We start from the raw sequence: 60948 nt of genomic DNA on the forward strand, positions 1-60948 counted from the left end.
ATCAGCCTGTGGTCCGCGTGTGGCGCCCAGATACCGAACATTTCTTTAGTCCTTTCAGCAATATCTCCTTTTAAGGACTGAATACAGGATGCAGTTTGGCTGTATCTAAATACGGCTGTATCTCAGTCTCCTTTCTCTAATTTGTCACACAATTTACACGTTAATTTTACAGCAAAACAATGTTTCTTTGTTATTTTGATGTAAATACCATGTTTGTTTACAGTGTATATCTGTTTTTTTTAACAGAAATGTACTGTAAACAAAACAGTCCTTAAATGTAAAATTTACCAAAAAATGTGACCACAGCTGCCAGTATTTTACCGTAAATTTTACGAATTTTTTTTTTACAGTGTAGGCATAATATGATGATACGATGATGTGTGTGTGTAGGGATCGAGTGTAAGGTGAGTGTGTACTGACCTGGTTTTGCATGTCCTTTATTAGCAGCAGAACAGGACGCCGTATCTGTGCTGTTCTCCGGTACAGGGTTCTAAGACTGGTTCCATGATCGTTGGTGCTGTAAACAAGGGTCCACACAGTGCCCTGAACACGAGGAGGGAGAGCATCCACCAGCTGTGCGCAACAACAACAACACAAACACATGTTAACATCTGGATTAATGCTGTTACACTTTAAATATTAATTATAATAATAATAAACCTATATCTATTATGGACCTATTACTGAATATATATGTAGAACCGTGATGGTCACTCACTCTCTGGATGTGATGCTGCTGGAGGATGCAGCTACTCTGGTTTAACACCGGGAGTTTCTCCTCCTCATCCTCAGACGTACACACACTCTGAGAACTGCAGAAACTCTGAGAGCTACACACACTCTGGGAGCGCGCCGACTTTCTCACAGTGATGATCTACAGAGAAGACACAAATCATCGTACGTCAATTTAAAGCTAAAGAAGAGTCACAAAACACATTAAGAACCTGAGAGTGTCCTGCAGCAGATCCATTAAAAAACAGGCTCCACGTCTGATCCTCACCTCTACATAAGGTTCCTCACATCCTCTGGAATAATACAGGATTTTAACGTTCTCCAATGTGGATCTCATCTTTGATTTGGCTGATGTTATTGAATTTAAACCCTGTATTTAATTTTAAGCTCTGGTCCCCAGTCTCTGAGCTCTTCCCAAAGTAAATGAATGAATGAATGGAGAATGAACTGATATCTTCTATATTTATTCTCCACCCAGTGATTCTGATTGGCTAGTCTCCCTCTCTCCCTCTCCTTCTATCTCTCTATCTGTGTATATTTCGCTCCCTCTTTATTACTTTCATTTCTCGTAAAAACCCTCTCACGCACACCGACACAAATTGAGAGAGAGAAAAAAAGAGGAAGCAGGACCTAATAAGGAGAGTGAAAGTTACAGATACCCTCCACAGGAAGAAGGGGAACACATTGTGCAAAAGCACACAAAGAAATACAAAACCTGCAACAGTACCTTGGAAAAAAAATCATAATGAAGCAAAATAATAACGGACAGCCACAAAGATTACAGCAAAAAATAGAAATCTCCCACAGAACTGAGAGAGACAGCAGAGACGTCCAGTAAGAATCTGAAACTGATTCCACAAAAACTACACGTGCACAGGAAACAGAGGAGTTCATTGAAACTGATGCAAATCTACTGCATGGACTTGAAAGACTCATTAACTTCAATGATGCATGAGATTCACCATCTTATTAATAACAGCCTCTTCAATACAGTTCATTTTCTCAAGGCATGAGCTTTGGAATTTACAGCTACTTTAAACGAATGGTCTCCTTGAGGCTATTTTAATGATTTAACCACTTTTATTTTAAACATCATGAGCGTGATCGTTACAAAGTGTGAACTGTGGCTCACTCACATCCCAGTGTTGTGGAGCAGACTGTGTGAGGAGGCTGCTGATGGACCTTTTGTGTTTGTCCTCCCTCAGGAGCCTCCTCATTCGGAGTTTGGTGTCGAGTTTGGGGCCGAGACTCGGGGACCACTGGACGAAGAAGGTGTAGAGATGATCCACCCTTTGAAACAGTAAAACGAGAAATAAGTATTAATTCATTATTTTTTTGGCACGGTTTAATGTGAGCTTAGACTCATGTGCAGCTGTTCCACAGCATCACATTTTATACCCCCCCCCCCCTTCACCCAGTGGGTGCAACTTAGAGAAGCTGTTTATTAAAATGTAATATTAAAATTCCTGTTCCGGCAAAAAAGAGCATGTCTGCACAGTGTCTATGTGCCGGTTCCGGACCTGAACACCCACCTACATTCCACAACTATGAAAAAATAACCGCCCTCAAACTTGAGTGTCTCCTTAATGTCTCAGGAGATTTGACAGTTACTGTTCTGGGACTCGACACAAAAAACAGCTTCAGGGAATAAGGAGGCATGCCTTACTTCCAGGTTAAACAAAGATTCTGAGCGCTGACGAGAAACGGTGTCTTGAGTGCAGTTGTGGATAAATAAAAATGTTGTAGGTAAATCTGAGCCTACTGTGAGACTTCACTGAGATCTCCACTCAAACTCAAGAGGAGACACGGGAGATTCCTGTGCAGGAAACACCCCTAAACAGTCTGTGGTTTCTCCATCTGATGTCAATGACATTCAAAACGGAATATTTATGTAATAAATCTAATGGTAGCGTCATACACCTTTGTAATTTATGTTCATGTGATTCATAAAATAGGCAAATAAATGTTAAACAGAAATGCTAGCTAATAAACTCCTCCTGGGGGTAAAAATACCACTCAAAAGCATTAACCAAACTTTATTCACCAACAAAACACTTAAACAACATAAATGTAAGCCAAAGTAAAGAGAAAGGTTCATTTAGAAAATGCTAAGCTCTCTGTTGAGCTAGTTGCTTTTGCTACAGGAGAGCTTTTGACTGAGCTTCTTTCTTCTACAAAATAAAAGCCACAGTGTCACCTAGTGGATAAAAGTAGAATCGATGCATAATGGAAGACTTGTCTAAAACTGAAATGAGAAAAATGCAAATGTAAAAGCCAATGTGGAATTATTTTTAGCGTACAATATAAAACAATACGTTTCTTTCGCATTTAACCCATCGTTGGCAGTGAACACACACATGGGGCGGTGGGTATCTATCCCCAGTTGGGAAATTGCCCCACAGCACTGTTCCGTCACTTATCCCCACCCCCAATTTTAGAAACATGTATTAACACCTTTAAATTGTTTGATTTACATAGTTACTTTTATCATTCACTCACTGTATTCATGCATAAAAACGTATAATGAATTTGGGGTTTGTAATTTTTGATAAAACAACTATGAAAATCCACCGCGACCCTGAGGTGGAGAAGCAGAAAAGAAAATGAATGAATGAATGAATGAATGAAGTATGAAAATCTAATGCAAAATTTTTGCACCACTTTTTTTCCCCTTAAACAATTATTTAAAACAATTGCATTCTTTAAAAAATTAGTTCTTCCTCATTCATATTTGATTTGTTTTATGTGAATATTTTGTGCGCAACTTACTCTCCGACGCTGTAGGCAACCCCCATGTTGATCGCACGAAGAGAGAGAAAGAGATCAGACAGAAGGCAAAAAGAACTGACCAGAGAACCTAAGACAAACTGAGATATGAAAAGTGCCGGCACTGCAGCAACATGTCCACACTCCATCCACAGCTTTATCTTGATTTTATATGGACTCAGAAAAGCCCCCTAACCCTCCCTTTAAGGACAAGTCGTGCACAAGCACCGCCTGGGTTTCATAACTAACACAGGCCTGCGGGTCACACATTAACCCAAAGTATCTGGACGTGGATATTAACACCGATCAAGTCTGTGCCAAAAGGATTTTGACCAAAGCGGCAACGTGCAGCTCGAGCAGAGCGAGGAACACAGTTCTGCACCAGGTCTAAACTCTGATAATCATCTACATAAACATCTGGAGATTATGACCGTAAACATGGGTCGCATATTTTAGGCCTAGGGTCACAGTTTTAAACAACAATATTACCGTTAATATCTGCCCGTGAACTAATGACATGCTGATATGGAAATTAAACAAAGTAGCTGTATTTGAATATGCAAATAAGACTTCATTAACAAAACAATGCAAATGTGCAAGTCATTATTGGTAAAAACAATGATTATTTTAGGTCATTCCTTCAGAATCTTTGATGAGATTTTGTGAAAGAACTGCATTAAACAGGAAGCAAACAACATTCTGTGGTGACTATGTTTTTCTGTGACACATGGTGGAGGTAGTGCTGAGTGCAGGCTGAGCTAAGAATGCTTTATAGAAGCTGTAACAGGTTAAAATATCTCTACTGAGTCAACATTTTTATGATTATATTTCCCTAACCCTAGCAGGTAGTGTCGCAGTCACACAGCTCCAGGGACCTGGATGTTGTGGGTTCGAGTCCCGCTCCGGGTAACTGTCTGTGAGGAGTGTTCTCCCTGTGTCTACTTGGGTTTCCTCCGGGTGCTCCGGTTTCCTCCCACAGTCCAAAAACCCACGTTGGTAGGTGGATTGGCGACTCAAAAAAGTGTCCGTAGGTGTGAGTGTGTGAGTGAATGTGTGTATGTGTGTTGCCTTATGAAGGACTGGCGCCCCCTCCAGGGTGTATTCCCGCCTTGCGCCCAATGATTCCAGGTAGACTCTGGACCCACCGCGACCCTGAACTGGATAAGGGTTACAGATAATGAATGAATGAACGAATAATTCAATAAAACAAGTTTTATTTCAGTTATTTCTTAGGACTGAAGTCTGAATCTTGCCTCTGAGTCGGCACAGCACTAGATCTCCGTTCATTTACCCCAGGGTTCGGTCAATAAGAGGTCAATGTTCATGCTCTACAGTAGCCTACTGCACCGTGGTTGATAAAGTCTACCTCAGTCCATTTCTTCGGCCTAGAACACTAACGAGAGCCTGTGTGACTTATGTGACGTATGTGAATTGATTTAAACTAAAGTTTCCAGCCGTTGTTGATGGAAAAGCAGCTGCTGTTGGAACTAGAAATGAAGGGCAAATGGAACCTTTCTGCGCAGATTTCCATGTGTCCTTTAACGGTCTGTGGTGGTGCAGTGTAGTGTTTTAGGTTCTGTTTAAAGAGACAGATTTCTATTTTATGGAATTTAATAAAGATGCTGAGATATTTCTTTACAATTTTCCATAAATTACTGGATGGATTTAGTGGTTGTAACAGTGAGATTAAGCTTCATGTAACCACCGAGAATAGTGAAAGGGCTCAATATGTGTGTGTGTGTGTGTGTGTGTGTGAGGGGGCTGGGCACTGTGGTTTAGTTTCCTTTAAACACACACGCACACACACACACAGACACACACACAGCTCCCATCTTTAACAATACTGTCCAATATCATTTTTTGTCCAAATCCGAGCCTTCACTTTCTCTCCTTTCTTTTCACTGTTACATCATTGATTAATGAAATGATTGATGAATTGACATCTTTAATTTACTTTAAAATTACTTTAAATTATAAATGCAATTTGCAAGGTTTCTTTCTAGATGTCTCTCTCTCTCCACTGTCCACTGTCCCCCACCGTCTACTGTCCTCACTTTCTGTGAGGGGCTTTTAGAGGAGGACGCCTGGTTCCATTCAGCAGCACTGTCCACTGTCCCCCACCGTCTACTGTCCTCACTTTCTGAGGGGCTTTTAGAGGAGGATGTCTGGTTCCATTCACCTCCACTGTCCACTGTCCCCCACCGTCTACTGTCCTCACTTTCTGTGAGGGGCTTTTAGAGGAGGACGCCTGGTTCCATTCAGCAGCACTGTCCACTGTCCCCCACCGTCTACTGTCCTCACTTTCTGTGAGGGGCTTTTAGAGGAGGACGCCTGGTTCCATTCAGCAGCACTGTCCACTGTCCCCCACCGTCTACTGTCCTCACTTTCTGTGAGGGGCTTTTAGAGGAGGACGCCTGGTTCCATTCAGCAGCACTGTCCACTGTCCCCCACCGTCTACTGTCCTCACTTTCTGAGGGGCTTTTAGAGGAGGATGTCTGGTTCCATTCACCTCCACTGTCCACTGTCCCCCACCGTCTACTGTCCTCACTTTCTGTGAGGGGCTTTTAGAGGAGGACACCTGGTTCCATTCAGCAGCACTGTCCACTGTCCCCCACCGTCTACTGTCCTCACTTTCTGTGAGGGGCTTTTAGAGGAGGACGTCTGGTTCCATTCAGCAGCACTGTCAGCTCCTCTGATTCCATATGTTACTCTAGAAACAGAACCCACTCCATTACAGTTCATTTTTACATGTCTCAGTTATTCACCATTGAGTGGCACTTCCCTTTAAGCTTAAACTGTGCTATTCCAGTCAGTGAGACTGTGTTTATTAAATTTCCTGAATAAAATCCCCCTCATAAAATCTCCAGGGGACATAATAACTCTGTCTCTTTGATGTGTTTTAAAGCCTTAATGTAGTAGAAAGTCAGGTGTAATTGCCCTTTATTGACTTGAGCTGTGTGTTTACAGAGTAAACTGTGGACGCCGGTTTAATCTCCAGACCAAGGTCATGAAATGGAGGTTTAAATGTGTGTCAGAGTGGAATTAATGTGTCTTTATAGCATTTACGATGTTACAGTGCTTTACAGTGAGTTACAGTATGTGTATGATTTACAGTATTGAATGTGTATTACACTAATACTGCAGTGTCTTACAGTTGTTAACCCTTTTTTGAACGTGATTTAAAGTTAGTTACAATGTTTTACAGAGTATTACTGTGTATTAATGTGAGTTAGAGAGATAAATTGAGGTAAAATTATTTATTAGTGATTTACACTGCATTACTGTAAATGACAGTGTTTTTTTTTTTTGCAGTGAGTTAGAATAAAGATACACTACTTTACAGTGAGATACGCTACTTTACAGTGAGGTACGCTACTTTACAGTGAGATACGCTACTTTACAGTGAGATATGCTACTTTACAGTGAGGTACACTACTTTACAGTGAGGTACGCTACTTTACAGTGAGATACGCTACTTTACAGCGAGATACGCTACTCTACAGTGAGATATGCTACTTTACAGTGAGGTACGCTACTTTACAGTGAGATACGCTACTTTACAGTGAGATACGCTACTTTACAGTGAGATATGCTACTTTACAGTGAGGTACGCTACTTTACAGTGAGATACACTACTTTACAGTGAGATACGCGACTTTACAGTGAGATACGCTACTTTACAGTGAGATACGCTACTTTACAGTGAGATACACTACTTTACAGTGAGAAACGCGACTTTACAGTGAGATACGCTACTTTACAGTGAGATACGCTACTTTACAGTGAGGTACACTGCTTTACAGTGAGGTACTCTACTTTACAGTGAGATACGCTGCTTTACAGTGAGATACACTGCTTTACAGTGAGATACGCTACTTTACAGTGAGGTACGCTACTTTACAGTGAGATACACTACTTTACAGTGAGGTACGCTACTTTACAGTGAGATACGCTACTTTACAGTGAGATACGCTGCTTTACAGTGAGGTACACTACTTTACAGTGAGATACACTGCTTTACAGTGAGATACGCTACTTTACAGTGAGGTACGCTACTTTACAGTGAGATACGCTACTTTACAGTGAGATATGCTACTTTACAGTGAGGTACGCTACTTTACAGTGAGATACGCTACTTTACAGTGAGGTACACTACTTCACAGTGACATGAACTGAGTCACTGATTTCTATAGAGGTGCAGAATTTAAAGTGAGTGAAAGTTAGTAACTGCTTTAAGGTGTTTTACAGTGAGCTACAGATATTACAATGTTTTACAGTGATGTAATATGGGTCAAAAGGTGTAAGATTTTCCGAAGTAGCTGAGCGCAGGGGATTAATATGTGACGTTCTATAAATCTGCCACTGACCCATTTACAGCAGAAAAACTACAACCCACAGCTTTTTCTTACAGTGGGTTCAATCTCTTTCGACGACTCATTTACAGCCCACACTTTTTCCCCTTAGGGCAGAGAGAGAGAGAGAGAGAGAGAGAGAGAGAGAGAGAGAGAGAGAGAGAACAGAGAGAGAGAGAGAGAGAGAGAGAGAGAGAGAGAGAGAACAGAGAGAGAGAGAGACAGAGAGAGAGAGAGAGACCGAGAGAACAAAGAGAGAGAGAGAGACAGAGAGAACAGAGAGAGAGAGAGAGACAGAGACAGAGACAGGGAGAGAACAGAGAGAGAGAGAGACAGAGAGAACAGAGAAAGAAAGAGAGAGACAGAGACAGAGACAGGGAGAGAACAGAGAGAGAGAGAGAGAGACAGAGAGAACAGAGAAAGAAAGAGAGAGACAGAGACCTAGAGAGAGAGAGAGAGAGACAGAGAACAGAGAGCAAGAGAGAGAGAGAGAGACAGAGAGAGAGAGAGAGAGAGAGAGAGACAGAGAGAACAGAGAGAGAGAGAGACAGAGAGAACAGAGAGAGAGAGAGAGACAGAGAGAACAGAGAGAGAGAGAGAAACAGAGAGAGAGACAGAGAGAGACAGAGAGAGAAAGGGACAGAGACTCCATCCTCATTTCATTTCAATCAAAATATATAGGATTTTCAAAAACATTTCATTTTATTAAATGTATTTACTTATTTTTTTACTTCAAACGGTTAAATGAGTTTAAATCATCTGCATGCAGCAGTTTAACATTAAAAAAGAATAAGAATTTACAAACTGTCTTTTATTTTGAGTGGACAGTGTTTGAAGGAATGTGAAAAGTGCAAGAATTTTGAAGTAAAACCCAGTGTATAATCCACACTTTCACCAAACGTTAGTGAGTTTATTAGCATTAAAGCTGCCATTCAAACCAGTCTGCGTCGGGTTCTGTGAGGTGTGTGGCCTGGTGCTTGTCTAGTCCTTCGCCCTGCAGGGTTGTGCAGGATGAGCATCATACCACAATAAACCAGCTCAAAGCAGCATGCATCAGACCAGAAGGAAACCAGCAGAAACCATCAGAATACATCTTAAACCTGCAGCCAGTGAAAACCGCCAGAAACCAGTTTAAAACTGTGAAAGAGAAACAATTAATATGTGAAGAAAACAGCTTAGATGTGTGTCCAGCAGAAATCTACAGAAACTCACTGCAGCCAGTGTAAACACGTTTAAACACGTAGAAAAATGTTTAACGTTGTGGATAAACCAGCTTAACTTAACCCTTTAAAGCCAAACGTATCAAATATGAGACATGATCTTTGGAGGTGGCTCTTTCATCATCTATTGAAGAGAAAGACTGAAACAGACATCCATGCTTTTGGGGCAGTGTTCTGAGTTCTCTACTGAACTGTGAATGAAGTGGAAGCATTGACCAAATTATTGCAATCTTCATGAAAACACAGGAGAAAACCTCAAGGCTATGTTTTTGCAAAAATGACGCAGTCCCAGGTGTGATCTGAGTGAGTTACCTGCAGTAAAACTAAGCGTTTATGTTCCATTTCATAGCTGTAGTGTATTGTACCTGTGAAATGCTCATTATTCATTCATTGTCTGTAGCCCTTATCCAGGTCAGGGTCGAGGTGGGTCCGGAGCCTTCCCGGAATCATTGGGCGCAAGGCGGGAACACACCCTGGAGGGGGCGCCAGTCCTTTGAAATGCTCATTAATTCTAATAAATATTCAGAAAAATCTAACTGTTCTTAACAGCAGCAAAACACATTTAGAGAATTTTGCAAAGTATTTTTAAGAAACAAAAATGTATTTGTAGTTTAGTCGGTTTTTGACACAGACTTTGTGAGATGCTGATACAGGTGAGTGTGTGGGAGGTCTGGTGAATGACCTCATACCTGAAGCCAAGATTCAGACAGTAACAGAAATAACTGTAGTTCCTCTTAATGTGGAAACACGGCTTTGCAGAACAACAATAAAAAAAGAGCCTTTGTGGTTTTGTGTTTTTACTACTACCCGTATATGAAATGTAAAAAAATGTTAGAGAGAAGAACAGAGTGTACTAATAGGTGAAGGGCCTCTGGAGCAGTGTTTCTCATCGGCTCAGTGTTATGTTTTCCTGATAATTTCGGTGACTGTCTGTGAGGTGTTGGTGTCAAATTCTGTTGAATTAACTGCATGTAAACATGTTAGTATGGATAAACCTGTAAGATTCATCTAGAGGTTTTAGAGTTTTGTCTGTTGCTAATTTAGCCCAGGGTGGCACAGTGGCACAACAGGTAGTGTTGCTGTCGCACAGCTCCAGGAGCCTGGGGTTGTGTGTTTGAGCCCTGTTCCAAGTGACTGTCTGTGAGGAGTGTGGTGTGTTCTCTCTGTGTCCGCATGGGTTTCCTCCGCGTGACTGTCTGTGAGGAGTGTGGTGTGTTCTCCCTGTGTCTGCATGGGTTTCCTCCAGGTGACTGTCTGTCTGTGAGGAGTGTGGTGTGTTCTCCCTGTGTCTGCATGGGTTTCCTCCGGGTGCTCAGGTTTCCTCCCACAGCCCAAGAACACACGTTGGTAGGTGGATTGGCGACTCAAAAGTGTCCGTAGGTGTGAGTGTGTGTGTCTGCTGCCCTGTGAAGCACCTCCAGGGTGTATTCCTGCCTTGCGCCCAATGATTCCAGGTAGGCTCTGGACCCACCGCGACCCTGAACTGGGTAAGGGTTACAGACAATAAATGAATGAATGAATTGTTTTAACTGATGCAGTGAACTAAACGAAAGACCAATTAAAGACAAAAATATAATGGTAAATATGATGCATTCAGAAATTATACGATGCAAAATTTAAAAATGAACTACGTTAGTTAAAGGGCCACATAATGTGTGATTTTATAAAATCAGTTTTATTGTATTATCATTTCATGTGTCAGGCTTTAAAGGGTTAAACTTGTAGAAACTAAATAAAAAAACCTTATATCTGCATTAAAGCATATCAGCTGAAAACTACAGAAAACTCCCTGAGCGTGAGCTTATAATATACAACACGAATAAAGAAATTATAAAATTAAAACTGAATTTTATTTGAGCACCTCCCACTCAGATGAAGGGGAGTGTGTTCTCTGTAGAAGGGCACGTTCACTCTGACTCAGAAAATCAATAAAAACCCGTGCACATTTTTTATGTCTGTATTGTTTATAAATTCGATCATCAGCAAAGATACAGAAATTCAAAATACAAGTCCTGTCTTCTCTGCTGTAGATTCCTGGGCTAATGTGTGTATAAAATGGTGGTCAGCCTGAGGGGGAATTACTTTAATTACGCTGCTGATCTTTGGCTAAGTGCTTACTCATGTTTCAAAAGTTAAAAATTAACTGGACACATCAGTGCTGAGGATCACGTCTCGTTTCTGAAATCTGACCTGGATCCAGCAGCAGGTCAAAAGGTTTGCACGGTTTTTACCACAGTGTCTGAGTCTCCACACTCATGGGACATGCTTTTATAGACCAGTGTCTAATCTGCTCATACAGGCTCTGAACAGACCACCGTTTCACCCCTGAGCTACTGAGCTATGGTTGACCCACAATGCACTGGGCTCTATTCAAGTTTTTGTAAATTCATAAAATATGCAAGTTAGTTCCTTTTATGTCTCAGGGGAGAATGTGGCTTGCAGTAAATTAAGTTTACTCAAGCTTATGGATGTCTGCTTCTACAGTAACGAAAGTCTTTAATCGGGAGTGTGTTCCTCTGTGTGAGGATTTGGTGGCAGTCATTCATTTATTGTTTGTTAGCACTTATACAGTTCAGGGTTGCAGTGAGTCCGGAGCCTAACCGGAATCACTGGGCAGGAATACACCGTGAAAGGGGTGCCTCACAAGGCAACACACACTCACACATTCACTCACACCTACGGACACTTTTGAGTCCCCAATCCACCTACTAACGTGTGTTTTTGGAGCATGGGAGCAAACCGAAGCACCCGGAGGAAACCCACGCAGACACTGGGAGAACACACCACGCTCCTCACAGACAGTCACCCGGAGGAAACCCACGCAGACACAGGGAGAACACACCACACTCCTCACAGACAGTCACCTGGAGGAAACCCACGCAGACACTGGGAGAACACACCACGCTCCTCACAGACAGTCACCCGGAGGAAACCCACGCAGACACAGGGAGAACACACCACACTCCTCACAGACAGTCACCTGGAGGAAACCCACGCAGACACAGGGAAAGCACACCACGCTCCTCACAGACAGTCACCCGGAGGAAACCCACGCAGACACAGGGAGAACACACCACACTCCTCACAGACAGTCACTCAGAGGAAACCCACGCAGACACAGGGAGAACACACCACACTCCTCACAGACAGTCACCTGGAGGAAACCCACACAGACACAGGGAAAGCACACCACGCTCCTCACAGACAGTCACCCGGAGGAAACCCACGCAGACACAGGGAGAACACACCACACTCCTCACAGACAGTCACCCGGAGGAAACCCACCCGGAGCGAGACTCACTTAAACTTCACTTCACTTAAACATTAATGAAGTCAGGTGCTGAAGCTGGATTAGGTTCTGGATCACCTCCAACTCCTCAGAGTTGGAGAAAACAGTTCACTGCTCCCCAGTTCAGTGGGTGGTTTATACCCTTCTAGCCCATGCTTGGCATTGACTGGTGACCATCAGCTCATGTGCAGCAGCTCCAGTACATAATGTTCTACAGAAAATATACACACACTGTAGAAAGGTCTACAAACCACTAAAATCTGAAGGTGGTTATCTGTCGGTTTCTAGTTGCAGAAACCATTCGTGAGATGTATGTAGGTCGATAATGTGGTTTGACCTGTCTGTGTATGTGGGGTTTTTCCTTTCTGTGACGTTAAACACAGATTTCTATTGAATTTCAGTCAATAGTACATGGAACAAACCACAGAGAAAACAAGCAGAGTCATCAGGCAGAAGGTACCGCAGCATCCAACCCATCACCGCTACAGCTTCTTCCTCCAGAACATCAGGATTCACAGGTTGACCAAGAGAAACTGTGAGAAGTCTCAAAAAAACCACTAAGAAGTCAGAAGAATGTTCTTAAAGAAACAGTACGTAATATGTTTACCTCACAATTACAGCTTCCAAATCTTTGTGATGATCCACTGAGCTGTAAAAGGGAGAATAGCACCTCCGTCGTTGCTATTTCAAGCTCAGCACTGCGGAAACCACACTATGGGATTTTGCAAGAAGGCAGGAAATCAACCCTCTTAAATCTACACTGACTTCAGTACAGCACCCACCCCCCACACAAAGTGTGAAAAAAACTGTTAGAGATAAAAAGCGGGGTGCAAAACAGATCAAAATAGAACAGGGAAATAAGAGTCCATATTACACACAATGTACATACATCCTTCAGTTGATGCAGATATTAATGCTCCTTGTAATGACTGCCTCCCTCTTCTTGTTCATGAAGAGGCATTTGTGGAGGCTAAAGTGCTTAGCTGTTTCAGCTGCCTTTGCATGGATCAGTCATACAAATGTATTAATCTCCTGAGTCAGATGTGGCCAAACTGGGACCGATGATGAAGAGAACCGACCTATTACACTGACCATCACCAAGATAAGCTGGCGGTTGTGGGTTTTTAATGATGCTTCTGGGAAATTGATGGTGACTGCTCAGTTAGCGTAAATAGAGTCATCAGTTCATCTGATTAAAATTAGGGCTCAAAGGCTCAAATGTGGAAAGGTGAACTTTAAACCAATCAGGATTTAAACCTATCAATGTCTTTTATAGACGGCCTTGAGGCAGTTTATTCCACAGCCTTCGGGGCAGTGACTGAAAACACGGTCACGTTTGCGTCTGAGACAAGAGCGTGAGACAGTGAGCGGCGACTTATCAGCAGATCGGAGGGACCTGCCAGGTGTGTGAATACAGGTCAGGTCACTGATGAACCGCAGGCAGCATGTACAGCTTTAAATATTAACAGGAATTAATAGAATATTCCAGAATGACCTGCTTCTCATAACAGAAAAGTAGTGATTTTTTTAAAAAAGAAAAACCCAGAGGTTTTCCTTTTGACCAAAGGCCAGAGTCCAGCAAGAGTGGAGTCATGTTCTGCTCAGAGTCCAGGTTTCAGTCCTATAGGGAAGATTGCTTTGGTTTAACGGAGGTGAGTGTAATATTGAGTTTGGAAATGTTTGGGATTCTTCAACTGTTCTCAGTCGTCAGCTCTGAGACAACAAACTCCCACTCGATTCCTTCTTAAGAGCGGTTTGTGTTGTGCATTTTCTTGTAAGTGCTTTTGCACAGGAGACTGCAGGCTTGTTGAAGCTGACGCAGATAATAAATGAATGCATGAATAAAGATGGACAGTTGCCCATGTGGAAGCTGCCCAGACTGAAACCTTCACTTAGTTTGCTAAAGATTAACCTCGCTCTGGTATTAACAGTAAATCTGCTGTTTCAGCTCTGTCTGTCTGCGCAGAACTTCAGATTAAAGCAGCAATCAGCCATTTTAGCGCCAAAGAAGTAGGGTGTATTATTTATAACATTAATGTTTCTTATCAAGTGCAAATCACGTGAGATAAAGAAACAAGTTGCTTTGCAGTCCCTGAATGAAGCAGTTTCTACTCCACAGAGCTGGTCCCTTACATGGTGGCGGCCATGTTAAAAACAGATTTGGTGCAGAATGTGATATTTCTAGGCCACTAGGTGTCAGTATAACAGTGGATTCATAACATGAGCAATATTCAGAAAACAGACTGATGCCTCAAAGAGGAAGTCCAAAAAATACTTTTTAAAAAGCTCCTTGAGTATAAGAGCCACTGTAAAGTAGTGTGTTCCTCTTGTAAGACACTGTTCTGATTTTCATTCATTCATTCATTATCTGTAACCCTTATCCAATTCAGGGTCGCGGTGGGTCCAGAGCCTACCTGGAATCATTGGGCGCAAGGCGGGAATACACCCTGGAGGGGGAGCCAGTCCTTCACAGGGCAACACAGACACACACACATTCACTCACACACTCACACAGACACTTTTGAGTCGCCAATCCACCTACCAACGTGTGTTTTTGGACTGTGGAAGGAAACCGGAGCACCCGGAGGAAACCCACGCGGACACAGAGAGAACACACCACACTCCTCACAGACAGTCACCCGGAGGAAACCCACGCAGACACAGAGAGAACACACCACACTCCTCACAGACAGTCACCCGGAGCGGGAATCAAACCCACAACCTCCAGGTCCCTGGAGCTGTGTGACTGCGACTACTGCGCCACCGTGCCGCCCTGTTCTGATTTGTTTATCCTAAAATTATTTGCACAAACAATTTAATTGACTAGTTGTGATTTCAAAAATATTGTTGACACAGCGTAACTTGGTCTTTCATTTATTTATTTATAATTTTTTTTCCCACGAACGCAGTACCCCACTAACAGAAATTTCCCACTACGGGAATTCGCAGGGGTCAGCACAACCGGAGTGCAATGGCTGGGCCTCACCCTGGGTTCTTGACCTTCTTGATCATGGTATCTCCCCTGCCAGGTAAGCCTTTCATTTCCATTAGCCGTCATGTATAAATCACCCTCTGGAGCCTTAAAGCCGTTTACAAGTAATTATTGTAATCAAAAGATACTTTTTATAGAAGTCAGAGATATTTCCCCACCATTCACTAGCTCTCCAGTCTGTTTGCGAAGACTTAGAAGCAGGTCTAATGTCTTTACAAAGCCCCAGTGTCTGTAAATGAATGAAAAAACAAACTGGGTCAGTCCGGTATGCTAGTCTCTCTTTACTGTTTCAGATCATTTAAGGTGGAGTGTCTCCAAACTCCGGAGACGGCTAACTGCATTAGCGACAGCGCTACAAAACTAAACAACTCGAATTACACATTAGTTTCTGTGGTAATTCAAACAGTGAATAAAAACTTACAGACCACTTACATTTCAGATAAACACACGATAAACGTACAATAAACAGTTCCACCTTAAAAGACGCAGCGCTTAGAGCTGCATATCCCCACAATCATAGACATTCCCTTTAAGTCGATGATGGACCAGAGGAGCTTTCAGACTTTCCCTTTCAGACTAAAATAAGAAGCAACATGGCTTCACCGAGCATTGAACACAGGTCAAATTTAATTACTTCATGTATATTACCGCATGGCGAAGTGATCACGTTACACAGGTTCCTCAGCTGTAATATATATGATTCCTCTTTTCTTACACATCCTCATTTTCAAGTCCTCAAAGCTGTATAAAATAACATTTTTACTGATGCTACTGTTTGGATTATGTTGATTCTCAATTGTATTTTAGGATATTGTCAAGTTAAATTTCTCCCTTTGCCAACGGTGCTACAGACCACTGATATTTTAGGCCCATAAGTAGCTGTGGGTGTTGTTTGACAGAAATTAATCTGCTGAATCGTGTCCTTTCGGAAACAACACACTTCCAAACCAGGTCAGTTTCTGGTCAGTGTTCAATTCTGCACTCAATCCACTGCTGTGAATTACTATGACAAAGCAACGTTAGCTTGTTAGCATGTAGCATTGTTCACGGTCTCTATAATAAGCTGGTAATTCTGAGCAGCGATGTGCAATGGAGAATTGAACCTACAACAGAAAGAGATCTTGTATGTTTGGTTTATACACAGAATGTACACAGTGCTTTATCTTTCATTCATTAATATTCTGTAAGCATTTCAGCTAATCAGGGTCTCTGTGACTAGCACAAGACAGTAACACACTCTGAGTGGGGCACAACTTACTCAGTCACTCACACCTGTGGACAGTTTAATACACTCACTCAGTCACTCAGTCACTCACACACACCTGTGGACAATTTAACACACTCACTCAGTCACTCACACACTCACACACACCTGTGGACAATTTAACACATTCACTCAGTCACTCACACACTAACACACACCTGTGGACAATTTAACACACTCACTCAGTCACTCACACACTCACACACACCTGTGGACAATTTAACACACTCACTCAGTCACTCACACACTAACACACACCTGTGGACAATTTAACACACTCACTCAGTCACTCACACACTCACACACACCTGTGGACAATTTAACACACTCACTCAGTCACTCACACACTAACACACACCTGTGGACAATTTAACACACTCACTCAGTCACTCACACACTCACACACACCTGTGGACAATTTAACACACTCACTCAGTCACTCACACACTAACACACACCTGTGGACAATTTAACACACTCACTCAGTCACTCACACACTCACACACACCTGTGGACAATTTAACACACTCACTCAGTCACTCACACACTAACACACACCTGTGGACAATTTAACACACTCACTCAGTCACTCACACACTAACACACACCTGTGGACAATTTAACACACTCACTCAGTCACTCACACACTAACACACACCTGTGGACAATTTAACACACTCACTCAGTCACTCACACACTAACACACACCTGTGGACAATTTAACACACTCACTCGGTCACTCACACACTCACACACACCTGTGGACAATTTAACACACTCACTCAGTCACTCAGTCACTCACACACACCTGTGGACAATTTAATACACTCACTCAGTCATTCACACACTCACTCACACCTGTGGACAATTTAATACACTCACTCAGTCACTCACACACTCACACACACCTGTGGACAATTTAATACACTCACTCAGTCATTCACACACTCACTCACACCTGTGGACAATTTAATACACTCACTCAGTCATTCACACACTCACTCACACCTGTGGACAATTTAATACACTCACTCAGTCACTCACACACTCACACACACCTGTGGACAATTTAATACACTCACTCAGTCACTCACACACTCACACACACCTGTGGACAATTTAATACACTCACTCAGTCACTCACACACTAACACACACCTGTGGACAATTTAATACACTCACTCAGTCACTCACACACTCACTCACACCTGTGGACAGTTTCAGACACTCACAGTCAGTCTCTCTCTCTCTCTCTCTATCTCTCTCTCTCTCTCTCTCTCTCTCTCTCTCTCTCTCTCTCTCTCTCTCTCTCTCTCTCACACACACACACACACACAAACACCTGTTGACAGTTAACACACTCGCCCAGTCACTCACATGCTCACACCTGTGGACTGTTCACACACAGTCACTTACATGAAGCATTATCTGGTTCATTCAGACACAACAAATCAGTTTCATCTTAATAAGTCTTCATCTAATGTGAAGGACACTTAAAAAATAAACATTTATGTACTGTTTTGAGGGTAAAAATAACTGTACTTTTAAACACAAAACAATGCCACGGCATCTGAGCAAAATAAAATCCTCGTTATGAAAGCAGTGTGTTATAAAAGAGTATTAGCTGAAACTCTGGCAGGAACCAGTATCTTTTGCAATAATGATTAGTGCACACACACTCTGGAAGATTAAGCACCAACTTTAGAAAGAACCCAGGCTTTGCGTGACGTAAACAAGGACTACTGACGTGCAGACTGAACAATTAAATGTTTACAGAGAAGGTTATCGACCAATAACGGTAGCTCTACAGTCAGACCGTCCAATCAGAAGATTTTAGGCTACATCACCACGCCCCCTTCTCACTCAAGCGAACCAATCGGAGTAGGGGAGGGCGGGACTAGTTTGTGAACGAAACGCTTCTCGAAGTTCTATGTAAGCTCTAGAAAAACAAAATCCCAGACGTTTGTGGAAATCCGCCTGGACATTTTTTTAAGTCTAAAAAAGAGGACATGTCCGGGTAAAAGAAGACGTCTGATCACCCTATGGGTGGGTTCCTCTCATCGGGTCATTCTCTCTGTGAGGAGTGTGGTGTGTTCTCCCTGTGTCTGTGTGGGTTTCCCCCGGGTGACTGTCACTGCGGTTAAGCCAGCCGCCGTTTGAGAAAACACGGTTAAACTAGCCGCACGTCAAATTTTAGTGCGCGTATACTAGTGACAAACCGGTAATACTCAAGGAGCGTGAAGACTTGAGCTTATGCCCTTCATTTTAACGCAAAAGTAACGGCATTTAACCGGTTTATATATTGGTCATTTCTAGTAAGCAGTCCATACAATCAACAGATATCAGTTCAGGGTTTACTACACTATCTATCTATGAAGTTTGAGATGATTTTACTGTATAGTTTTTATGTAAATGACATTCAAAATCCCTATAATTGTCCATTGTTTTTTTTTACCTGAGTCAGGTTCACTGCTTTATAATATGGTTATTTCTAATAAGTAGTCCATACAACCAAAAGATATCAGTTCAGAGTGTACCACACTATGTACCTATGAAATATGAAGTGATTTTACTGTATAGTTTTTGAGTAAATGATATTCAAAATCCCTATTATTGTCCATTGTTTTTTAACATGAGTCAAGTTTACTGCTTTATAATGTGGTTATTTCTAATAAGTAGTCCATACAACCAACAGATATCAGTTCTGTGATTGCCATACTATGTACCTATGAAATATGAAGTGATTTTACTGTATACTTTTTGAGTAAATGACATTCAAAAATCACAATTAATCTCCATTGTTTTTAATGATGACTCAAGTTTACTGCTTTATAAAATAGTTATTTTGAATAAGTAGTCCACACAACCAACAGATATCAGTTCTGTGTCTGCCATACTATGTACCTATAAAATATGAAGTGATTTTACTGTATGGTTTTTGAGCAGATGACATTCAAAATCCCTATAATTTTCCATTGTTTTTAATGACTCAAGTGTACTGCTTTATAATATGGTCATTTCTTATAAGTAGTCCATAAAACCAACAGATATCAGTTCAGTGTGTACCACACTATGTACCTATAAATTGTGAAGTGATTTTACTGTATAGTTTTTATGTAAATGACATTCAAAATTCCCATAATTGTCCATTGTTTTTTAACATGAGTCAAGTCCACTGCTTTATATCATCATTAAAAACAATGGAGAATTATTGTGATTTTGAATGTCATTCACTCAAAAACTATACAGTAAAATCACTTCATATGTCATAGGTACATAGTGTGGTACACTCTGAACTGATATCTGTTGGTTGTGTGGACTACTTGTTAGAAATGACCATATTATAAAACATTGAACTTGACTCGTGTTCAAAAACAATGGACAATTATGGGGATTTGAATGTCATTTACATACAAACTATACAGTAAAATCACTTCATATTTCATAGATACATAGTATAGTAAATCCTGAATGGATATCCGTTGGTTTTATGGACTACTTATTAAAAATGACCATATTATAAAGCATTGAACTTGACTCGTGTTCAAAAACAATGGACAATTATGGGGATTTGAATGTCATTTACATACAAACTATACAGTAAAATCACTTCATATTTCATAGATACATAGTATAGTAAATCCTGAATGGATATCCGTTGGTTTTATGGACTACTTATTAGAAATGACCATATTATAAAGCATTGAACTTGACTCGTGTTCAAAAACAATGGACAATTATGGGACTTTTGAATGTCATTTACAGAAAAAAAACTATACAGTAAAATCACTTCATATTTCATAGGTACATAGTATGGTAAATACTGAACTGATATCTGTTGGTTTTATGGACTACTTTTTAGAAATATTTATAACCATATTATAAAGCAGTGAACTTGACACGTTCAAAACAATGTACAATTATAGGAATTTTTAATGTCATTTACTCAAAAACTATACAGTAAAATCACTTCATATTTAATAGGTACATAATGTTTTACACTCTGAACTGATATCTGTTGGTTGTGTGGACTACTTATTAGAAATGACTATATTATAAAGCAGTGAATTTGAATTATCATTAAAAACAATGGACAATTATAGGGATTTTGAATATCATTTACTTAAAAACTATACAGTAAAATAAACATACTTTATAGGTACATAGTATGGTACACACTGAACTGATATCTGTTGGTTTTATGGACTACTTATTAGAAATGACCATATAAAGCAGTACACGAGTCATCATTAAAAACAATGGAAAATTATGGGAACTTTGAATGTCATCTGCTTAAAAACTATACAGTAAAATCACTTCATATTTTATAGGTACATAGTATGGCAGACACAGAACTGATATCTGTTGGTTGTGTGGACTACTTATTAGAAATGACCATTTTATAAAGCAGTAAACTTGAGTCGTCATTAAAAACAATGGAGAATTATTGTGATTTTGAATATCATTTACTCAAAAACTATACAGTAAACTCACTTCATATTTTATAGGTACATAGTGTGGTACACCCTGAACTGATATATGTTGTTTGTGTCGACTACTTATTAGAAATAACCATATTATAAAGCAGTGAACTTGACTCAGGTTAAAAAAAAAATATTGGACAATTATTGTTATTTTGAATGTCATTTACTCAAAAAGTATACAGTAAAATCACTTCATATTTCATAGACACATAGTGTAGTAAACCCTGAACTGATATCTGTTGGTTGTGTGGCCTATTTATTAGAAACGATCATTTTATAAAGCAGTAAACTTGAGTCGTCATTAAAAACAATGGAGAATTATTGTGATTTTGAATATCATTTACTCAAAAACTATACACTAAAATCACTTCATATTTCATAGGTACATAGTGTGGTACACTCTGAACTGATATCTGTTGGTTGTGTGGACTACTTGTTAGAAATGACTATATTATAAAGCAGTGAACTTGAGTTAACATTAAAAACAATGGACAATTATGGGGAATTTGAATGTCATTTACATACAAACTATACAGTAAAATCACTTCATATTTTATAGGTACATAGTATGGCAAACACTAAATTGATATATATTGGTTGTGTGGACTACTTATTCAAAAATAACCATTTTATAAAGCAGTAAACTTGAGTTAACATTAAAAACAATGGATAATTATTGGGATTTTGAATGTCATTTACATAAAAACTATACAGTAAAATCACTTCATACTTCAAAGATACATAGTGTAGTAAACTCTGAACTGATATCTGTTGATTGTTTGGACTACTTACTAGAAATGGCCAATATATAAACCGGTTAAATGCTGTTACTTTCTTTAAAATGAAGGGCAAAAGCTCAGGTCTTCACGCTCCTTGAGTATTACCGGTTTGTCACTAGTATACGCGCACTAAAATCTGACGTGCGGCTAGTTTAACCGTGTTTTCTCAAACGGCGGCTGGCTTAACCGCAGTTGACTGTCTGTGAGGAGTGTGGTGTGTTCTCCCTGTGTCTGTGTGGGTTTCCCCCGGGTGACTGTCTGTGAGGAGTGTGGTGTGTTCTCCCTGTGTCTGTGTGGGTTTCCTCTGGGTGACTGTCTGTGAGGAATGTGGTGTATTCTCCCTGTGTCTGCGTGGGTTTCCTCCGGGTGACTGTCTGTGAGGAGAGTGGTGTGTTCTCCCTGTGTCTGCGTGGGTTTCCTCCGGGTGACTGTCTGTGAGGAGTGTGGTGTGTGTTCTCCCTGTGTCTGCGTGGGTTTCCTTCGGGTGACTGTCTGTGAGGAGTGTGGTGTGTGTTCTCCCTGTGTCTGCGTGTGTTTCCTCCGGGTGACTGTCTGTGAGGAGTTGGTGTGTTCTCCCTGTGCCTGTGTGGATTTCCTCCGGGTCCTCCTGTTTCCACCTACAAAAATCACATCAGTGATATAAATTATAATATCTGCTATTTGCATGCTCCCATACAACTTCTATTTATACAAGATGATCCGATGAAAATGCAGAATGACCAAATCAACTGTTGTAACACTGTGGTCCTCACAAGGGCAAGACGTCTCCACAATGTAAATGTGTAAGCAGGTTTAACACACATGTGTGCACACACACACACACACACACACACACACACACAGAGGCCAGTGAGCAGGTGACGGTGATAGCTGGAAGTTGTTTTAACTGCTAATTGGGTGTTTCCTGCTGAGACAAGAATGTAAGATTAAAGGGTCAATATCTTGGAAAAAACAGTGTGCTCTTTCTGTTTTAAACAAGGCTCTTGAGGTAGTAAAGGAGCGCTATTTCATATTGTACCATTCACTCCTGACATTATATGTAAAATAAGCTGTGAAAAAAGCTACTCGGAAATCTAGGATGGAAGAAAAAGCAAAATATGATGATGCATCAAACAGTGCCAGCTAGTGGTGATACAGTGTCAGTGTGCAATGTAACCCTATGCACTGTTTATTAAAAAATTAGCAAAATGCTACCTTTTTTTCTTTTTATACACATTTAATAACCATTAATAAGCTCAGTATTCTATGCACAAGAAATAAGAAAAACTCTTAATCACTTTACGTACATTACACAAAACCACACAATTTCACACACTCACCCAGTCACTCACACACTCACCCAGTCACTCACACACTCACCCAGTCATTCACACACTCATCCAGTCACTCACACACACTCACCCAGTCACTCACACACTCACCCAGTCACTCACACACACTCACCCAGTCATTCACACACTCACCCAGTCACTCACACACTCACCCAGTCATTCACACACTCACATAGTCACTCACACACTCACCCAGTCACTCACACACTCACCCAATCAATCACACACTCACCCAGTCACTCACACACTCACCCAGTCATTCACACACTCACCCAGTCACTCAAACACACTCACCCAGTCACTCACACACTCAACCAGTCATTCACACACTCACCTAGTCACTCACACACTCACCCAATCACTTACACACTCACCCAGTCACTCACACACTCACCCAGTAACTCACCCACTCACCCAGTTACTCACACACTCACCCAGTCACTCACACACACTCACCCAGTCACTCACACACTCACCCAGTCACTCACACACTCACCCAGTCACTCACACACTCTCCCAGTCACTCACACACTCACCCAGTTACTCACACACTCACCCAGTTACTCACACACTCACACAGTCACTCACACACTCACCCAGTCACTCACACACTCACACAATCACTCACACACTCACCCAGTAACACAATTACACACATTTTTAGAAAAGCAGAAATTGAAGTAATTGAGTTTTGCAGAACTGTCCTCTCTCTCTCTCTCTCTCTCTCTCTCTCTCTCTCTCTTTCTCTCTCTCTCTCTCTCTCTCTCTCTCTCCCTCTCTCTCTCTCTCTCTCTCTCTCTCTGTGTGTGTATGTTTTTGTTTCTTTGTAATGTACCTATCCTTTTGACCCCTGCAGAAACTCTGTGTGTGTCCACTGCGTTTGATCAACTTTTGCCTCAGAGTTTGGACTTGTCAGCCAAAAACAAGAATAGAAAAAAAAAAAAATCAATTTTCCTGTTGACAGCAGGGGGCTCAGAGTATATAACACAAGAACACATGCTTTCTCCCACTCACACACAAACTCACACAGCTACAGCTGCAGAAAATGGTGAGTTGCAAACAAATTTAATCAACATTTTTATTTTAAACCAAAATGGAATAATTCAGTATCTGCTATGAATTATTCAGTGTATCTTCTTTTGAGAGTGAGGAGAATTCCTTGTGTCCAGATACACAGATGTGCTGCAGTGGTCCTGCTGTTTGCAGCAGTTTATTCTTTTGAATATGAAGAGCTGAAGCAGTATGTGGACAGTCATGAAGGGGACTACATTAAGGTAAAAGAAATTCATTCATTCATTCATTATCTGTAAGTGTTTATCCAGTTCAGGGTCGCGGTGGTCGCCAATCCACCTAACAACGTGTGTTTTTTGAACATGGGGGGAACCCGGAGCCCCCGGAGGAAACCCACGCAGACACAGAGAGAACACACCACATTCCTCACAGACAGTCACCCGGAGGAAACCCACGCAGACACAAGGAGAACACACCACACTCCTCACAGACAGTCACCCGGAGGAAACCCACACAGACACAGGGAGAACACACCACACTCCTCACAGACAGTCACCCGGAGGAAACCCACGCAGACACAGGGAGAACACACCACACTCCTCACAGAGAGTCTTCCTCCACATCCCTGGAGCGGTGCAACAGAGACATTACTTGCAGCGCTACAGTGCCGCCTGGTATAAGAAATTAATTATTATTATTGTTTAAATGGGGCAAGTCTATATTCACTACATTATTTAAATAATACCATACATTACAATACGTACAATAGTATATTCAAAATGTTTTAATTTGCTGATAGACTGAGATTTAACATCCTGTGGTTTCTTGGGTGTCCAATGGACAGTTTCATGAAAAATGTAGATGTATGCACAACTCCACGGGACACACATGGAGGCAGATCTCAGATGGTGTCTCTCAGCCCCTCTAAAAGGCCTCATAACTCCAGATGTGAGGGGATAGGTTCTGGGGAATGAGATGGAGTGGATACTCTACAGATTTATGATGTGTTTGACCTGTTTCTATGCTCTGTTATCACAAAAATAAAATCATTTTAAAAAGCCAACACAGAGAGAGACACAGTCATCGTATTCAAATTTTCCATTCCACATTAAATTTTGTAGCAGTTACATTCTGGTGGCAGTACTGTTAGAGGGTTTATTGTGGCGTGGTGGAATACACGCAATAGGATCCACAACATTTTTAAAGGGTGGCACGGTGGCGCAGCAGGTAGTGTCGCAGTCACACAGCTCCAGGGGCCTGGAGGTTGTGGGTTCGATTCCTGCTCTGGGTGACTGTCTGTGAGGAGTGTGGTGTGTTCTCCCTGTGTCCGCATGGGTTTCCTCCGGGTGCTCCGGTTTCCTCCCATGGTCCACACATAGGTGGATTGGCAACTCAAAAGTGTCCGTGTGTGTGTGTTGCCCTGTGAAGGACTGGCGCCCCCTCCAGGGTGTATTCCACCTTGCGCCCAATGATTCCAGGTAGGCTCTGGACCCACCGCGACCCTGAATTGGATAAGGGTTACAGATAATGAATGAATTAACATTTTTAGATTAAAACTGCACAGTCAGCCCTGCAAGTTTCTTGTCCCCTCATTAGCATATCTCTTGTGATTGGTCCGAGCTCATTTGTGACATGCAAAACCGAGCTGCTAACCTGCTCCTGTGGATATGTTTTTATTTCCAGGCTCTCCGAGAGTGGGTTGCCATAGAGAGCGACTCCAGTGATGCCACGAAGAGGGGTGAGCTCCACCAGATGATGGAGGTAGTCGGGGAGAAGCTGAGGAAGTTGGGAGGGAAGGTGGAGCTGGTGGACATTGGAACACAACAGGTCAGAAATTCAGCAGCCACACCTTCAAAGCTCGGTCTCTGAGGTTGGCCTATCAGGTCTGGGCACTGGGGAGGTCAGTCCATAGCTCCGAGTGTTCCCTCATAGTTCTCTGTCTGTCTCACTCTCTCCCAGTTGCCGGATGGTGAGACTCTCCCTTTGCCCAAAGTGGTGACTGCTGAGTTTGTTGACGATGGAGGAAATAAATCCACGGTGTGTGTTTATGGACATGTGGACGTCCAGCCGGCGAAAAAAGAGGACGGATGGTCTACTGACCCTTACAACCTTACCGACATCAACGGTCAGATTACTGTCCAATCTAACCCTGCCCTTAGAGACCCAATCAAACATTGTTCAGTCTCAAACTGTCCAATCTAATACTGACCCCTAAACACACACAGATTAATGATCAGTTTTCAATCCACGCTTATACTGTCCAATCTATCACTGTCCAATTGATGGTGTTTACCTCTTTTTCTACATCCCACTGTACCCAGCCTATTATATATTTGATGTACCACATCTAGTGCAGTTGGATCAGAGCTTTAATCTAATCATATTTAATTATTTATATGATAACAATATGTATTTCCTCTGTAGGGAACTTGTACGGACGAGGGGCATCTGATAATAAAGCTCCAGTTCTGGCCTGGATCCACGCAGTGGAGGCGTATAAAGCTCTAAACATGGTGCAAACTGGACATTGATTATTTTCCTACTGACTCCGATCCTGATTCTGATTCTGTTTTTATTCTAACACTGATATAGACGCTGGTTCTTATTTTCATTGTAATACTGACTCTTATCCTGATTCATTCCCTATTTCTGACTCTGACACCGACTGATTTTGACACTGTTACTAACTCTGATTCTAATTCAGATTCTGATCCTGATTAATCTCTGATCGTAACACTCTTACTAACTCTGATTCTAATTCAGATTCTGATCCTGATTAATCTCTGATCGTAACACTCTTACTAACTCTGATTCTAATTCAGATTCTGATCCTGATTCTTCTCTGATCATAACACTCTTACTAACTCTGATTCTAATTCAGATTTTGATCTTGATTAATCTCTGATCGTAACCTTCTTACTAACTCTGATTCTAATTCAGATTCTGATCCTGATTCTTCTCTGATCATAACACTCTTACTAACTCTGATTCTAATTCAGATTCTGATCCTGATTCACCTCTGATCGTAACCTTCTTACTAATTCTAATTCAGACCCTCATTTTGATTCGCCTCAGACTGTGATGCTATTACTGATTCTAATTCAGATTTTGATCCTGATTAATCTCTGATTGTAACCTTCTTACTAACTCTGATTCTAATTCAGATTCTGATTAATCTCTGATCGTAACCTTCTTACTAACTCTGATTCTAATTCAGATTCTGATCCTGATTCACCTCTGATCGTAACCTTCTTACTAATTCTAATTCAGACCCTCATTTTGATTCGCCTCAGACTGTGATGCTATTACTGATTCTAATTCAGATTCAGATTCAGATTCGACACGAATTGTAGCACTCTTTCACACTCTGATTTCTAAGTCAGATGCCGATCCTGATTTTGATAATATAACTGATCCAGATTCAACTTTGATATTGACAGTTACTATCTTTAATTCAAATTCAGATTCAGATTCTGATTTATCTCTGATCGTAACACACTTACTAATTCTAATTCTAATTCTAATTCAGACCTTCATTTTGATTCGCCTCAAACTGTGATGCTATTACTGATTCTAATTCAGATTCAGATCCTCATTCTGATTCAACACCGATTGTGGCACTCTTTCACACTCTGATTTCTAAGTCAGATGCCGATCTTGATTTTGATAATATAACTGATCCAGATTCAACTCTGATATTGACAGTTACTAACACTGATTCAAATTCAGATTCAGATCCTGATTCTGATTGTGACCCTATTACTACCTTTGATTCTAATTCAGATCCTATTCCTTATTCAACTCACGTATTCACACTATCATTAACTCGGAGTGTAATTCAGATTCTGATTTTGATTCTGTGATATTGTTTTTTCTGCATCCTCAGGAGCTCCCGGTGAATGTGAAGTTTCTAATCGAGGGGATGGAGGAGACGGGTTCTAATGGACTGGATGCTATGGTCGAGTCTAAGAAAGATTCATTCTTCTCTGATGTGGACTACATTATAATCTCAGACTGTGGCTGGCTCAGTAGACGTCCTGCCCTCACCTACGGCACTCGGGGAAACTGCTACTTCTTCGCTGAGGTACAACCAAAATGGAACCATTCTCAGTCATTTGAGCCATTTTAATTGGTACATTCATGCTGTGAAAACATTAATAATTTATACATACACCTTCCCTGTGTGTGTGTGTTTAAGGTGGAAGGCCCAAAGCAGGATTTACACTCTGGAGTGTACGGAGGAACAGTGATCGAGCCGATGACTGACCTCATCGGGATTCTAGGTCATCATGATTGTTGTTGTTGATGTTGTGGTTGATAACAGACCGAGTGGGATGTTTTTGTTTATTATGTTTTCATTGTTTTATCACAGACTCTTTAATCAGCCTGAGTGTGATGTTGTTGTTTCTTATGGGGTTATTGTTTTATAACAGACTCTTTGATCAGCCCGAGTGGGAAGATCCTGGTCCCTGGCATCCGTGAGGCTGTGGCTCATTTCTCCGATGAGGAGTGGCGAATGTATCATGACATTCAGTTTGATGTGGACAGTTACAGAGCCAAGATTGGAGTGGACCGGCTCATGTACAACAACAAGGTAAATACATACACACACACACACACACACACACACAAAGAGAGAGCAAGGTAGAGAGAGTAAGTGACAGAAATAGAGACAATCAGACGACAAACAGGTGCTTTAAATCCAATATAAACCCTACTTAAACCCACCACACACCCTTTCTTACCCATCTGCCTCTGCGTCCTGTAGGTGGAGCTCTTGGCTCATCGTTGGCGTCACCCCACTGTGTCCATCCATGGAATTGAGGGTGCGTTCTCAGCCCCTGGCACCAAAACCGTCATACCTGCTAAAGTCATCGGAAAATTCTCCATCCGCCAGGTCCCGGACATGGAGCCAGCCACGGTGGAGAAACAGGTCAGAGGAGGTCATCTTCCTTCACATCATCATCATCATCATCATTCATACGTCGCATAAAGACATCATTTTAAAAGTACTGAGAAAAATAGAAACACATTTTTCCCACCAAAACAAAAAGTAAAAGCTATTTATGAAAGTCGTGAGTGTGTGAGTGAATGTGTGAGTGTCTGTGTTGCCCTGTAAAGGACTGGCGCCCCCTCCAGGGTGTAACTGGGTGCTCTGGAACCACAGCGACCCTGAACTGGATACGCGGTTACAGATAATGAATGAATGAATGAATATTTATGAAAGTCATTATTTATGTCAAAATGTATTTATATTACATTTTGCTATTAGGGCGGCACGGTGGTGCAGCAGGTTAGTGTCGCAGTCACACAGCTCCAGGGACCTGGAGGTTGTGGGTTCGATTCCCGCTCCGGGTGACTGAGAGGAGTGTGGTGTGTTCTCCCTGTGTCTGTGTGGGTTTCCTCCGGGTGACTGTCTGTGAGAAGTGTGGTGTGTTCTCTCTGTGTCTGCGTGGGTTTCCTCCGGGTAACTGTCTGTGAGAAGTGTGGTGTGTTCTCTCTGTGTCTGCGTGGGTTTCCTCCGGGTAACTGTCTGTGAGGAGTGTGGTGTGTTCTCCCTGTGTCTGCATGGGTTTCCTCCGGGTGACTGTCTGTGAGGAGTGTGGTGTGTTCTCCCTGTGTCTGCGTGGGTTTCCTCCGGGTGCTCCAGTTTCCTCCCACAGTCCGAAAACACACGTTGGTAGGTGGATTAGCGACTCAAAAGTGTCCGTAGGTGTGAGTGAATGTCTGTGTTGGGACTGGCGCCCCCTCCAGGGTGTATTCCCGCCTTGCGTCCAATGATTCCAGGTAGGCTCTGGACCCACCGCGACCCTGAATTGGATAAGGGTTACAGATAATGAATGAATGAATGAATTTTGCTATTAAGAATTAAGAATCAGATTGCATTTGTCTCTGTATGAATTAGTTCACGCTCCATAGAGCGGGCCACCCACACAGAGACGGACATGTTGGTTGTTAACGTGAGACAGAAATCAGATGTTTTTTCTTTGTTAACCTGATTTATTTAAAGGTTTTTGAGGAAATGGGTAAAAAAGAGTGGTTCACAAACCTGCAGTGCCCTCTTTTGTAGTGCCCCCCCCCCCACTCTGAAACACATATTTTGCATCCAAAACCCACTGAAATATATTTTAAACACTGTAATTCATACAAATTTACAACTCCGCCCCCCACACTTTGGAAAGCACTGGACTAAAGGGAGCAATGTGATGTGTTTAACTGTATTACTCCTGATCATAATAAGTTGACCTATTTGTGTGTGTGTGTGTGTGTGTGTTACAGGTTACTGAGTACCTTCAGTCTGTCTTTGCGAAGAGGAAAAGTCCCAACAAGCTGAAGGTGAAGATGGTGATCGGGGCGAAGCCATGGCTCGCTGACACCAAGCGGGCGCTGTACGAGGCCGGGAAAGCAGCGGTCAAGAGAGGTCTGCGCTAATACTCCCTCACTTTACTTCAACCTGCTACAAACAACAGTGTCCAAAAGTCTATAGACGCCTCCTACAATAAGTGATTTCTCCTACTATAAGCTGCACTCTTTATGCACAAAGACATTCAGCTTTTGTCGCACAGTTCTGAAAACAAATTAGATTCTCTGGCGCGCAAGGTCAGTATGCTCAATGTCAAGGTGGGTTATAGGGGTATAAATCACCCAAGTACTGGACTGTAGAACTGTTTTCTCTGGAGCAATGGAGCTCTAATACCTTTAGGATGAGCTGGAGTGGTGTCTGTGATCACAAAGCATCAGCACCCGACCTCACTGATGTTCATGTGACTGAACAGCAATGTTCTGTGCAGTATTCAACGTGGATCCGGATTTGATCCGAGAGGGGGGGACGATCCCTGTGGCCCGGACGCTTGAGGACGTAACGCACAAGGAGATCATCATGCTGCCGATCGGGGGCTTCGATGATGGTCTCCACTCTCAGAACGAGAAAATGAGCAGGTAACACACAGCAAATGATCCCGTGGTAAATCACATTCTTAGTGTTGGATTGGTATTTGTAGGAAAAGCTTTTATTTAAATAAAATGAACAAGGGCTTAAGGTACTGACACTACAAGCAGATTTTAATACATTTTAAAGAGGTCAGAATAGATCATATCATTACAGCAGGCTGATAGTAAAAATTCATAAATATTTATAAATATTAAAGGACCAGTCAGTCACTTTCTACTGAAATGTCTTCATGTACATAGAAGAGCCTTTATACTATTATGTTTTTGCTGTTAAAAGAGACTTTTAAGCCTTAAGCTTGTTATATTTAGTGTCATTGAACCTTCAGTTATCTGCACACTTGTCAGGCCTGGATCAGATAGTTTAGCATTTTCTGTGAAATCTCTGTGTTTATGTTTGTCTTGTGGTTTTCAGATTTAATTACATAGAGGGAACCAAGCTGTTCATCTCTTATCTCCATGAAGTGTCTCAGATAAAGAAAAACTGATATTCCTCTACAAGTGTCTGTCTCTCTTCATCACAACATCAAAATATCTCAGCTTTTAAGCTCAAAAATGTATACGTTACTGTTATAACTGTCATAACTGTGTTAGGAAAACTTACTGTTAGATTGACTCTCTACTTGTAAGTGATTAAAAGTTAAACAAATATATTAAAATGGAGAACATTACTGTGTCTGTGTTTTTAATACAATAAACAGTGTGGATATTTTTGTTATTATTATTATTATTATTATTAATAATAATAATATTATTATTATTAATATTATTATAGACAATGGGCCAAAATCATAGCCTGCATAACCACGTTTTAAAATATCCCGAACATAAAGACAGTTCTTTGAAGGTTATAAAAATTAGCCATTATTAAAATACATCTATATTTATTCCTAAATGTCATTTTTTACTCTGAATTTGAAGTTCGACATCGAGGCTTTTATTATGTAGTTTGGAAACCCGAAGTGCGTCTTTAGGCTTCAGTGTTGCCAGATTGTGTCTTCTTCATATTTCTTTCTGATATCTATACTATTTTAAACACCCAAATTGGAGTGAAATATAGAAATAATTTATTATTATATATAATTATTTATTATTATTTCAAACAAAAGTAAATAAAACTATAGTGTATTTTCATCTTTTATCTTTTATATTTGACTGGTGCAATAACAATTTCTTGGTATTTTTTTAAATTATATTTACACCGGTTTATATCCAAGTTTGTTTTTACGTTACATCGGTTTTTACATCGGTTCTAATAATAAATCTTTATAGATATTTTTATGGCTTCGTTTGATTTTTTTTCCTAATTATTATATTATAACTATATTTATTGTATTATGCCTTTTACATTTAATTATATATATATGTGTGTGTGTGTGTGTGTTTTAAATTTTATAAAGTCACTTTCTGTAGCATATCTGGCAACCCAATGTGTCAGTTATTGCTGCAGTGTCTTAGTAGTGTTGTGTTCGCCTTAAATGTCTTTATATATCGTTTTCTGACCAAAAACCCCGCTTTATTTGAGTTTAGAAGCTGGGGAGGAGTTTATCGAGTTTTGTGTTTGATAAATTAAGCTTATTTTCGGCCTGGTTTTGAGGAGAATCGTCTCTAATTCTCTGACTGCGGTATTTACAGGTGAGCACTTAAACCCGCAACTATTACACACACTAACACTAACATTAAAGGTTTAAATCCTACCGCAATATATTTATATACATCACATCGTTGAAATTGAACTGACTTTGATACAAATAGATGTTAACACCTGAGCTAACGGTGCGTAGAATTTACTTCAAGACGTTTTGTTTTTATCCGTCCAAATAACGAGCAAAATCAGATTATAAGTTATAATTGTAACATTTCAACAAATACGGTAGTCTGGGAACACATTTAAGCTTTGACGGTAGATACACGGACTGTCACAATTGTATGTTAATAGCTACAATCTGTCACAACAAGCTGAAGCTGGTTTGTTTTTGGAATTGTCCGTTCCACCTTAAACTGAGCAGCGGATGCGTTCTGGCTGCCCAAGTGTATTAGGTTTTGTCATTCTATTTAAGGTGGAATAGAGAGTTCCAAATAAGGCAGCTGCAGAAAATGTAAACAAGAGCTGTTTTTAAAATTAAGGTGGCCGATTTTAGTATATATTGCATATTTTACTATATTGTATATATTGTATATATGCGCACACGCACACACACACATATATATATATATATATATATATATATATATATATATATGTATTTATATTTAAATATGTTTTCCTAAAAATGAAGATAAATTTAAAACACATTTCTGCATATTTTAATAGACTATGAAAGTTGCTGTTCATATTGTGTTTTCTAATATGTTAAATTCAGTAAATAAGTAGAAGTTATGCACCATATTTTCACTGCATTGTCATGTGTCATGCATACATGTTTTGCTCTCTTTAAAGCTTTATTCCTGAAGGAGGGAGGTGAAAAGATGCAAGATATGCTCTGAATCATGTTCTGTCCACCTTAAGGCCATGCTCCATGTTCAGCAGTGAAGCCATGTGTCAGAGGAATATTGCTGGGGATATACTGCACAGACAAATCAGGGTAAACACAAATATACAGAACACAAATTAATGTGGGATATCCCCAAGAATGTAGGGTTCTAGACAGAGGTATTCCTCATCATTTACGTAAAAAGAGAAGATCAGAGTGGCACACACTTCAGTTCCTGTACAGAGACATGCTGGGGGTTCTGAGAAGTTCTGATGTGGTTCTGGAAAGAATTTTCTTTCTAGTTCCAGATTTGATCTGTGTGTGTGTGTGTGTGTGTGTGTGTGTATGTGTGTGTGTGTGTGTGTGTGTGGAATGTGACCCAGTTTAGAAACTGGGATTAAAATGAATATTTAATTAGATACAAGTATCTGAGAAAAAAAAACAAATTCTATTCAAACAAAATTCTATTAACCTCCTTTTAAAGTGAAGAGTGCTTTTCCTTTTCCTTTGAAGTTAATGAATAGTCACGGACACCTTAATACTTCTGTGCACAAGAAATACGAAAGCTGTCAGAATAAACCGGAGCACGTTGAATGTTTTAATGCGTGTGTTGTGTTTTCTTGCAGGAGAACAGAGCTCTTAGCTTTCAGAGAAATTACCATGTGACAGACCCTTTTATTAAGCGCCTCGGCCTGGAGGCGGAGCTACAGGTGAGTGTCATCACACACATCTTCAGAGACCTCAGGGGTCTCCATCCAAATCCCCTTAAAAATAATTTGCCAGGTGATGTACTAGTCTCATGAGGTCATTTCCTGGGTTGTGTACTGGGTCTGAGAACTTTGTAAACCCCCTCTCTGTTTCAGGGCCACTCTGGGTGTGTGAACTGTTTGGAATGGAATGAGAGAGGAGAGTAAGTACTGTGATTAAACACACTGCAGTCTCCGGGTCCCTGCAAACTGCCCTGTTTTCATTTTCTCCTGTTTATTGCAGCCTTCTGGCCTCTGGCTCTGACGACCAGCATGCCATAGTGTGGGACCCTCTCAGACACAAGAAGCTCATTACTATGCACACAGGCCATGCCGCTAACATCTTCTCAGTGAAGGTACAGTCATATCATCCACACTAACCCCTCTGTATAGGGGTTCTTTTATTAGTAAAAGCTGTGACAGTGATTTGCTGGGAGTATAAGGATTCATTCCTTCGCCTGTTAGGTGATCTCTTTAGCAGCAGCAGTGCTTAAGCAGGTCACAGCACTGGGCCAAAAACGCAATCTGATAGTGAGGCAAGGACCAAAACAACAAGAAAATCAATCTGAACTCACTCTGTCGTGGTCCTGTCTGTTGTACAGTGTACTTTGCCGTGAAATACACTCTCCCTGACAGACAGAACAAGTCACAGACGCTGTATGCAGAGTCTTTTTGCTTCTAAATGCTTTATAATCGTCATTTTTAAAGGCACATACCCATGCATGTACATTCCTGAGAAAATGTACAGAAATTAATGAGGGCAAGTAAAACAATATTAAATTTTTGGCGTCTGAAAACTGGCGTTTTTCCAAATATAAACACGCTGAAACTAATTTACCTCTAAGCAGATCTGGGGGTTGATTCGTGTATTCTTATTTCCCAGTTCCTGCCGCACTCTGGAGATCGGATTCTCGTGACCGGAGCAGCCGATACCAAAGTCCACGTCCATGACCTAACGGCCAAGGAGACCATCCACATGTTCTCAGACCACACCAACCGAGTCAAGCGCATTGCCACTGCCCCCATGTGGCCAAACACCTTCTGGAGCGCCGCCGAGGATGGAGTCATCAGGTACAATTTATGTAGTTTGGTATTTGTAAAGGAAGAGACTTTTTAAATTCTACATATTTACTTTGTTTATTATATTGATATATGTTTAATATATATTTATCTTGTTAATTTACATTGTAAATGTATGAAATTTAAAATCAACTTCTGTTAAAACCTATGCACTATACATTTACAAACCTGTCAATTCGTCTTACAACTAAACAGCCTGCGTAGTATTTTTACCTTAATATTATAGCTTCACAGTCATGGTGATGCACCTGTAACAGGGAAAATAGAGCCTCTGTCATTGCTACTCTGGGCTCAGCACTTCAGAAACAGCGCTATGTAACTTGAGGTTGTTTTTGCAGCTTACTTTGTGTATATAGATTAAACAGGGAGTGAAAACAATGTTGTCAACATTTACATACCATTTCAAGCTCTAAATCTGATGGTGTAGAAAGTTTTACTTCGCCTTCATATGGGCCCTTTAAGAAGTCAGTGATGAGATGAAGTTACCTTCAGTCGTGAGAGCACCTTCAGAGAGGTGAGGCTTTTCCTCCAGCTTCATCCATCTCCACAACACTCTCGCCCTTCAGCTCCGTTCTGTGTGTGCGTTTGCGCGCAGCTGTTCCGGCTGCTGCCAGTGTTCCCCTCAGGAGGCACAAACATGCACACGCACACACACACACTTTTGTTTTACTCTATTTATAAGCTTTTTTACAGACAAGTAACTCTAAAATCAATACGACGCCTAAGACGAACCCTTAAACTAAACGTAAACCCTGTAAAATAAACGCAGTGTTTCTGCACTTTTAATTTTTTCAAACAGAAGGGAGGCACTAAATATAGCCATGAACGTCCTCACCTGCACACACTATCATGTTGTCCTTTCACTGAGAGGACATTTGGCCTTCACAGGGAAGGCAAGACATAAGCACACACACGCTGAGGCATGGCCAGTGAGTGATGATGGTCACACTGAAACTCTGCAGGGTTCCAGGTTTCTCACAGAGGAAACCAGACAGACTCTCACTGCTAAACACTTTTAAACGCATGTTGTAAACTCCTTTCATAATTTTATCTTTATTTTTCATGTTGATATTATATGCAGGTATAATAGCATCATGACAATTTTTAATAAGTTGAAATGGAGACAAATGAATCAGCAGTACCACACAGTACCACCGGTTCGATCCCCAGAGCCGGCAGGTCATGACTGAAGTGCCTTTGAGCAAGGCACCTAACTGCCTACTGCTCCCAGGCGCCGGGCACCGTGGCTAGGGCTGCCCACCACTCCGTGCATGTGTCATCACCGCCCCCTAGTGTTTGTGTGTGTAAATGTGTGTTTCACTGCACGGATTGGGCTAAATGCGGGGAACAAATTCCTCTGTGTGCAAGCACAGTGGCCAAAAAAGTGATTCTAATTCTGATTCGAAGATACTGTGGAAAACTACAAAATGTACGGTGCTGATTGTGGAAAAGAATATTGATTGTTTAAAATCGTGTCGATTAAAGAAACACTAGGTAGTATTTTTATCTTGCAGCTTCAAAATGACTGTGATGTTCCACTGACCTGTAATAGGGAGAATATAGCCTCTATCATTGCTACACCAGCTTCAGCACTGCAGAAACTGCACTATGAAACTTGTGGAGGAGGGTAGGAAAACCACCCTGCCATACCTCCAAGAACGGAGAAAGTTTAGAGCATCAGATCATTTATTTTTCACATTTTTCCACAGACAATACGACCTGAGAGAAAGCAGTAAGCGATCAGAAGTATTGATCGATTTGACGGAGTACTGTGGTCAGCTGGTGGAGGCCAAGTGTCTGGCTGTTAATCCGAGAGACAACAACTATTTAGCAGTGGGGGCTAACGGCCCTTTTGTCCGGCTCTACGACATCAGAATGATCCACAACCACAGGTATATTCTGAAGCCATCGCAGTCTCTCCACCTGGTAGAGTCAGGACTGATCAAAGTCAGTGTCAATGTTTTATAAGTTATTGAAGATATTAAAGGAGCAGTCAGTCATTTCCTCCACCAATTATTCTTCACATTATGAAGCAACTTTTATACTGACACCTAGTGTCCTCTGGTATCGGAGATACACATCTTTTAAAATAAAATCCTGTTTTAAACATAGCGGACTCATGTGGGCGACCCACTCTAAGGAGAATAAACAAGTTGATTCAGGAATCACGAAGCAACTTGATCCTTCATCTCATGTAAGGGTATTTCATAGGGAACAGGATAGGGAATCTGAAATCTGAAGCGTGTTGTCCTCCTGATCCACAGGAAGTCTCTGAGTGAGAAGACATCAGCTGGAGTGCACACGTTCTGTGATAAACAGAAGCCCATCCCAGACGGAGCTGGACAGTACTATGTGGCAGGTAGGAGACGGGTGCTGTTCAATATTAACACACATTTCTTCTCACTTAAATGTTGAAAAAACACCATTCCACTCCTGTAGGTCACCTCCCTGTGAAACTGCCAGACTATAATAACAGGCTCAGGGTCCTGGTGGCTACCTATGTCACCTTCAGCCCGGATGGGACGGAGCTGCTGGTGAACATGGGCGGAGAACAGGTGCATCTTCACACAGTTTTATCATTACTGTAATACATTACATCACTGTATACCTTTACACAGTTAATGGTGGATATGGTCAGTGCTTAAAGAGCACTACCACCCCCTTGTTTCACAGATAGAGCTGAACTGGTCTTTTTTTAAACCGCATCTATTTTGAAAAACTGTATGTTAGGTTTGTTATGATTTTAGTTCTCTTATAGGTTTGGAATATGTACTGTACAGAAACGCATTGCTCTATTTCCTGCAGGTTTACCTGTTTGATTTGACATTTAAACAGAGACCGTACACCTTTCTGCTGCCTAAAAAGTGCCATTCTTCATCAGGTACCTTCTTTATACTCACGCCCACAAAAATATGCAGTGTTAAAATGTTAATTCATGTTATAAAAGACGTTTTCTGTTTTTAATACTTAACCAATACGGCTCCAGAGGTTCAGAATGGAAAGACCACTAACGGAATGGCGAACGGAATCCATCTCTCCTCCAGCCGCCTCAAACTGGCCAACAGCAAAGTGTCCAGGTGGGTCTGATTAAATCTGAATTAATCACCATGTTTTCATTTGTACATCTTTCTCTCGTCTCACTTCCTTTTCTCTCTCATTGTGGAAATTGTTTTATTTGAAGCTCTGTTTTCTCCCTCTCTTTCTCTCTTTTTCAGTAGTTCCGCCGATCTTCCACCTTATCTGGAGCGTATTAAACAGCAGGCTAATGATGCATTTGCTCGTCAGCAATGGACTCAGGCAATTCAGCTCTACAGCCTTGGGATTCACGCCGCCGGACAAAATGCCATGCTCTATGGCAACCGAGCTGCAGCATACATGAAGCGCAAGTGGTGTGTCATAAACTGCATTGTAGTTCAAAAAGAAAAATTATTATTAAATATAAATAAACATAGCTCCCTGAAGGTGAATGATTATCAGGGCAAGTTTATTTATAGGGCCCCTTTCATACACAAGGGCAATTCAAAGTACAAACAGTCGAAAGAAACAATAAAAAGCATTTAAATTAAATAGATAAATATTCAATAAAGCATCTTCAAATAAAGGAAGGGTGTTTCAGAGAAATGTACTTTTTCAATTTCGCGCCCAAATTTCCTCACCTTTGTTCTCCTGAAGCCTGGTGGGAAAAAAGTTATTCTTTCCATTAAAAAAAAATTAAGAAATTGTGTCGTACCCATTCTCAATAGATGGAGTATTTGGCTTGAGCCATTTTCTTGTGATTGCTTTTCTAGCGGCTACACTCAGTATTCTAAATAAATACTTTGATTTATTGTTTCTAGATGTTGGATGTTGAAACCCAAAGAAGTTCTTCCCACTTAAAAGTAATCTCTGTCCTGAATATATTCACTACAGTAATCCCTCGTTTTTGGCGGGGGATGCGTTCCAAGACCCACCCGCAAAAAACGATTTTCCACAAAGTAGAGGAAAGATATATATTTTTATGTATTTAACTAGTATTTGGACTTTTAAAACCCTCCCTGTTACTGTTAACAACCGGCCCTTTGCATTAAACAGTCGTTCTATAATGTTTTTCAGCTGGAACTACATGTGATATCCTACCAGTTTCTTTAATAGAGTCATTCCTAAGCTGTGATTTAGCGTCAGTAAATTTCACTCGGATGTGGACGTGAACAATAGAGAGACAAAAAGGGGCAGATGAAAGCATTAATCTATGCACCAATCACATTCGTCGTCTCTCCAATTGCCCCAATCACAGGTCATCTTACAACACACTACGTCAGCAAGAAGTTACTGTGCAGTACAATGCATAGCGTCTGCTGCCAAGAGGATGCACAGGATCTACTACTTTATTCAAATTAATAACGTATAGAATAATAAATGAACTAAAAAGAAGAGGAAAAGGATTTGAAAACGAAATCATAAAGATTAGCGCACTCACAAATTTAGCACTGACAACGGGCTAAAAATAGCAAAAAATATAGAAGAATTTTATGAAATTTTAATGGATTTAATGAAATATTTTGGCTATTCATCTTTCACGGTTTTCCTAGATTTTCCCTCAATACCAGCGAAATAGCGACCATAAGCCCACCTCGAAAACACCCGCAAAGTAGTGAAACCGCGAAGTAGCGAGGGATTACTGTAATTCTGTGTGTGAAGAGTATTTTAAACTGAGCTGCTCCAACAGGAATTGATTTCGGTCTTGATTTGAGTGTCTAATGTCAGGGCTCTTCTTATGTTCTACTCAGCACAATGGCTTTATTGTTATAAATGATTTAGAGCCTTTAGATGTAGTGTTTGAGGAGCTCTGTATTCTCTGCAGGGATGGAGATCACTATGATGCACTGAGGGACTGTCTGAAGGCTCTCTCTCTCAACCCTGCTCATCTGAAAGCTCACTTCCGTCTGGCCCGCTGCTTGTTTGAGCTGAAGTACGTGGCCGAGGCTTTGGAGTGCCTGGACGACTTTAAGGGGAAGTTCCCTGAGCAGGCCCACAGCAGTGCCTGCAACGCTCTGGACAAGGACATTAAAGCGGCTCTGTTCTCCAAAACCGACTCTGGTGAGAACGCAACTTGCCTCTGGCTTCAGAGAGTTCACTCCGCTGTGTTCAATAGTTTGGGATTTTATGATCTTCCTTAAAAAGAACACATAACTCTAGTCATAGTAGTTAAACGTGCTGTTTCAGAGGTGCCAGGTTTTCTTAACTGCTTTGTTTAAAGGTTTTCAGTTTCATGCATTGTGTGTTTCTGTGTCGCAGCAGACGAAAAGAAAGGAAACAGTTCGATTCGCTTTCACAACTTCAGCCGAAAAGAGTCGATCCCAGAGGATGAGATCATCCTGAGGGAGAGGAGCTTTGACTATAAACACCGCTACTGCGGACACTGCAACACCACCACGGACATTAAAGAGGCCAACTTCTTCGGCAGGTGTGTGTGCACTACCATGGAATCTTCATTCATTCATTCATTCATTATCTGTAACCCTTATCCAATTCAGGGTCGCGGTGGGTCCAGAGCCTACCTGGAATCATTGGGCGCAAGGCAGGAACACACCCTGGAGGGGGCGCCAGTCCTTCACAGGGCAACACAGACACACACACACACACACATTAACTCACACACTCACACCTACGGACACTTTTTGAGTCGCCAATCCACCTACCAACGTGTGTTTTTGGACTGTGGGAGGAAACCGGAGCACCCGGAGGAAACCCAGGCGGACACTGGGAGAACACACCACACTCCTCACAGACAGTCACCCGGAGCGGGAATCAAACCCACAACCTCCAGGGGCCCCTGACTGCGACACCTACCTGCTGCGCCACCGTGCCGCTCTTCATTCATTTCAGACTGTGTTTAATCTTAAAAATATATTCCTCGCCCTAGTTTTGTTTTGTTTTGTTTTTTATCACATTGCAAATATCATATTCTAGGCTGGATTATGTCCAAATAAAAAACACTTGTAGAAAAAAGACATAAACTCACTTGGACATCAACATAGACTTACTTTTAAAACAGGTAAAACTCTCACTTATGGTTAGATTTATTGAGGAAGAGGAAACCCACACCGGCAGGAGCTCACGGATGCACATATTGTTGCTGTCAAACTTTTCTCTCGTAAAGTTACTATTTTGGAGATACGTGTTTTTCAGTGACGATATGTTTGGAGGCATATTTATAATGTTATTGTATTACTATGTTACTGTAATGGATAAACTATACTGTGTGTGTGTGTGTGTGTTCAGTAAAGGGCAGTACATTGTGAGTGGTTCTGATGACGGTTCGTTCTTCATCTGGGAGAAAGAGACGACGAACCTGGTGCGGATTCTTCAGGGCGACGAGTCCATAGTGAACTGTCTCCAGCCTCATCCCAGCTACTGCTTCCTCGCCACCAGCGGTATTGACCCTGTGGTCAGACTCTGGAACCCCAGACCTGAGGTTACACAACCCCACACACACACACACACACACTCATGCACCTTCAGGCAAATAACCTGCCACTGATTATATTCCATGTGTTTTATTTGATTTCATTTCCAGACGGAGGGAGATAATGGGCGAGTGGTGGAGGACATGGAGGGCGCGGCGGCAGCAAACCAGCGGCGGATGAACGCAGATCCGTTAGAGGTGATGCTGCTGAACATGGGCTACCGCATCACGGGTCTAAGCAGCCGGGGGCCGGAGACCTCTGACGACGAGGACAGCACCGAAGGACAAGTACAGTGCCGACCGTCTTAGAAACAGTCCACCTTAACAGCCCTGCAGCCCTCAGAATGAGTGAGAGTGTGTATGTCTCTGTGTCTGTGAGGAGGGGAGCACCTCGTATGCCACTGAAGCTGTGTGGTCATTCTGTAGTGGGCCTCAAGACCAAGCTCTCTACAGATTGATCAAACCCCTTAAGTGGACGATAGATATTTTGTTTCTTCAGTAGCCTCCTCCAAAGCCTTGAGTGGATGTTTGTGGCTGCACAGCACCCCCTGGGAGAGGATAGGAGAACAGCAGGATGTGAGGCTAGTTTTGCACCGCCACCTTGAGAAGGATGAGGAGCCTAAAACTCAACCCCTGCCAATCAGGAAAACCACAACACACCCCTCGCATAAAGCAGAGCATCTCAACTGGGAACCCCCCCGCTAATGCAATGCAGTAAATGATGTACCTTCAGAAGCGAAAGCATCTTTAATGTGCGCAGTGTTATGTCTGTGTCAGTTTCAAATGTGACTGTTTACTCCATTTGTTTTTGCACTATTTGAACACATAAAGCCTTGACGTGTTTATGATTTTACATCAAATTACCAAGAGAATTAATCAGATTTCTTATGAAATAAGAATCATTTAACTTGTCAAATTTGCTTAAAAAACGTAAAAATGTCTATAAAATACAGCAAATAATATAATATTCTAACAACAGCCTTATATTGAGAAAATAAGTGGTTTATGTACATTTCAGATGCTTTCATTTGGCCGGGCATTGCTTTGTACAGAGTATTGTCCTCGCAGTATGTTAATGAGAGTTCTCAGTGGAGACATTTGAAGCTAGTGTGAAGCTAAAGCTCAGTCGATGTGAAATATTTCTGACAGGAAAACTCCCAGCTTCTCGGTTCTGCCCCTGGTTTGTTGTTATCCCCATTACTTTTTCCTTGCAGGGTCGGTTTTCTCCTGTTACGTTTATTTTCTTCATTTTGGACTCGCTCTCGCTCTAGAGCGCCCCCTGCATCGCACACTGAGGCCACAAAGCCAAGAGCATCGCTTTTGCTGAGAGAAAAAAAAAGGAAAACACAGCTGAAAATGCGCTACCTTATGATATGACACTGTTGATGAGACTTTTCTGCAGCACTTTGGAATCCATCTCAGAGAAAAGCCAGTGTTGTGTTTCTGAATGTTTCCCAAAACTGAGGCTTTTCTGGGATTTTTTTTTTTTCTTTTTGAGATTGTTTGTTTCCTTTTTGGTGACCTGTGTTTGATGTTCACCTGTTTGGATTGTCAGAGTTCATATGTTTATTTTTTTGGGTGGAAATGAGGGGGGGCACATTATTATCGAAGTTCAGAGATGTATATTATGCAGATTTTTGTCTTTTCATTTACTATGAAACAGTTGCATTTTTAAAAGCAGAAGGCGCTGAAAGTTCTGAAATGAGGACACACCCCTGCTGTCACAGAGTCCCCACACACACAAACAGTGAAAAACTAAAATAAAAAAGGCAAAAATGGAATGGACACATCTTTGTAAAACTGCAGAAATGTAGGCAAAGAGAGAAAAGGTCAGCGACACCATATTTATCTTTAATTATCTCCTCCAGGCTCCACCCCTAGTTACTGTTGCTAGGTTGGACAAGCTTTAGAGAAAACTGGTGAAATGCCTTTGTATCTAATAAGATCTATGGATCATGACTATTTTAGAGTCGGTTTCTGATTTTATTTTTGAGTCTGTCAGATGTGTGTCTCTTTGCTGGTACAAAAAAAATACCTCCACTTGATCAGACTCAACTATAAAAACTATCTCATGTATTAAATATAATTTCAAATGATTTCTATAGGTTTAATAGATCATCTCATTAGTTTGACTGAGTTGGGACTGAATTGGTTTTTTCCAGTTTTCTGAAAAGGTTGTCTAGCTTGGCACCAGCAGCCACGGGGCAGTTTATTAGCAGATGGAGCCTTGAGATATTCGTTCACCAAGTCCTAAGAGACTAATCCAGTGGTGCGCCACTGCTGTCCTGAAGGACCAGGGTTCAGCAAAGTTTTGTGATACCTCTGTTAAAAAAAACACCCACAAAACATGGCAGTTATCACCAAACTATACAGAAACACAAGCCCTTCAGGACCTCTGGACTGACCCCAGGCTATTGTTGTTATTGTGGTGTTACTCAAGCACCACCTTAAGCACCTTCAGCCCCTTCCAGAAGAGCAGGATACAGCCTACATCATGTAATAGGAACACTCTTCAGGATCAAAGTTTTTAAACTAGACAGTGATTTGAAGCTGCCTTTATCATGAACGCTTCGCTAAAGCTAGGCTTTTACAACTCCGACTCAGTCCGGAGGGAAGCGCAGGACTTCAGGACTGTGATCTTTAACACTAGGCTGCCGTTCATATTTATTTGGGTGAAGCTATCCTTGTTTCTCATTGTTTTTTTTTTTTTGTTGTTTTTTTTGAGAATACAATAAGTTTGCTACATAAAGATTTAAAAAAAATAAATGAGGATTAAAACCAAGACACTGTGCTTATTTTTATTTTTTTTTCTCTCGTTCTGAAATAAATACCATTATATTATTGTGGGACTGCTAATTCTAACAACGGTTTTCTGGGACTCTTGATTATGGATGGCTGTGGCATCACTGTGTATCACTCTTCTGACATCAGGGTCAATGCTTAGGCAGTTAAACCACCCCATAAACTCCATCTCTGTGGGCAGCAAACAATGGCCTGACCCATAAGAAAATACTGAAAATCCAGCAGTACTTCTTTACAGGTCAGGCCCCAATCTGTGAAGCAGACGAGCAGTTAGCTTCCTGTGAGTCGTTCCTCAGTGTCAGAGATGTGCTGAATTGTAGTTTTAAAGGCTGCAGTGATTTATGGGCATTCTGCACAGAGAGAGAGAGAGAGAGGAGCAGCCACCTGCTCCACACTTTCACTAATGACCCACCCTCAGCTCCTCTGAGATTGAGATTGTGAGTGTGACCCACATGACCGTCCATACAGGGGAAAAAAATGTCACCTTCTTAATGGGTTTAGGAATATCCTCCACACACTGAGCCACGGGGCCACTGTCCTGCACCTGCTTCTTGCTGAAGAAAACACACTAACAAAAGAAAAGGCATTTTACGACAAATTATTACCACAAAAAAAGATTTTTGCATCCCAAGGGATGGGTTTAAAATCATTCCCCTCTGTTTACTGGAATGAGCTGATATATATGGTGCCATGCATTGTCAAAACACAAAAGTATTCGAGAAAACAAGTTGAGAGCACAAAAATCACCATCATTCAACAAACCAAAGACAAGTAAATGATGTAGCATGCACTGGAATTGCATGGTGTAGTTATTACAATACAGTAAACACGTTATCATGCTACTTCATTTATACTAAGACATGCTAAGAGATGCTAAGACATTTATACAATACACGACAAACCAGACCAAATCATGCTATTTTTACTGCTCTTTAAGAATACATGTTGACATCGTACCGTAATTTGTATCACAATATCGGTATCGATTAAATATCTTCACACTGCCCCCAAGTCTCGCCTTGCGCATGCGCAGTCCAATTGTGCGTCACTCTACTGTGATGGCGGATGTGTCCACGGTGGACAACATGAAGAATTACCAGAATTTTCAGGGAACTTTCGATAAAATCGACCGAGAACAAAGTCGATATCCATACTGTATCGTCTGGACACCAATCCCAGGTCTAACGTGAGTAGTCTAACCGTTAAATCGAGCTCTAAATATTATGCTGGGTTTAACGCCGTGTTAAACCGGTTGACAACATTCAGAGTCAAAACAAACATGCATTTCACGATTCATCTTAACCATATCTGCTTAACAACACCACAGATGAGTCCTTACGTCGTTTGTAGCTAAATAATTTCACGAATAAATCAATAAGATGCAGTTTTTAGCTTCTTAATCCAGCTTGGAATTTTGGAATTTGCCGTTCCACCTTAAATGGAGAAGCAGTTACCTTCTGGCTGTCAATGCGCTTGAATGCACTGCTGCAACATTTAAGGTGGAACGGAGAATTAAAAAAAAAAAGTTTTAATATGATTACCTCTATGAAGACATATATATGCTAGTATTGTTTACTAACTTATAAACTGTTCATATATTTAGTGTTTAGTAGATAGTGTAAGTTACTATTTAGTTTACTGTTTAATTGTTTTGTACCTTTTATAAACAGGAAGCGTCCCCACAGCTGTTACTATGTGTTTATGGTTTAATCTAGTGACATTACGTTATTTTTGTAACTACTGAACTGTTGTTTTTTGCAGGTGGTTTCTTCCATTTATTGGTCACATGGGGATATGCACCTCCTCAGGAGTGATAAGAGATTTTGCCGGGCCTTATTTTGTGTCTGTAGGTATTATAAAATGTGTCTTGTTTTTTATTTATCTATTTATTTATTTAATTATTACTTTTTCCATGACATGTTTTTGAAGATGCGCTAAGTTAAGACAGGTTTTGTCTCTAGTAGTCTAAATTAAACATGTCCTTTTTGTATGAACAATTTCTTTTTATTTGCTAAATGTAATAAGAGTTGAACTAAGTATGTCATGTGACCAGTTTTGGTTACTTTGCATTCCACATCTCCATGTTTTGTTTTGTGTACAGGAGGATAACATGGCTTTTGGAAAACCAACAAAGTATGTAAAAACATTAACTCTTTATATATAAGCCACATTTGTGATATATATTTACTTTTTAATATGAAACAAGCTCGTTAGATTAAAACATATGTCTTTGCGATGTTAAAGGTACTGGAAGCTGGATAAAAATAAAGTGTACTCCGGGGGCTCCAGCACCTGGGATACAGCTGTGCATGACGCTTCAGAAGAGTATAAACAAAGAATGGTGAAATAAACTATACTTTGTTCTGAATGCATCTCCTGTAGTTGATTTATTCTGCTTAGGCCTTGCTCATATGTCACATATTCGCTGTTTATTAAGATAAAACATAAACATCTTTGAAGCAAAACCTGCGCTCTGATAACTGACCTGTCTCTCTCTCGTCAGCATAACCTGTGCTGTGACAACTGTCACTCTCACGTTGCCATGGCGCTGAATTTGATGCGATATGATAACAGCACGTCATGGAACATGGTGAATCTCTGCCTCCTGTCCTTCATTTACAGCAAACACGTCAGGTCAGTCCAGACTTTCAGCTTCATTTTACAGACTGAGAACTGTGGAAATGGGTGTGGTGGTGTGGGGTAGCTCTAGCGTAACAATGCTAATGTGTACATTTTGTTTATTTCATTTTAAATACATATGAATTGTAGTAGAGCTATATAAACGTTACTCTCTCTCTCTCTCTGTCTGTGTTTTCAGCTTCGTGGGGTTCCTGAAGACGTGGCTGCCCTTTCTCATGATCTGTGGAGTCATCGTCACTGTTACGTTGGCTTTTAAACTCCAGTCAACAACAATGGACACAATGAACCACAGTGGATAGGACAGTGGGTTGTTGGGGGGTGGCGCTCCAGACTCACAGCACTGCAGATAAAAAGAGGCAATAGATAGAAGAAGAGTCTCAGCATTAAGTATGCCTCTGTTTACCATCACGTTTCACTGGAGTGACCCACTGCCTGTTTGGACAAAAACCGACCTCACCGAGAGACCGAACTGTCACAGGAAACGGCTCTCAACACGACGACCATCAGACTACAGTCATACCTTAACGAACAGCATCAGCATCATAGTCTTCAGTTTACTTTTTGCGTTGGAAATCTGTGCAGATAGTTGCTTTAGTCATGAAAAATATGAAACTGAAATCAAAATTCAAACAAAAAAGAAAGCCAACAATAAATAAACAGACAAAATGCACCTGAGCTTTATGATAAAACTGTTAAAAATCCACATTACTTGGTAAAATAGTAACATTCTGGCACACAAGCTACTTAGTTTTCTGTTCCGTCGGACAATAACGCGTGGCACAATACGGTGCCAGAATGTAACCGTTTTATTTTTTAAGGTGGAATGGAAAACTTGGCTAAAAAGATGGCATATATAAGACAAACGAATATATAGAAAAACACTGAAAATATCTGCTTTACCACCAACATTTAAAGTTACTTATGGAAGGTGGAGCTAGATGAGGTCATCAAGCAATTCAGCTGAACTCTGGGAAACATTTAAACTGTCACTATCTCTGACGTCATTCTTGTTTCTGTAATGTTATTTACACAATAAGTATAAAGTATCTTCTGTTTAATGCATATTTTTTAAGATGTTTATTTACATGTTGTAGGAACAAGGGCTGCTTTTCCTTTTGATCTCATGTTTTTCCATGATCTTTATTTTGTGCAAATATTTGTTGAATTTAAATATGTTTACCCTCCAAATGTACTGCTTATTTTTTATGCCACGTGTGAGTGCTATGTTCATCACAGGGTTATGTTCAAATGGATTTATTTTACTGCAGTTATGCAGTGTATTGTGGATATAATAAAATATACTGTTTTTAACAGTGGGTCAATTGGTCGCTGCCACAGAGCTCCAGGAGCGTAGTGTGTTCTCCCTGTCTCTCTGGTTTCCTCTCGTAGGCCAAACACACATGTTGGTAGGTGGATTGGTATTCAAAGGTGTGAGTGTGTGATGCCCCTCTGTGGCCCTCAACAGGGTTAAGCAGTTACAGATATTGAATGAATACGTTAAATTGTCTGCAATGCCTACAATTCCATTTTTATGTTGTTACAGTTATAAATCTGATACAGCGTTCACATTTTTGAGATTAATTCTTTTTAAACACCATGGATGTTTGAGCAGTTAGTGTTTCCGAGTACTGCTTTGGGCTAAGTACTGCCCAAATCATCAACAGCTGGCGTCTGAGGCCGGGGGGCAGATCTGTGAGCTGATGTGAAAGATCTGGACAGTTTGCATTCTTCAGTGTGTTAAATTGTTTAGCGGTGTTATGCTAACAAGCAGTGGGTGGGCCTCGTGTATCTCCGATGAAGCAGTGTTTTCTCCTTTCTGAAAAAGGCTGGAGGCAGTAGGGCATGGTCAGGGGAGGCTCACTAACGAGGACCGGAGACGATTAATAAATGGAGAGAACATCTGCTTGAAAAAATTTAACAAAACTAGTAAAAATCAAAGCATTTTCTGTTTGACCTTTATTACTTTACCTCAAAAACAAGTGTGTAAATATAACCTCATTCCAAATAACGCTAAATGATGCATTCACAGCCTTTTCTTTACATTTTAACCTTTAAAAAAAGCTAAACTTGAATTGATCTTAGTCTCAGATTTAAACCTTAGAAAAGTATCATGAAATACATTCTCTAAAAATACCTCACTGTAATTTTTCTGCCATATTCCGTTTATATATAACGACCTGAGTGTCCTTATTGCAGTAGCCCCCCTCCAGATTGATGTCCCATGTAAATTGGGCGGCCCTGCCCCTCCCCGCCGGTGGGTATTAAAGGGCTGGTGCGGCTGGTTTTGGGCTGTTCTCGGCTCTGCTCTGATGAAGAGATGAAGTGATGAGGAAGACTCCGGGTTTCTCTGACGAAGATGCTCCTGGTTTCTTTGCTGCTGTGTGTGCTGAGGTGTGTGTGTGCGTGCTGTGCCGAGTGTGTGTCGGGCTGTGAGTGTGAGGAGCTCACACAAACCGTCCGATGTGTTTCTGCGTCTCTGAGTGATGTTCCAAACACTCTTCCCAGAAACACACTGAGGTTAATAATGAGAGGGAACAGCATTCCTCGGATCCAGAGGAACTCATTCATTAGAACGGAGAACATCACCACGCTGGAGCTCACCAACAATGGGTCAGAGCTTTATTATTATATTGTTTTCCTATTTTATTTTAATTATTATTATTATTATTACTTCAATCTGATACATTTTTTACATTAATTTTTTCCCTCTCATATATAATACTCCTTTCCAGAATAACAGAGTTGGGTTCTCACGCATTCTCTGTGCTCCGGATGCTGTCTAGACTGGACCTGAGTGAAAACTGCTTGGCTCTGATCCACCCAGAGGCGTTCTCTATCTCAGGGAGTCCTCTTCAGCGACTGGTTCTAACCTCATCTCTGTTTAACTCCTCCTCCGTCAGTGACCTGGTCACCGCCCTCCGCTGGGGGGCACTGTGGAGCCTGAGAGAGCTGGACCTGTCGGAGAACCCATTGGTTCTACTGCCCCCGGGGGTATTCTCCTCACTGTCTGGCCTGCGACGCCTCCTGCTGGTGAACAGCTCTCTGACAACTATCTGCAGCGGGACGCTTTCCGGACTGGAGCGTCTGCTGGAGCTGGACCTGCGCTTTAACGGCTTACAGACCCTGGCCTCCGACGCTCTGCGAGAGTTTGAGAGACTGGGTCAGGTCCGGTTACTCCTGGGTCAGAACCCTTACCGCTGTTCCTGTGAGGCTTTGGAGCTTTCTCTCTGGATAAACACCTCACGGGTCTCAGACGCGGAAGATCTAAGGTGTTCTTCCCCACCTGGCCTGCAGGGGGTGCCTGTGAGGATGCTCGGCTCCACAGCCGCACGCTGCCTTGGTGAATCTCATGCAGACATGACTCACGTGGCCCTCCCAACCTCGTACGTGCTCCTGGGCCTGGTGCTGGGCCTGGTGGGAATGGTCTTCCTGTTGGTGGTGTATCTGAACCGTGGTGGAATCGAGAGATGGTTGACTGAACTCTACGCTGCATGCAGGGACGTTCTGGACGGGTATCATTACCGATATGAACTGGACTCGGACCCCAGACTCAGGAATCTCACCAACCAGAGCCAGCACCAAAACCAGAGTCGCCGTACAGAACATCGGACACAGCGTACACACATTCCTCAGGACACTCGCATCACACATGTTCCTGCAGACGTGAAAGTGTAGAGGATTTAAAGCTATAGTTTAAAGACAAAACATGTTAAGGGCGTTCAGTAAGTTCTGGGTGTGAATGATCTACTAATTCTGCAGGTAATTTTTATAATGGTTCTAGGTGTTGACACTTTCTGAGGGATATAAAGAAAACGTCAGCTCATTTCCATCATTAGTTTTGTTGCAATCGCTACAAAAACCTCCGCCCTCAACCCTGAGGGGTTTTACCTGCTCCCAAATCTGATGAAAGATCTCAGTGGAAAGTGATTTGAAAGCTGGAAATTGGAAAGCTAGTTGCTAGACCTAACAAATATGTTAAGTGTGATTATGTAGGAAAAGAAAAATATATATATTTCCCATTTGTTTTAATTCGTACCTACACAGAGAAGTTACTGAACGCCCCCTGTATGACACACTGGTTTACACATCATGTAGATTTTGGCACTCACACATTGTTATGGACTACACTGCGTTAGCGGCACTAAAACTTGTAGCAGATGTCTAGATAAAATTTTGTCTGCTCTTTATTCCATTTCTATGGAAACAATATTACCACTGGCCCTATCACCTGGAGTTTGCAGTTCGAGTCCAGGCGCTGCCTCAGCTGTCCAAAGCTGGAATCCTAGACAGCATATTTGGTCTCAATCTTTGGGTGCATAGGACATCCCCCTCTCCCCTGACTGCCTGTGGTGCTAGTTAGCATGTGCATCCATCAGCTGATGTGACAGATCTGGGGAGATTGCATTCTCCTACACACTAAACTATTCGGAGGTTTTGAGTTAGCACAAGTTGGAAAAGAAAGGTCTTGGAGGAAGCACATCTTTGACACCCTGTGTAGTTGGAGGAGATGCACTCACAAGTGAAGTTAGACAAGTATGAATTGGGAAGAAAATTGGGCAAAAGTTGTGGATGAACAATTAAAAAAAAAGTATTAAGGATTTGAACTCAGCTCAGACCAGAAACCCCAACCTCATTACCAACCAGCAAGAAATACTACACATGACCTTTTAAATCACTTTACAGTGAGCTTTTGGAGTGCAAATGGCACTAAAACAATAATGGGATTATAACGCCATGTTAGTGTCAGGTTAGCAATGGTGTATGCTAATGTATTATGGCAGCTCTAGCTTAAACACAGTCTTCAGGTAAATTCTTTTTTATTTATAGATTTACTATGAATGAAGTAGATTTATGTAGCCTTTTAACTTCCCAGCTAACAAAATGGCATCCAGCTAATATTAGCTTAGCATGTCCTTAAAACATTCACAGAATTTGCAAGGATATTGTTGTGTAGGGTCCCAGAAAGTGTTCAAGAGAACACGTTTCATACAATATCATGTTTTAACCAACACAGGACCATGTGTGTTGATATCTTCAAAAGACATCCACAAAGAAATGGACCAAAACAGAACATCAGCGAATGTTAAGGGGACGTCATTTGTTAGCTGGGTTGTTGACAGCTTTTTTTTAAAAAATGAAGCAATACTATAATAGTGAGATCCTTCTCTTAGCTAGCTATGGTAGCTAGACTAGCAGCTAGCTAAGCATGTTTATGCATGGTTAACATTTTTTCTGTGACAACCAATGTGTTATGGAACATTTTTCATCATGGAATGGAGGGGTTGAGGGAGGTTTAATGGTTTTTTTACGTGTTTTGTGGGTGTAGGTTATTTTGAGATATTGTATGAATCTTATGAGGGCATTTGTGAATCCATGTTGAGGTCTTCTGAGGGGTTCAGGTGTATTTTAATGGGTGTGTAGTGGTGTTTTGACATATTGTAGAGGCTTTCTGAGGGGTTTACGGTTGTGTTGATGGATATGTAGGGGTGTTTTGACAGTTTGTGGAGGGCGTCATCTGAGGGGTTCAGGCAATGCTGGAGAAGTTAGAAGTGCTCTGAGGGGTTTTTGCATTACTGGAGTTTGTAGAGTTTGTAGGTCGACGATGAGAAAGTGGAGCAGAGTGAAAGATCACCTCCTCTCTGTCTGACATCTCACACACACACACACACACACCTGAAACACGAGCTGCACACACGTGCATGTTTGCAGGAGATGAGAGTTAATGACTGTAATGGATCAAACCAGGACATGAGATATTAATGTATGTCTGAATCTGGAGAATAAATCACACTGTTCTTCAGAGCAGTGGAGACCTGGAGCAGAGTCTGGATTTCACAAAACTCACACAATAATAATTTAACAGAAAATGGCCCTGTAAAGGGGAGAAATGTAAAGTGTGGTGTAAAACACTGCATGGATTTTATATGCAATAAAAAATCATACCATTCAATCGGAGTCTGAACGTTACTGCTTTGAATCTGTACCATTTTTCATTGATAAGAGGAGATTCATCCATTTTTAAAATAACATTCAGAAGCTTCTGTGTATATTTTGATGTGATTTAGAGGAGTTTAGTGGGATGTAGGATGTACAAGAAAATATTCTAAAGGGTCTAAGTGATGTTGTGCAGGTATATAGAGGATCTTTAGGTACTTTAGTGCCGTTTGGGGGAGTGTAAGAGGTTTTATGTGTGTCTTGAGGGAATTATAGTACATTCTGCGGAGTTTTGAGGGGTATTAGAGATGTTGGGCGTGTTTAATGGGGATGTAAATCATTTTGAAGACGTTTATGATTTGTATGTGGTGGCAGAGTATTTAAAAGTGTTCTAGGTTTTTATTTCAGGGGACAGCATGTTTTAAGGGGTTTCTCCGAGTGTTTTGGGGGTTTATACTACAGCAGAAAAAAAGACTATTAAGTAAACAATAAAATTTACATGATTATAATAATGATATGAAAACGTTATGTGACCAAATCAGTGGTGGGGAAAATGATCTAATTAATTAAAAAATGACATTAAAGAATCAATTTCAGCAGAGACTGTTCAGCCTGTTAGGCTAAGGCTGGAGCTGTGATGTCACTCAGTACCCGTGGTGCATTCAAGCTCTCTCCGATTCTCTGTTTTAAATTCGGTGGGAAACAATCATCAGCATTCTCAAAAACATGCGTAAGTATAACTCCACGTCTCCAGGGAAATGTTATTAACGTTTTACCGAACAGTCATATTATTTTCCCCAACATTTAAAAAAACTTTTCATTTTGACTTTGAAAATGTGCAAAACATGATTTTCCCACAGTAGCTTTACATTTGTTTTTATTAAGATTTTTAAAAACACAACTGATATATTTAATAATATTATTATTATTTTGTGTGGTTTGAGCAAACATGAAAAATAAAACATCTGAAAACAGCTAGAATAGAAAATATGACATGGCTCTGTTATGAAATAGGTTCGTGTTGTTGTGTGTAAACGGGGAATCCCGGGCAGAGTTTTAGCTCTTGAACGCAGCACGGTCCTCACCTGTAATCCAGGTAAATCAGGTGAGAGCGGAGATAGAACCGAGCTTTTACCGAGAACCGGAGCCGATAACCCGGATCTACTGCTCAAGGGGTTCCATTTAGGTCCAGGCTAAGAGCTTTGGATAATGATTAGTGAGTAATAGATTATACGTTTGTCAAAAATAAAGTAATTACCTTCACTTCCGTGATCTTTACTCTCAGACGGTGAATTCAAAACAACTGAGGTTTTTCAACTAAAGCCTATGAGGTGAGTCAACACATCTCCAGTTAACATTTACTGTACTTTTAGGAGTTTTATGAGGAAGTAATAGACCATTTGGAGCAGCAGAGTGATTGGTTGATCCAGTTAGACGTTTAAAATTGGATAAAATATGGTTCTATGTTCTATTTCTTATTGGATTCCTCCGTTCCACCTTAAATGCAGTACAATAGCAACAGACTTTGTTTTGTTGCATTGTGACAATCCATCTTCCGTTAATTTAATAACTGAATTGTTCATTCCACCTTAAACAGTGCATTTAGAGTGCCTGTAGGTTGTATGTTCGCTGACAGTCTCTACTCAATTAGTTTCCTATTGGAATTCCCCGTTCCACCTTAAAATCCTCAGGCGCCAGAATGTCATTTCTGCTGCATTTAAGGTGGAACGAAATAACGTAAACGAAAGAAGTCTATTTCGGCCCCCGCTAATTAATCTGGGTTAGCATCCACCTTTACTCACTCAAGTTCGGAACGTTTTAAGGTGGAACAAAATTCCAAGAAATAGCTTTCTGTGTTTTATTGACTCATCCTTGAATGGCATCCTGGTAATAATGCCCTGAGGAGGGAGGTGGCTGCTGTAAAAATAGTTTAAAATGTTTGGAAGGGGAGTTTTGGTAGTGAATGATGTGGGAATGCAGGCAGATGCCAGTTTTTCTTGTGTAATTCAGTCAGAAAAATACACATTTTTGCAATGTAGAAACAGACATGCTGCTCCAACTAAATTTACAATACAAAAAAATACGTACATTAAAATCCAGGTAACCCAGTGTCACCTAATCATTCAGCCACAATAAATACAAATAAAATGTAACATCTGTAAAATATTGATTCGGATGTAAAAAAATATATAGGGCCTGTTTTTCGGTGCATAAAAGCAATTAAACATTGTGTTTTCAGGTCCTGACCGTGGTGTGCCATGCCGGGCCACAGCTCCGTGCCAAACCACAAGTCCCGCTCCCACGCTCAAGGTACGGGACGATGCAGGCCAGAGGGCTTCCGGCAAGGACGCACCAACTCCAGAGACAGTGCCACCAGTCAAGAGTCATACCGGGAACACTACAATTATCAGCAGGAATCATCCCGAGAATACCAGAGTGTTCCCCCCGAAACACACAGGAATCACTACGGTTCTCCCATGGAAACATACAAGGAATCTTATCGGGAATACCACGGCACATTTCAGGATTCATACCGAGATCACAAAACGTCTTCTCAAGAACCATACCAGAACCACCATGGTGTTCCACAAAACGTTTACCGGGATCACAACAGCCCTGGGCATGACCTGTACTGGGATCACCGCGGCACTGGCCAGGAAGCCTCTCGGGAGCGCAATGTTCCTAATCAGGAGTTTTCCAGAGAACAGTACTGCGACCGCGCACGAACTATCGACGTTCAGCCGTCCGCCAACCCTCCGCCCCGATACGCTAACGGACGTGGATCTGAGTCCCTGGGCTTTATCCCAGGCTCGGCAGCGGCAGCACCGGTGGCAGGAGGTCGGGCCTGTGGATCCTGCTCCTCTATGGGATGGAGCGGCTGCAGGGCTTTTTTGTGCTGCGTTCTCACCTGCGGCATTTACGGAAACCGGCAGCCGTGTTTACCTGCGAACGAGAGCTCCACAGACAACCCACCCAAATCTGACCCTGAGCCTCGCAGAGCCGGTAACCTCGCCATATCCAACCCCACCTGCGGCGTAACGATGGAGCCCAGCAAGCAAGCGCCGCAGCTGCCCAGTTCCGAAAGCTTCCGCTACCGGGACGTGTACCTGGCCGGGAAGAAGGTGGTGTACCCTGCAAACTCTGAGGCCCCTCCCCGCCGCAGCAGAAACACAGGTAAAGGAGAGAGCCAGCGGCCCGTCAGCAACACCAGCGTCTACTCCCGAGAAGACCTGGACTTGGATGACATGGACGACGGCGGCACGGACATAGACTCGCTCATCACCAAGAAGCTGCTGGAGCTCTACAAGCTTCACCAGATCGAACAGCTGGCCAAATGCACTTCTGATCAGTCGTTTTCCCGCAAGACCAACGAGATCAGCGACCTGATTAACAGCATCGCTCAGGACTACAACCTGGAGGAGCAGGAGGCTGAATGCAGGCTGGTCCACGGAGTCATACGCATCAGCACCCGCAAGTACAGGTCTCGGGATGCGCTGATGCCAGCCAGCACCAGGAGAGATGGGACTCTGCCTGACAGCGGCAACGAGACCATGACCTTCACTTTCAGCAATGGTGAGAGGAACATTAAGAGGTCCGCAGCTGTAATTTATCACTGATTCCAACGCATCTGCACCAAGAAGATATTGTGCAAGGCAGATCTTTACACTTAACTACATTCCTTTAGGTCTGAGTCAAGCCTAAACAATAGAAAGACACTTTGGGCTTAAGTTATCCAGCTAAATCTAAAGCCCTTCTTTTTTGCCACACCCTCCAGGTGCTCAGTGCCTCACCAGCTGATGCTCATATGGTATCAGTATCATTGCACATCAATAAAAATAGAGCCAAAGTGATTCCTGACAACTCTTATTCCATTAGTTTTCACTGCTTTGTGTTTTTAACTTCTGACCATACGTTTGTGTATTTCAGCAGAGCCCGAGGTGCAGGTGTCCGAGTTGACGCCGTCCGATGAACTCGCTCGGAAAATGAGAATGCACAGTGGCCGAAGTGGTGAGTCTCGCACTTTCTCAGAGTTTCTCACTGTATCCCACCACACTGCAGGCAAAGAGCCTTGGATATGATTTTCTATCACCACTCAGAATCATCCCATAGAGTGTCATCACTCCGGAGAACACACTCCCGGGGCGCCACAACTCAGTACTCGGTCCTGGGGAGCTTTATACCCCTCCAACCCATATTTGGAACTACACACGGTAAATTAGACCTAGGTTCATGTGCAGATGCTTCTCGAGATGCCCCGTATTTTTTAGGGGACGCCCAGAATGAAGAGCACAAGGAGCAGTGTGGAGCAGTGTGTTTTCTCCTCTTTTCTCATGTCCGCGCTGTGTCGGGAGAACAACATCCTAGGAGCCTCGTCTCTGCTCCCGAGGCTGTCGTCCGTCTCTTTGTCTTCGTCTTGGACGCTGGCGCTCTAGCTCCTCGGCTCGTTTTTCAGACGCTCAGAAATCAGCTCTCGGCGCTTTGTCCTGGGCCAGCTCTCACGTCTCGCTCCTTCATTATGTCATTTACTGATCGTCTCACCTTTCAGAGCCAGGTGAAGGAATGTGTTTATGATTCTAAGGAGGGGGAAAAGTGCCAGGTGTCATTTTACAGCGCCGGAGAAAAATGGACAAAAAACACTCTTATGGAAGCTGCTTGAGTAACGTTTAAAAGATGAACAGAGATGGGATTAATGTCTGTGAGGATGATGATTATTTCTTTTTTTTCTTTCCACATTAGTTCCTTTTATGATCATCGTTGCGTTGAATAATTTGAATATTCGACTACTTGTAATAATAATATATATTTCTAAATATTGTTTGCATATATAATACGTTTAAAATATCTTAAAGGGGACATAGTCTCTCCTTCGCCACGAGGGAACGGAATTCTGGGTCTTAACAATGAGCCGCTCGTTGTTCACCCCGAACCTGAGCACGCAGCAGTGTTCTCCCCCTGTGTAAACAGCCTGTTCCTTTAAATGATAATGAGCCGCACGCTGTTCGCCCCGACCCTGAGCACGCAGCAGTGTTCTCCCCCTGTGTAAACAGCCTGTTCCTTTAAATGATAATGAGCCGCACGCTGTTCGCCCCGACCCTGAGCACGCAGCAGTGTTCTCCCCCTGTGTAAACAGCCTGTTCCTTTAAATGATAATGAGCCGCACGCTGTTCGCCCCGACCCTGAGCACGCAGCAGTGTTCTCCCCCTGTGTAAACAGCCTGTTCCTTTAAATGATAATGAGCCGCACACTGTTCGCCCCGACCCTGAGCGCGCAGCAGTGAGGAGCGAGGAGCAGAAGCTCTAGTAAAGCCACAGCACTGGGAAGAGATTGTGTGACGTACTCAGTTTGTAGAGTGTTTTAATCTCTAGTTAGAACCGGATCAGTGCTGGGAGTTGTGTGTGTCTTGTGTGTTATGTTTGTTATAAAGTGTGTGTTGGTGTTTTGTGCCCACAGCTTATTACTCCAGCTCAGCAACAGACTCTTCAGGAGCACCACTGCTGTGCTGACCACTCAGCTGAATCACAGACCACTGGGGCTCGGTTACAGACCAAACAACTGGACCACTGTGAGTGGACTAGACACTGCACGACATCGAGTATAGACCTCTCCACTGGACTTAAGGTAGCACAGCTGGATAATAGATGGCACCGCCGGCTAGGAACCACCCCGATGATTTAAAGGCTGGACTGCTGGGACCACTAGAGACACCTTGAGTGAATTAGAGACGGTAAAACACTCCAATAAATGATAGATCACTCAGCTGGACTAGAGCCTACTTAACTGGACCTAAGAACGATTGGATGGACTTGAGGCCTTTAGACTGGATTAGATACTGGGAGTTGGACTGAGACCACACAGCTGGATTAGAGATGACTCAACTGGGCCAGAGTCCACACATCTGAGTCCAAAATGTCCACCTGGACTTGGATTTCAGACCAATCAGGCAGATTACAGACTGTAGAACAGAACTACAGACCATGTGGCCAGATTAAAGACTGTCCAGCTGGATAAGAGACTGCTCAGTTATGCAGAGTTCATGTAACTGCACTAGAGACTCCTCAGTTTAATAAGAGACCAGAGATTAGTCTCATGGATTACAGACTGAACAACTGGATTGAGGACTACTCGGATGGTCTACAGACCACTGGATTATAAACTGCTCTGCTCCAGTCATCCCTCTTTATCCTGTAGTATTTTATAAGATTAAAGAAGTGTGTGTGTGTGTGTGGCTGATGGGATTAGACTGAGGTTTTTAAAGCGCAGCTTGTGTCTTGAAGCAGAAACAGTGCCTTTGCCGTGTGCTGTGTTTATGTATCGCGTCCCTGCAGCTGTTTTTTATCCGCTCTGTTTTTAAACCTCTCTCTCTCCCTCCCCTTGCGTTTTTCTCGAGCAGATGCTTCTGCTGCTGGAGTTCTGTCCGACCGAGCGTCTGATGGATGGTTGATTTCAGCTTTGAAATGTGTTGCTGCTTCTTTTTCTGACCGTCCTCCTGTTACACCTCGCTGAGGTTATTTTAGTTTTGTTTTTTTAACTGAGATTATTTTAGTCGTGTTACAAACTCTTAATTTTTTAAAGTTAATTCTCCTGCTGTGGTTGGGTTTGGACGTGACCCACGTGTTTCTGTTTTGCTCACATTTTTAGCACGTTACGGTGTTTCAAATGTTTTGTTTGTTTGTTTTTACATGAATAAAAAGGAATGCTCTCTATCTGCTCTCTGTTGTTTTCACGCATCAACACCACACTGTGTTGGACATGTTCTTGAACTGAAAGCGAGGGACGTGTGGACAACGTGACTGACTCCTGATTTATTTACTTAGAACTGCACTGTGTTTGGAGGCTTCTCTGTCTGTCTCTCTCTTTCTTTTCCTGTCTCTCTTCCTCTTTCTCATTCTTTTTCTCTCTCTCTCTCTTTCTCTTTCCCTCTCTCTTTCTTTTCCTCTGTCTCTCTTCCTCTTTCTCTCTCTCTTTCTCATTCTTTTTCTCTCTCTCTCTCTTTCTTTTCCTCTGTCTCTCTTCCTCTTTCTCTTTCTCATTCTTTTTCTCTCTCTATCTCTTTCCCTCTGTCTCTTTCTCTTTCCCTGTCTCTCTCTTTCTTTTCCTCTCTTATTCTTTTTCTCTCTGTCTGTCTCTCTCTTTTCCACTGTCTTCTTCCTCTCTTTCTCTTTTCCTCTGTCTCTCTTCCCCTATCTTTCTGTCTCTCCCTTTCTGTTTACCTTTTTTTATTTACATTTGTTTAAATTCTCTTTTATTCTCTTTAAAGGTTTACTCTAGTTTTTTTATATTCTTTTACTGCCTCTCTCTCTCTCTCTACTGTCTTTTTATCCTTCTCTTTATCTAGTCTTCTTTCTCTCCTCCCCCCTTTTGCTTCCCTTTCTGCATATTTCTGGGAAGATATTCTCCTGTGTGTGTGTGTGTTTGTTTGTGAACTTGTTTGTCAGGTTTGACTAAAGAAAGGAAATCAAATCTGAGTTAGTTGGAGGAGCAGTGTGTGGAGGAGGGGCTCAGTTTTTAAGCGCCACTCTTTTACTCTGATGTCACAGCTGTGCTGAGATCATTTTTTTTTAAATAGAGAGAATACAGATGTTGCATTGAACTCTATAGGTTTAGTCGTTAGTTTTGTTTTTGTTGGTGAGGAATTTAAAAACCCACTGCATTTATACA

General features: G+C 41.7%; 6 protein-coding genes and 1 long non-coding RNA gene across 14 annotated transcripts in view; 5 read left to right on the plus strand and 2 right to left on the minus strand.

Moving 5' to 3' along the window:
• Positions 1-3634, minus strand: part of ncoa7a (nuclear receptor coactivator 7a) — a 5726-nt gene extending 2092 nt beyond the window's left edge. Inside the window, exons 1-4 of one of the 3 annotated variants that reach the window (XM_066641016.1) lie at positions 3502-3634; positions 1869-2022; positions 719-874; positions 421-573 (exon numbers count right to left, since the gene is read on the minus strand). In XM_066641016.1, coding sequence (XP_066497113.1) covers positions 421-573; positions 719-874; positions 1869-2022; positions 3502-3527 — 489 coding nt within the window. In that variant the 5' untranslated portion in view covers positions 3528-3634. Of the gene's footprint in view, positions 1-420; positions 574-718; positions 875-1000; positions 1310-1868; positions 2023-3032; positions 3156-3501 lie in introns of those variants that run through there. The other 2 variants (XM_066641008.1, XM_066641025.1) reach the window with 2 other exon arrangements.
• Positions 3635-15881: 12247 nt separating this feature from the next.
• On the plus strand, positions 15882-31826 carry cndp1 (carnosine dipeptidase 1). 2 transcript variants are annotated; one of them, XM_066678167.1, is made up of 14 exons: positions 15882-15970; positions 16203-16302; positions 24066-24257; positions 24379-24483; positions 25904-26047; positions 26180-26345; positions 26645-26733; positions 28107-28304; positions 28419-28503; positions 28654-28814; positions 28989-29153; positions 30500-30641; positions 31012-31159; positions 31584-31826. In XM_066678167.1, exons 3-14 carry the CDS (start codon positions 24255-24257, stop codon positions 31654-31656), a joined length of 1479 nt encoding a protein of 492 aa, XP_066534264.1. In that variant the 5' UTR covers positions 15882-15970; positions 16203-16302; positions 24066-24254; the 3' UTR covers positions 31657-31826. The 2 variants fall into 2 exon arrangements, with proteins under 2 accessions (XP_066534264.1, XP_066534263.1); XM_066678166.1 differs by lacking the exon at positions 16203-16302 and having other exon boundaries at positions 15884-15970.
• A 775-nt stretch (positions 31827-32601) lies between these two features.
• Positions 32602-44689, plus strand: wdtc1 (WD and tetratricopeptide repeats 1). Of its 4 annotated transcripts, none has more exons than XM_066643914.1 (16): positions 32602-32803; positions 33609-33753; positions 34269-34352; positions 34506-34552; positions 34633-34744; positions 35272-35459; positions 37178-37360; positions 37733-37827; positions 37908-38023; positions 38274-38349; positions 38455-38545; positions 38684-38857; positions 40309-40544; positions 40743-40911; positions 41730-41922; positions 42025-44689. In XM_066643914.1, exons 2-16 carry the CDS (start codon positions 33688-33690, stop codon positions 42220-42222), a joined length of 2028 nt encoding a protein of 675 aa, XP_066500011.1. In that variant the 5' UTR covers positions 32602-32803; positions 33609-33687; the 3' UTR covers positions 42223-44689. The 4 variants fall into 4 exon arrangements, with proteins under 4 accessions (XP_066500011.1, XP_066500020.1, XP_066500028.1 ...); XM_066643923.1 differs by having other exon boundaries at positions 40746-40911; XM_066643931.1 differs by having other exon boundaries at positions 38687-38857.
• Positions 44690-44884: 195 nt separating this feature from the next.
• On the minus strand, positions 44885-46394 carry LOC136706963 (uncharacterized). The gene is made up of 3 exons (XR_010804182.1): positions 46373-46394; positions 45200-45283; positions 44885-45099 (listed from the first exon to the last, which is right to left on the minus strand). It is a non-coding gene; the product is annotated as an uncharacterized lncRNA (long non-coding RNA).
• On the plus strand, positions 45754-48666 carry tmem222a (transmembrane protein 222a). The gene is made up of 6 exons (XM_066680739.1): positions 45754-45901; positions 46477-46561; positions 46817-46848; positions 46960-47056; positions 47219-47349; positions 47534-48666. The coding sequence occupies exons 1-6, from the start codon at positions 45774-45776 to the stop codon at positions 47652-47654; spliced, it is 594 nt and encodes a 197-aa protein (XP_066536836.1). The 5' UTR covers positions 45754-45773; the 3' UTR covers positions 47655-48666.
• A 1006-nt stretch (positions 48667-49672) lies between these two features.
• Positions 49673-51030, plus strand: tpbg1a (trophoblast glycoprotein 1a). Its single transcript, XM_066679092.1, has 2 exons — positions 49673-49965; positions 50088-51030. The coding sequence occupies exons 1-2, from the start codon at positions 49712-49714 to the stop codon at positions 51028-51030; spliced, it is 1197 nt and encodes a 398-aa protein (XP_066535189.1). The 5' UTR covers positions 49673-49711.
• Positions 51031-54389: 3359 nt separating this feature from the next.
• On the plus strand, positions 54390-59979 carry kdf1a (keratinocyte differentiation factor 1a). 2 transcript variants are annotated; one of them, XM_066678411.1, is made up of 4 exons: positions 54390-54620; positions 55529-56862; positions 57217-57297; positions 58741-59979. In XM_066678411.1, exons 2-4 carry the CDS (start codon positions 55548-55550, stop codon positions 58791-58793), a joined length of 1449 nt encoding a protein of 482 aa, XP_066534508.1. In that variant the 5' UTR covers positions 54390-54620; positions 55529-55547; the 3' UTR covers positions 58794-59979. The 2 variants fall into 2 exon arrangements, with proteins under 2 accessions (XP_066534508.1, XP_066534516.1); XM_066678419.1 differs by having other exon boundaries at positions 57220-57297.
• The last annotated feature ends 969 nt before the right edge of the window (positions 59980-60948 follow it).

This window comes from Hoplias malabaricus, chromosome 1 (genome assembly GCF_029633855.1).
Source record: "Hoplias malabaricus isolate fHopMal1 chromosome 1, fHopMal1.hap1, whole genome shotgun sequence".
Lineage (NCBI taxonomy): Eukaryota > Metazoa > Chordata > Actinopteri > Characiformes > Erythrinidae > Hoplias > Hoplias malabaricus.

Excerpts from the sequence above, each read along its gene's own strand:
- wdtc1 (XM_066643914.1), top strand. The coding sequence starts at position 33,688 with ATGTTCAGCAGTGAAGCCATGTGTCAGAGGAATATTGCTGGGGATATA. Across the intron at positions 34,745-35,271 it reads CTAACATCTTCTCAGTGAAG|TTCCTGCCGCACTCTGGAGA; the intron begins GTACAGTCATAT and ends CTTATTTCCCAG. Across the intron at positions 38,546-38,683 it reads GCCAACAGCAAAGTGTCCAG|TAGTTCCGCCGATCTTCCAC; the intron begins GTGGGTCTGATT and ends TCTCTTTTTCAG.
- tpbg1a (XM_066679092.1), top strand. The coding sequence starts at position 49,712 with ATGCTCCTGGTTTCTTTGCTGCTGTGTGTGCTGAGGTGTGTGTGTGCG. Across the intron at positions 49,966-50,087 it reads CTGGAGCTCACCAACAATGG|AATAACAGAGTTGGGTTCTC; the intron begins GTCAGAGCTTTA and ends ACTCCTTTCCAG.
- kdf1a (XM_066678411.1), top strand. The coding sequence starts at position 55,548 with ATGCCGGGCCACAGCTCCGTGCCAAACCACAAGTCCCGCTCCCACGCT. Across the intron at positions 56,863-57,216 it reads GACCTTCACTTTCAGCAATG|CAGAGCCCGAGGTGCAGGTG; the intron begins GTGAGAGGAACA and ends TGTGTATTTCAG. Across the intron at positions 57,298-58,740 it reads AATGCACAGTGGCCGAAGTG|CTTATTACTCCAGCTCAGCA; the intron begins GTGAGTCTCGCA and ends TTGTGCCCACAG.
- cndp1 (XM_066678167.1), top strand. Across the intron at positions 26,734-28,106 it reads CGTATAAAGCTCTAAACATG|GAGCTCCCGGTGAATGTGAA; the intron begins GTGCAAACTGGA and ends CTGCATCCTCAG. Across the intron at positions 28,815-28,988 it reads GGCTCATGTACAACAACAAG|GTGGAGCTCTTGGCTCATCG; the intron begins GTAAATACATAC and ends TGCGTCCTGTAG.
- tmem222a (XM_066680739.1), top strand. The coding sequence starts at position 45,774 with ATGGCGGATGTGTCCACGGTGGACAACATGAAGAATTACCAGAATTTT. Across the intron at positions 46,562-46,816 it reads CCGGGCCTTATTTTGTGTCT|GAGGATAACATGGCTTTTGG; the intron begins GTAGGTATTATA and ends TTTTGTGTACAG. Across the intron at positions 46,849-46,959 it reads GCTTTTGGAAAACCAACAAA|GTACTGGAAGCTGGATAAAA; the intron begins GTATGTAAAAAC and ends GCGATGTTAAAG.